This window comes from Mastigoproctus giganteus, chromosome 9 (assembly GCF_048544385.1).
Source record: "Mastigoproctus giganteus isolate SK-2022 chromosome 9, ASM4854438v1, whole genome shotgun sequence".
Classification (NCBI taxonomy): Eukaryota; Metazoa; Arthropoda; class Arachnida; order Uropygi; family Thelyphonidae; genus Mastigoproctus; species Mastigoproctus giganteus.
In genome coordinates, this window is record NC_143583.1 from 205,934,168 (window position 1) to 206,006,256 (window position 72,089).

Here is a 72,089-nt window from a genome sequence, read left to right on the forward strand (position 1 = left end):
GGTCTTAGGTTCGTGTACTTCTGATTTTTCCCCATGGGTTTTCTGCAGGTTGCCAGTGTTAGGTACCGCTATGTCAATCAGATATATAGCCTTTTCCTTCTTGTCCACAAGGATTATGCCCGGTTTGTTGTACGGGACTGTCCTATACGTTATTATGGCGCAGTCCAAGTACAGCTTGTGGGTTGGGGTCTCTAGTATTGCCTGGTGTTCGTACTTGTAATACAGTACACTTTCTTTGATCAACTGGTATTTCCTTGCTAGCTTCTGATGTATTATCCTGGATACCTGGTCGTGTCTATGAGTGTACTCAGTCTGGGTGATCGCCTTGCATCCCGCAGTGATGTTGGATCGTTTCGGAGGCCAGGTGGCATCATCGACTTTTGTCATCGGTCACTCAAGGTTCCTGGCAATGTATTTTCTATAGTTCCTGGTGTTGATTACCTGATCTTGGATGGCGAGCATGAATCCTTCAGTCTCGGGGAAAAGCCTCCCGCTCGAGAGCCATGCATTGGAAGCAATTTTATCTATGTGATCTTGAAGCAGATCATTGTAGTGTCTTCTCTGCCTATCTTTCTACCTTCGTTTGTACCTCCTGGTTGGGGGGAGATTCCTCGCTTAGGTTGAGTGGGGCATACCGCTTGTCTATCTTCCTTATGGCCTGGTGGAGAATGCTGCTGTGTGTTTCTGGAAGTAATCCCTCAGGTTAACTATCGCTGTCTTCTGTTGCTCAAGCCCCTTCCTCCTTCCCGGGGAATTGTCAGTCTCTCCACGGCAGATTTCGCGTGGTGTTGGCAGATCTTGGTCATCATTGTCCTTATCTTTCTCATGATATCCTCCAGTTCGGTGTTAGTCCAATCTGTAACCGCGAAGGAACATGTTAGCACTGGGACTGCATAGGTGTTTATGGCTCTAACTGTGTTCCCTCCGTTCAGCTTTGCTTTCCGCAGGTTTCTGAGACTGATGGTATTTTTCGGTCAGGCAGGCCTTAATTTCCTTGTGCTGTAACTGCTGAGCCTGCATCATCTCCAAATATTTGTAGGCCTCTCCCTCTCCCATGACTTCGATCTCTTTACCACTCTGCATCTGGTAATTTCGGTTGACTAATTTTCCCTGACGGAATCCGTAGGTCTTGCATTTGTCTAGACCAAATTCCATCCTAATATCATTGATGAATTCGTTGTGATCTGGAGTAGTAGCTGAAGGTGCTTCTCTGTTCCCGTGTAGAGCTTGATGTCATCCATGAGGGTGTACAGGTTCTTCCATCCTTCTTTGAAGTTATATCCGTTCTTGCTACTGTTGAGCATGGTAGATAGCGGGTAAAGTCGTAGAAATTATTATTATTATTATTTCTCCCTGATTGGGGTTCCACCTCGTGACGGGTATTGCTGCCAAGCACACAGGATGGTTGTTGTTATGTCTGGTGTTACTGTTGGTCGAGGAACTCTCTGACTATCCTACAAGTGTTCAGGATTGCGACTTTCTGGAGTTCCTTGTAGGTGTTCGTTGGGAGACATATTGCTTCTAGGCTGTTATGTAGGTTCTTTGGCACCATACCTGTGGTTTACACGATTATCGGGATGGTCGTTACTTGTTACATATGCCACATCTAACTGCAGGGGCTCACATCTGGTGAGTATGAGTTTGGCATACCCAGGGGTCCTGAGCAGGATATCATTCCTCCCGCTCCCTCTCGCGGGGTAATTCAGAATTATTTTATTTTATTTTTTTGGCTGGTGTACCATAATCCTCAGGCTTCCTTGTATCATATGGCTAATAATAATAATCTCTTTGATCTCCTTTCTTAGGTTCGTGTACTTCCTGATTTTTCCCCATGGGTTTTCTGCAGGTTACCAATGTTGGGGACCGCTATGTCAATCAGATAAGTAGCCTTTCTTGTCCATAAGAGTTATGTCTGGTCTTTTGTGCGGGATTGTCCTATCCGTTATTATGGCGTGGTCCCAGTACAGCTTGTGAGTTGGTGTCTCTAGTACTGCCTGGGGTTCGTACTTGTAGTACGGTACACTTTCTTCGACCAACTGGTATTTCTTTGTTAACTTCTGATGTATTATCCTTGCTAGCTTCTGATGTATTATCCTGGCTACCTGGTCGTGTCTACGAGTGTACTCAGTCTGGGTGATCACCTTGCACCCCGCAGTAATGGGTTGGACCGTTTCTGAGGCCAGGTGGCCTCGTCGACATGAGCCATCGGACTCTCCTGGTTCCTTGCGATCGCTTCTCGGCCTTTTGGCTAAGATCAAAGTGTAGTTCTTGGTGTTGATTACCTGGTCATGGATGGCGAGCATGAATCCTTCAGTCTCGGGGAAGAGCGTCCCGCTCGTGAGCTATGCATTGGAAGCAATTTTTTTCTATGTGATCTTGATGGAGATCATTGTAGTGTCTGCCATGGAGTATCTTCTCTGCCCATCTTTCTACCTTCGTTTGTACCTCCTGGTTGGGGGGGATTACTCGCTTAGGTTGAGTGGGGTATACCGCTTGTCTATCTTCCTTATGGCCTGGTGGAGAGTGCTGCTGTGTGTTTCTGGAAGTAATCCTTCATGTTAACTATCGCTGTCTGCTGTTGTTCAATGAGGCCTATCAGGCCCCTTCCTCCTTCTTCCTGGGCAATTGTTAGTCTCTCCACGGCAGATTTCGGGTGGTGGTGTTGGTGGCTCTTGGTCATCGTTGTCCTTGTCTTTCTCATGATATCCTCCAGCCCGGTGTTGGTCCAACCTATGACCGCGAAGGAGTATGTCAGCACTGGGACTGCATAGGTGTTTATGTCTTTAACTGTGTTCCCTCCGTTCAGCTTTGCTTTAAGCAGGCTTCTGAGTCTCTGATGTTATTATTATTATTAGCTACATGGTGCAAGGAAGCTTAAGGCTTATACTGCACCAGCCAAACAAAAAGAAAAAAGAAAATTCCCCTAGTTACTCTGAGAGAGAGTCAAAAGTAGAAGGGAATCACCAAGAAAGAGAGGAATGATGATATCCATCTCAGGACCCTGGGTGTGCTAAGCCCATACTCACCAGATGTGTGAGTCCCTGGGGCTATTTCCAGAAACTCGGGTTTTTCGTTCAGCAAACAGAAAAATAGACCACAGAACAAATCCAAGTTACAGAAAGGATATACACAGTAATATGGTCTTATTCGCTAATGCTCTTAAAGCCCTACAACAACAATAATACATGCGTCTTTGATTTTTCTGAAGTACTTAAAAGAACGTGATGAACATTTCGTCAATCGTTTAGTTAGTCATTAGTATTATTACAGTATGTTGAGTCAAAATGAAAAAGTTTTGTATCGTTGATAATATCTCTGTTACTGTCTCAGTTCATTTACCTCTGGTTTTAGAATGATGAAAATCGTAGGAATCAGACTCAGACTTATCGACATTTATAGTTTCTCATACATGTCTCAAGTAATTTGAAACCCATGGTTGAATGTCCCATGATTTTCACTAAATGCGGTGTGTTTTATGCTCAATCGAGAATTTAAATTAAGGACTTTAGGTGGCGTGTGGGTTGTAATCATAGAGTTGTATTCTGAAATGAAAAAATTGTAACAGATGTTTTTAGCAATTTATTTCCTTTTGCTTGTTTTTAATTAAGATGGAAGTTAACAATGATATGTTCTATAAATTGTAGTAGAATACAGTAATGAGTTATGACATTTTTGAACTGAAAGAGATTTGTGGGTTAAGAAAAAGTTAAGCAGTGGACTTAAAAAACATTACATTGTATACCTAAACATAGACAACTGGTTATATTGGAAACAGCAGATGGAATGGTCCAAACGTTCAGCAACCTTCGTGAAACAGGAGAATTCGAAAGATGGGTGTGGAAATAATGAAGCCGAAACGGACGCTATTCCGATGAAATCACAAAATAATGCTATTGATTGTAACGCTGAGCTTATTCTTCCTGAACAGTTGAATGAAGTAAGCAAAAATTGTTACGAAATTAAAAATGGCTCGATATCGAACGAAAGCGATGGTTTAACGAACGCTGGTGTTACAGGTAGGGTTAATGGTTCCTTTCCTTTTCTTGCTTACTTTGTTTATTTGCTGAGCCTGTTGCCATGAAATCCCGATTACTTTCTCCCCATAACCCAATTTTTAATCGACACACGAAAATGTTAGTGACTTAGTATGCACATATTCAGACTTAATTGTGGTTGTATTATCATATTTACCATTATTGTTCATTAGCTCTAATAGCCCTGCTACCCTTCCGTTTGTAAATTACTTTTGAATGGAATAGAAAAAAATAAACAAATTGGCATTGAAAACGATTCAATGTTTATTCACATTTTATATCCACATGAAAATGTAAAGAAGTTGTGATCAGGTCAAAGGAACAGTGAAAAAATGAAAGGGGCCGATATCCATATCGGCATATTACTTTTCAATATATTCACTGATTACAGAAAGTTCGTACCAACTGCAAACATTAAACAGTGACAAAGTTAGAATTTACATCAGTAGCAGCAGCTGATCTGGTTGACCAAGAAGAGCCTTTGGGAAAACCATCTGTGACCAAGTGCAAGATAAGGAAGCCATAAACTTTGGTAAATCAGAATATTACTGACATAACAGCATATCCTAAGTGAGCATGTGCACCTTTAAAAGGAAAGAGTACCTCTACAGTGTAATGTTTGTTAGACTCAGTTATAAAAAATTAACTTTTAGTGTTTTTCGTTGAATTGAAAATAGTTTTATTAATTATTATATACATAATGCAAGTAATTTACAAAAAAAGGAATGTATGTCTTGTTTGTAATTTCTTGTGTTGGATGCATTTTTCATTTATCTTCTATTATGCATCCCACTTCCTTCACTTACTAGTTTTTCATCTAGTTAACCTCTCTTGAAACTGTTTTCAGAAAAATATAGAGTGTATATTAGTTGTAATTTATATCGTCACTTCAGTAGCAAATGCAACTTCTGGGCCTCTTCTGAAAGATTCACAAATGCTCCACCACCATCACTCTTTTGTGCTCAGTAACAACTGTATCAAGATTGTCCAGGCCCCCTTCAGTGCTTAACCACCATGGCAAATCCAGCTGTATGGTTTGATGCTCCTTCGCCCACCATTACAGATTCGGTAACTCTTGCCCATACCTCAAGAGTTCTTATCTGTTACCCCAACTGGACATTTTATCTAGATGTTTTGGGGGCAGAAACATTTCAAGTGAGCAGGTAGCTAATGCCAGGGAAGAGAGCCTAAAAAACTTTAAGGGTTGTGTTAGGGTTGTTAAATATACAAGAACAGTAAGTCTTAATTGTTTATATAGTATTGTTAGCAGTGTTATCAATAAAATGAGCGAATTCGAACTGCTGGTTAAAACAAGTAACGCGGACATAATAGGGCTTACAGAAACGTGGTGCCACCCGGAAATAGGGGATGAGTTTCAGTACGGCTTGTATAATGTATTTAGGAAGGATAGGGTAGATAGAAGGGGTGGTGGGGTAATGCTTCTTATCAGAAGCAGCCTGAGTGCGACGATAGCTTTCCCGGATTCAGACGTTTCACATACTAGTATAGAATCTGTATGGTGTGAGATAGTTGGAAACAAAGGTATAATACGAGTAGGAATAATCTACAGACCAGATGATTGTGAAGATTTTGACGAAAGCCTCTACATGCAAATGGAATGGGCAAGTAAGCGTCAGTGTCTTATTATTGGTGATATCATTTTGCCTCCAATTGATTGGAGTAAATGGGAAGGAAACTTGACATGGGAAACAATTTTCAAATCAACTAGATGACTGTTATTTGTATCAACATGTCAGGGAAAGTGCTAGAGAAAAGAATATCTTAGACCTCATCATCACCACCCATGAATCAGATGACATAACAGGGCTGACAGTAGAGGAACCAGTAGCAGGAAGTGATCACGGAGTTCTACATTGGATGATGAAGAGAGAGGTAGCAGTAGTAAAAGGCAAAGGAATGAGTTATAATTTCAGAAAAGGAAATTACAATGCCTTAAGGTGCTACATGGCCTCTATTAACTGGGTAGATATTGCACAGAGAATGAATACATTTGAACTTTGGTATGCTTTTAAAACATTAATCACAGTCGCCTTGAATGCGTATTTGCCATTAAATGTTGGATGAATAGTGAAGTTGCCACATTACTTGAGCAGAAAAAGGTGGCATGGAAAAGTTACAGAGCAATAAAAAGTACTGAAGCCTATAACAACTACAAGATGATCTGTAATAGAGCCACAGAAAAGGTTCAACAGGCAAAGGCAGTTTATTAGAAATCGCTAGCAAACAGAACAAAGAGGGGGGGGATAAGAAATTCTTCACATGTATAAATGCTAAGAATCTCCCATTGTCTATTAATGGGAGATTTTAATTTCCCAGATATTGACTGGAATTTGGGGGCTGGTTACTCACACACTAGCAGGGCTTTTGTGGATTTATTGGATGATTGTTTTCTACATCAGCATGTTCGGGAGGCAACTAGAGAGAGTAATACTCTTGATTTGATTATCAGCAGTGATTCTTCATGCATTAAGAATCTGCAGATAAATGAACCACTAGGTGGCAGTGATCACAGTGTGCTGAAGTGGGATTTACTCAAAGAGGTAACTACCATTAGGGGTAAAGGGAAGGGTTATTGCTTCCGTAAAGGCGACTACGATGGACTGAGACAGTATTTAAATTCTATACAGTGGGACCAACTGATGATGTTACCAACAGCAAATTCAAAATGGGAAGCATTCAAAGAACTTATCTTGGAAGCTACTAGGCTTTACATACCAACTAAGAAATATTGTTCAAGGTTTAGGCCAAAATGGATGTCAGATGAACTAATGAGGCATATGGCAGAGAAGAAAAATGCATGGGATACATACAAATTAACACATGACACAGAAGCCTATGATAGATACAAGTTGATATGCAACCAAGTTACAAAGGAGGTTAGGCAGGCGAAGGCAGATTACGAGAAATCCTTGGCAAGGGATGCAAAGAAAAACAGCAAAGAGTTCTTTACTTATGTAAACTCTAGAAGGAAGGGGATGAATCAGATTGGTCCACTAGATATTGATGGGTCAATTGTTGATGATCCTGCTCAGGTAGCTAACAAACTAAATGAATATTTTGCATCGACATTCACACATGAGGAGTTATTCAGCGAGGGGAATGCCAGAGATGTATTCAACTCTAGCAGTAAGCTACAGAATCTAGAAATAACTGGGAGTAAAGTGGAGGAGAAACTGTTGAAGATAAACACAAGAAAGGCACCCGGGGTGGATGGGATCTATCGAGTTATATTAAAGGAGGCAGCAAAGGAAGTAAGCAAACCCTTAGCCATAATTATGAGAGCTTCCTTGGATTCAGGGGAGGTACCCATAGACTGGAAATGTGCAAATGTGACCCCAATTCACAAAGGAGGATCAAAGGCTGACACAAGTAATTATAGACCTGTGAGCTTAACTTCTGTTCCAGGAAAATTAATGGAGGCACTGGTTAAAGAAGCACTGCAGGATCATTTAGACAAGACTTCAGTTATAGCTCAGACACAGCATGGTTTTGTTAAGGGGAAGTCTTGCCTGACCAACTTGATTGGATACTATGATGCAGTCACAAAAGAACTGGATGCAGGGAATAACTTTGATATTATATACTTGGATCTTAGAAAGGCTTTTGATACTGTTGCACATGGAAGACTGCTACACAAATTGGAGCAGTGTGACATTGGAGGCAAATTGCTGCTATGGATAAAGGGGTGGTTGAGGGGGAGAAGACAGAGAGTGGTAATCAATGGACACTGCTCATCGTGGACTGATGTTATCAGTGGAGTCCCTCAGGGCTCAGTGTTGGTTCCATTATTGTTTTCTGTATTTATAAATGATATTGATGATGGTATATCGGGCTTAATGTCCAAGTTTGCAGACGAAACAAAGGTTGGCAGGGTTGTCAAGGACACTACTGACACTATGCTGCTGCAACAGAATCTGGAAAGGTTGAGCAGATGGGCTGAGAGGTGGCAAATGAAGTTTAACATTGACAAATGTAAAGTACTACACATGGGAAACAGCAACCCCAGAGCAACGTATCAACTCTGTGGTACTACACTGACAGTGGTAGAGAATGAAAGGGACTTGGGGGTGGTTGTGCAGGCAGATATGAAGTTCTCTGAGCAGTGCAGACGGGCTGCAGGAGTAGCTCATGGAGTATTGTCAATGATATACAGGAATTTTTCCAGCAGGGATAAGGAGGTGATTATTCCATTGTATAAGGCGATGGTCAGGCCACACCTAGAGTACTGTATACAGGTCTGGAGGCCTCATTTCAAGAAGGATGTAGAGCTGCTGGAACGAGTACAGAGAAGGGCAACAAGATTAGTGAATGGAACAAAGGGGTGCTCTTACGAAAAAAGGCTTAAGTTTTGCAAATTACAGTGTCTGGAGACTAGGCACCAGCGAGGTGATCTGATAGAGGTGTATAAAGCCTTGAATGGTTTAAGCATGCTCAGTGGTAATGGGATTCTTCCTCTAGCTCAGAAAAATCACCTGAGAGGGCATAAATTCAAATTGAGGAAAGACAGATGTAGGATAGACGTGCGGAAATTTGCCTTTAGCCAGCGGGTGGTTGGTTGGTAGAACAGACTTCCATCCCTTGTGGTGGAGGTTGATAGCTTAAATAAGTTTAAGGCTCAGCTGGACAGGTATTTTGAACGAACAGAGGGGTGAAGTGGAAGTGGTTTTTTTTTTTTTTTTTTGGCTGATGCTGCATAAGCTTGCTTTCTTGCATCAAATGCCTCTACTAATGCTAATGCTAATAAGAAGAGGAGGATAAACCAGGTCGGATCTTTACTTAAGGGAAAGGGGATAGTATTAAATACACCAGCTGCTGTTGCAGATTAACTGAACAGTTATTTTGCATCGATATTTACAGAAGAAAAACCTTTTGTGGCAGTGGGAAATTGTGGGAGCGAAATTGAAAAATATGTAATTAATGATATTGAAATTTCCCATGATTATTTAATGAAAAAACGTTCGAGCCTACAGGCCAGTAAGGCTCCTGGAGTTGATGAAATATACCCTATAATCTTAAGGGAGGCTGCAATTGAGTGCATTGAACCATTGAGGCTAATTATGCGAGCATCACTAGACTCTGGGGAGATTCCGTTGGATTGGAAAAGTGCCAATGTATCTCCCATACATAAGGGTGGTTCTAAGAGTGAAGTGGGAAATTATCGACCTGTCAGTCTGACTTCAGTGGTAGGGAAAATCATGGAGACAATGATCAAGGGTGGAATTCAGGATCATTTGGATAGAATTGAAATTCTCAAGGATACTCAGCATGGTTTTGTAAAGTGAAAATCATATTTAACAAATCTAGTTCCCTATTTTGAAAGGGTCACTCATGAGCTGGATTTAGGGAATAATTTCGACAGTGTTTATTTAGATTTCAGCAAAGCTTTTGACTCAGTCCAACATGAGCAGTTGCTTTATAAGCTGGAACAGGTTAGAATCACTGGGAAAATCCTTAGATGCATAGCAGGATGGCTTCAGGGCAGGAGGCAGTGGGTTGTGATAAATGGCTATTCCTCAGAATGGGTTGATGTAAGAAGTGGGGTTCCCCAAGGATCAGTATTAGGACCACTGTTGTTTTTAATTTTCATAAACGACATTGATGAAGGGATAGAGGACGTGATGTCTAAATTTGCAGATGATGTTAAAATTGGTAGAGTAGTTAATGATCACTGTCAAGCTGAGCTTCTTCAGAGAGGAGGAGTGGTCAGAAAAATGGCAGGTATGCTTTAATTCAAAAAAGTGTAAGGTATTACACCTGGGAAACAGTAATCCCAAAATAACTTATTCACTTGGTGGAGTGCAACTAAACCCAGTACTGGAGGAAAGGGACTTGGGTGTTATGATACGGTCAGACATGAAATTCTCTGAGCATTGTAAACAGGTTGCAAGGAAGGCCCATGGTGTCCTATCGATGATCTATCGAACTTTCGCAAGTAGAGATAGGGACGTGATAATTCCATTATATAAGGCTTTTGTTAGACCACACTTGGAATACTGTGTTCAAGTATGGAGACCGCACCTAAAGAAAGACATTGAGCTTCTTGAAAGAGTGCAAAGACGGGTAACTCGCCTGGTGAGATCGGCAAAAGGGCGTACTTATGAGGAAAGACTTCGAATATGTGGGTTGCAGAGTTTGGAAACTAGACACCTTAGAGGAGATTTGATTGAGGTGTTTAAGGCTCTGAGAGGCATCAGTAAAATGAATGAGGACGAAATTTTCAAGATTATAAATGATGCTAGAACTAGGGGACATAAATTCAAGTTACGGGGGGAGATGTTTAGATTGGGCCGCAGGAAGTTTTATTTTAGCCAGCGAGTTATAAATTACTGGAATAAGTTGCCTACATAGGTGGTAGAGGCTGACAGTTTGGGGAAATTCAAACGTCATCTGGATAATACCTTCGGGTGAGGGAAACACATAGGATGAGATGATAGGTTTAATTTCCTTTTCTTTTATTAATTATTAGGGTTTTTTTTTTTTTTTTTTGGCTGTGCAGCATAAGCCATAGGCTTTCTTGCACCATGCGGCCATTACTAATACTAATATTAAATTGATGCCTTTTATACTACGATTGTAGTTCACTATTATGAGCAAAGAATGATGTATTTTCACCAAAGTTCTATAGTGAATTTCAAGCTCATAATATATTATAACTTGTGCATTTATCTTTATTTAAGTATTCTTTTAACCCTATAAGTTAAACCTGATTTAATTACAAACAAATTCTCACAAACTGCCCAGCTATTATCTGCAAGGCATCATTAGTTCTGGCACCTCCATAGCCAGGTGGGCAGGAGCAGCAGTGCCTAGCACATCCTTCTTGAATAGACCGGGGTTCGAGCCCATGACCACCAAATACGGAGGATGCGGAAAGGTCAGGGAATGACCACCGCATATCTCTGGAGCAATATGGCCTTAGTTGCTAATTCTCGTAAAAACCAAATAACAAACAAACAAACAAGCATCATTAGTTCTGCAAGCTGTGGTGGTGCTAAAAAGAACTTACCACTGTGCAGATATAATATGTTGCTTTATTATGACATTCACAGCCCTGTTAAATCACACGTCAGGGGCATAAGCCTACATGGAATGAAAATATGTTTCAAGTGATCGGTCTTTAAATCTCCATTCTACTCACACCTTAACTTGGAAGTACAGTAAGTGCCGATTATAGTGATCACATTTGCAAATTGAATTTTGATTCTAATAAGCTGAAATCAATGAATATTAACCACAAGCTATAAAAATAAAGATATATAGCACAAATTTACACTTTATTACCAGTTAAATGATGTGTGAAAATTGGAAGAATATTATTATCTACAGGTTAGCAAAATAAAAATAAATTTATTCTTATACATAACTTAATGAATATACATATTAATTAAACATAACACTTTGTAATATGATTATAATTTTAAATGAGCATTTATTTTAGATTTCTTTAAATTATCACTACAAAGTATTTATAGATTTTTCAATATTGTATAACAGTCTATATTCACAACCAGTTTCTTCCAGCACTCTCCTCAGAATGGCTATAGCTTCACGAGATTGCCATTTTGTAACCAGAATTCTTTCGGGTTCGTCATCATTTTCCTCCTCCTTGGCAAAATTATCAGTAACAGACTGGGCAATTTCTTCTTCTGTTAAAGATGTAGTAACTACCCGTTTGCACAGATTGTACAAACAGAAAAGGTCCAATAAGCCCAAATCTGCAAATTGTTTTTATTGTTTTATGGATGTGACCTCCAGAAATGTGCTTTAGAGAAATATCACAGAGGCATTCAAAATTGATTCTTATAACTGAAGATGTGATTCTAATAAATGATGAAAGTGTAGTGCATTTTATTGATTTGAATTGGTTCTTTGAAATTTGATTCTCTACAGCCATCGATTCTAATAACCAGTGATCATTATAACTGGTGCTTTCTGTATTTCATATTAACATATGATTTCATATGAAATAGTCAATCATCCAGCACCCCCCCCTCCTTCTCCCAGATATTTTATGAATTGATTTATACTTTCACCTTTAATAATATAACTGCCATCTTTGTAGATGAAACCAAATATAGACCAAGCCAGAAATTCAACATTTGCATTACTTGGTTGGCTTAGACTTATAATCCTACAGTTTATATTTCTCAAAACCAGCATATCATGAATTATAAACAATACATAGATAACCTGTCTAGGATTTTGTCCATCAGATAATTCCACATACAGGCTCCTAACTTAGTGTTTTACCCCTTGTTATATCAAACTGCACTTCAGTATATTTAGTACCGATTAGTGCTGCTTTTCCCATAAAGTAATCTTGAAACACCTGATACAAATTATGAGTGGACTTAACCATTTCAGTGCACTGTCCCACTACAGGATATCAAAGGTGAAAAGGGCAAACAACCTCAGAACATACTTTGATTCAGGTGTTTTAACTTTTTTTCTGGAATTTCTTACAAGTTTATAAGATTATTTTAACATACGGTAGAACTTTGATTGTCCGTCATCCTATTTACCATCAGTTTCTGTTAACCATCACTTAACCCCACTATGCTGCAATGCATTGTGATATTGGCACCATATGTCACCCAGTCTTTGTTTACAACTCACTGTATATGGTTGTACTTTAACCTCTTGTTTCCTATTTTAATAATTTTTTATTAGTAAACCCATTGAAATGACAGAGAAATGTAAGCGAGCGGTGTTGGGATTACACAAAAAATTGAAATAATCATATGAGAAAAGTTGAAAGTGCTACAAAAGTATAGCATTGCTCTTTAGAATAGGAAGTACAACAGTAAATGATATTATTATTATTATTAGCATTAGCTATATGGTGCAAGGAAGCCTGAGGCTTATGCTGCACCAGGCAAAAAAAAAAAAATTTCTCAATTTCCCTGAGAGAGAGAGAGAGAGAGAGAGAGAGAGAGAGAACAAGAGTGAAAAGTAGAATAGAAACTAAGAAGAGAAGAATGATGATATCCAGCTCAGGACCCTGGGGTACTTCTGACTCTTGTTCTCTCTCTCTCTCTCTCTCTCTCTCTCTCTCTCTCTCTCTCTCTCTCTCTCTCTCTCTCAGGGTAATTGAGAATTTTTTTTTTTTTTTTTTTTTTGGCTGGTGCAGCATAAGCCTCAAGCTTCCTTGCACCATATAGCTGATGATAATAATAATATCATTTACTGTTGTTCTTCCTATTTTAGATTAGTTATATTTTAGATAAAATAAGTGTGGGTGAGTGATAGGTTAAGATTTGGGACCTAAAGGTGGTTTTATTTTTTTCGGACTGTGAACTTTTTGAAAATGGCTATCATTATTATGTTTGGACATAGGAAAACATTTCAAGGTCATTATATTTTTAAGGAACTATAATCAGTCACTGGGAATTCTTAGTAGAATAGTTGTGCTACCTGATAGCTTTGATGTAGAAGTTGTTAGGATACCAATTTGTATTTAAAAATACTCACTTGTTGCTGAGTTATACTTTATTGGTATTTTCAAGGTCACAGTAATTCTACCGAGTCAGCCATTTGGATGTTTCCAGGAGATAAAAGAACTACAGCACTGCCACCTGCTTGTTCAGTGGTGACTAGAAATTCGGCATAAATTGTGTAAAATTATTAAATTGTGACATCACGAGGAAGCTACATCACTGAATAAGAGCTACTCCATTTATATGGCTGCGGCAGGTTTAGTAGATCGGCAGCTTAAATCCCAAGCCCGGATAAATGGTGAGGGTTGACTTCAGGAAGGGCATCTGGTCGTAAAAACTATGCCAAAACCAATAGATGCGTTCCAGTTAAGAAGTTAATCCAACTAGAGGAGAAGAAGAGGATGTAAAGTGTGAATTGGGAACATTGAATGCCGACCCCATATAACGTGGGAAAAGGTGAAGACAAAGAAGAAGAACTGTTATTCTTCCTATTCCATAAAGCAATGCTATACTTTCAACTTTTCTCAGATGATTGATTATTTCAATTTTTTGTGATAATCCTAACACCACTCGCTTAAGTTTCTCTGTAATTTCAATGGGTTTACTAAATAAAAATTATTAAAATATGAAACAAGAGGTTAAAGTACAACCATATACAGTGAGTTGTAAACAAAGACTGAGTGACATATGGTGCCAATATCACAATGCATTGCGGCATAGTAGGGTTAAGTGATGGTTAACAGAAACTGGTGATAAATAGTATGATGGACAATCAAAGTCCTACTGCATGTTAAAATAATCTTAGAAAGCATGATGCAGACAAAATTGAAAACCACGTGTCGAAAATGGAAACCACTGACAGTAATGTTAAAAGTTGTAAAACAATGAAGCTTGCTAAAAATGAACAATTGGATACTGCAATGTTTCAATGGTTTCTTCAAAAACATAGCCAAGGAATTCCATTGTCGGGACTTATTATAATCGAAAAAGCCTTTGAAATCAATAAAAAAAAACTAGGCAAAGATCCTTCATTCCAAGTTAGCATCTGATTGTTGTACAGATTTAAGTTTCACCATAGTATTCGGCAGTTGTCGATCCAGGGTGAGAAGCTAAGTGCAGATAGTGCAGCAATTTCTGTTTATCGTGAAAAACTACAGAAGGAAATAGCTGATCGAAGTTTGGTTAAAGACCAAATATACAACTGCGATGAGACTGGCCTTAATTGGCAGGCACTATCTAAAAAGACATTGGCCTCAATTACTGAACATATGGCACCGGGATATAAGTTGCAAAAGATTGCATCACTATAATGGTATGTGCTAATGCCTACAGTAGTTATAAATTGCTTTTGGTTGTTATAAGAAAACCAAAAAAGCCTAGATCATTTAAAAATATTAATTTAAATGCTTTGCCAGTTAAATGGTCCCTGAGGTTGTCACAGACATTCTCTCAGATATGCCAGACAAACTGTACTTGCTACCTGGGAGTCTAAAAGGCTGATGGAACTGATATTCGGGTGACACTCAAGTCAAGTGGACCCAATTTCGGCGAAGTCCGGACGGTCTGTCACAGCCATATCCTCTGTTTGCACCTTCACGATGGTGGGACTGTTAGTAATCCTGGGTATAACCTCCATGAACAAGTACATGGTGAGTGACCACCCAGGTGTGAACCAACGTAAGCAGGGGTCGAGGTGTGGCACCCACACATGGAGGAATGCCGCCCCTCTATGTTACCAGGCAGTACTAGATGGCTCTCATCAACTGGTGCAATACTACCACTTTGCTCATTGGAGGCTTGAAGTGATGGAACCCATGTTTAGTCTCTAGAGCTAAGTTCCGTTCAACCCTTCCCTATCTCTTCCATCATGCAGTATGATTGATGACTTTTGAGGTTATGATGAACATCGTAGCGAGATCCAATATTCCTTACATTTCGAGGGTACAGCTCTAAAACGGTGTTCACAGGCCGACCGCTAGTTAGTACACCAGATCTGAGAACCTATTGGTAACTCTCTAGGAGGCTTCCGGATCAGCTAGTGTATAATCTTGCTACCTCTACTCTGCAAGATAGTGACTGGAGGGAGTCCGAGTAGTGTGTATGCGGGGAGCATTGTCGAGGCCACATTATGTCAAGGATCTGGGTATGTTCTTACCATGTGTATGCCATATCCAAAAATTTCATTACTTCATACAGCATGTCCCACCCACTTTTTCTTACTATTGAATACACCACGAATTGTCAAACTAATAGAGCAAGCGTATCGGCAAAAAGATCTAAACCTGCCAAGCACTTCCTAATTCATTTCATGAGGAAAGACAGATGTAGGATAGACGTGTGGAAATTTGCCTTTAGCCAGCGGGTGGTTGGTTGGTGGAACAGACTGCCATCCCTTGTGGTGGAGGTTGATAGCCTAAATAAGTTTAAGGCTCAGCGGGACAGGTATTTTGAACGAACAGAGGGGTGAAGTGGAAGTGGGGTTTTTTTTTTTTTTTTTGGCTGATGCTGCATAAGCTTGCTTTCTTGCATCAAATGCCTATACTAATGCTAATGCTAATTTCACAAATATACGTGGTCTCAATTCTAACCTCAACGATGTCCATTTCCACTTGCAGTCTGCCAAACCCAATGTACTTTTTCTGACAGAATCTCAATTATTGGTTGATTCAACTACTGCTCATCTCAGATGCCTAAATTATTCGCTGTATGATTCCTTTCGCCTCAACGGTGGTACTTGTGTATATGTCCGTTCTGATATTCCCTGTCAGAGACTTGGCAATTTGGAATCTCCTCTCTTTGATCTTCTCTGGCTTAAAATCTCTCTACCTCATTGTGTCAAATTCATTTGTTGTCTCTACCGTTCCCCCAACTCCACTAATCACTTGGAGCTCTTTGACTTCCTCTCTTTGCAACTTGACTTTCTCCAGTCCAACTTTCCTAACAGTGAGGTAATTTTCCTTGGTGAATTTAATGTTCACAACTCCAGCTGGCTTCCATTTTCTAGTCACACCGACCTAGCTGGTCAAGATGCTGAGGCTCTTGCAATTACTAATGACCTTGCACAGATTGTTCATTTACCTACAAGAATACCAGACAGTCCTAATCATACAGCCAATACGCTTGATCTTTTTCTCACAAACAACCCTTCTAAGTACACGGTCGAAGTGAGAGGTCCTTTAGGCACTGCAGATCACAACTTGGTGATTGTCTCTTCTCCAATGGAATCTTTATCTCACAGTTATTCCCAACCTCATGTTGTTTGGCATTACAAGAATGCAAAGTGGGATGACCTGCAAGACTTCTTTTCGTCTTTTCCTTGGTCGGATTATTGTATCAAAACTTCTGATGTCAACGTTTGCACAGATCGTGTCAGTGAAATTATTCTTGCAGGAATGGAATCCTTTATCCCACACTCCACTTTAAAATCTCGTCCTTTATCTAAACCTTGGTTTTCCAATAAATGTGCTAAGGCTGTTCAAGAGAAGAATGTTGCATATCGTAATTGGCTTGTTTCTAATTCTTCAGTTTCATTTTCTGCCTACACCAATTGTAAAGCAATTATTAATCAGTCCAAACTAGAGTTTGAACAGGCTAAGAGTAGAAAACTTGCTTCTTGCCCTAATGGTAGCCGAGCATTCTGGTATCTTGCCAAAGCTATTGGCTGCAACTTTTTCCCATCTCTGCTCCCACCTCTGTCCAAACCAGACGGTTCTGTTGCCACTTCAGCCAAGGATAAAGCTGACCTGCTAGCATGCCATTTTTCTTCCAACTCATGTATTAATGATCTTGATAAAACACCTCCTACCATTCCCAACACACTCCATTTAATGCCCTCTGTGGTCTTCCGTCAAAAGGATATCAGAAGGATTTTGACAAATCTTGATGCTAAGAAAGCTCCAGGTCCCAATGGTATTTCTCCACTTTTTCTCAAAACCTGTGCTCCTGAACTTACACCTATTCTTTGCCGCCTTTTTTTTCACTTTCTTATTCCAACGGTGTTTTTCCTTCTGCTTGGAAATTTGCTCATATCCAGCCAGTTCCTAAAAAGGATGACAAATCCCTCCCATCCAATTATCGTCCCATTGCAATTACTTCTACTCTTTCTAAAGTAATGGAGAAATCAATTAACCGCCAACTCTTAAACTACCTAGAGACCTTCCGTCTGATCAACAATCACCAGTGTGAATTCCGTCAGTGTCGATCCACTGGTGATATTCTGGCTTATGTTACCCATTTATGGACTAATTCAATGGAAAGGTTCGGTGAAACACAAGTAGTTGCTCTTGACATCTCAAAGGCTTTTGATCGTGTTTGGCATAAAGGCCTTCTAAACAAGCTTCCATTTTATGGTTTGCCAACTGTTTTTAGTAATTGGTTATCCAGCTTTCTTTCTGATCGCTCACTGAGGGTGATGGTAGATGGCGCTCTGTCTTCTAACTTCTCCACTAATGTGGGTGTACCCCAAAGTTCAGTTCTTTCCCCCACTCTTTTCCTCTTGTATATTAATGACCTTCTTCCATTGACTGGAAATCCTATCCATAGTTTTGCCGATGATAGCACATTGCATTCCACTTTCCATTTTGAGAAACCTTGTCCTGCTCAATCAGCTTCAACTTCTCGAAAATCTGCTACCAATTCCTTAAATGCCGATCTTCAGGTAATTCTCCAGTGGGGCAAAGACAGCTTAGTTGATTTCAACCCTTCTAAAACTCAGTCTTGTCTTATATCTCGCAAAAAGGATTCTTCTGCTCCTATGCTTATCTTTAGTGACAATCCATTTGTAGGCAAAATGATATATCTCTTTTGGGGATTACCCTGACTTCTAATCTCTCTTGGCACAAGCACATTACAAATATTGCTTCTTCTGCATCTAAAAAACTTGGTTTTCTCTTTCGCTTTCGGCATTACTTTTCTTCCAAACAGCTGCTCACTCTGTATAAATCGCAACTCCGCCCTGCCATGGAATATTGTTCCCACATCTGGGGTGGTGCCCTCAAAACCTCTCTCAGGCTTCTTGATTCCATTCAGAAGAGGGCAGTTTGGTGTTTTTTTTTATGATTCATCTTTAACAAATGTCTCCACTCGCTGTCTCATAGACGTACTGTTTCTGCTGCATGCCTCTTCTACATATACTTCCATGGGCACTGTTCTTCTGAATTGGCTTCTGTAATTCCTGCTCTCTCTTTCAAAACAGTCCGGACACGTGCCACCACCAGCCAACATCCTTTTACTGTCCAACTCCAAACTCACAGAACCAACTTTTCAGCTTCCTCGTTTATTCATTCAACTGCTGTTTTCTGGAACAACCTTCCTTCATACGTATTTCCTGAAAATTACAGTCTACAGAAGTTCAAGTCCAATGTCAACAAATATCTTCTTTCGTCTTCCCAGCCTCCAACCCAAGCACGGTACTAAGTACTATAGGTTCTAATACCTCTTGTGTTTGGGGTTTATATAAAAAAAATATATATATATTTCTCACAAAACAGCAAGAATGAGGCAAGATATATTTCATGATTGGTTTCATAAAATATTTGTACCATGTGTAAGGTCACATTTGGCATTGAGAAGGTTTACCACAATATGCAATGCTGCTGATGGACACTGCGCCTACACATCGCATACACGTATGTGATTTAAAAAGTGATGATGGCAAAATATCATGCCACTTTCTGCCAGCAAACAGGACATCTCTCATTCAAATTAACCACAGGGGCTCACATCTTGTGAGTATGGGCTTGGCAGACCCAGGGTCCTGAGCTGGATATCATCATTTTTCTCTTCTCTTTCTTGTGATTCCCTTCTTCTCTCTCTCTCTCTCTCTCTCTCTCTCTCTCTCTCTCTCTCTCTCTCTCTCTCTCTCTCTCTCTCTCTCTCTCTCTCTCTCTCTCTCTCTCAGAGGGGGTAACTCGGGAATTTTTTTTTTTTTTTTTTTTTGGCTGGTGCACCATAAGCTCCTTGTACCGTATGGCTAGTGTTATACTGGAGTTTACTTATTTCTTCTCGTTCGGGCTTCTGTAGACAATGCATCTGTATGGCGGGACGCTTTTCCTTCCTTGGGCACTTGTTCCCGATCGTAATCCCAGTATAATCATGTGACTGTCTAGTGGTTTTTTTTATATTAGGACAATGGTCTCGGCCCTCAATAACCCTACCCGATGAAAGGGAATAGGAATCGCAGCTTTTGACCAGGTACTGTGTTAATACTACAAAACCTTTCCGGTTGTAGTCAGGAGTTGAGTACCGCAATATAAGTTCTTTTACTCTAATCCCTTATTTACTGATTGTCGTGTGAATGGAGAACAGGTCTGAGGCAGATGTTTAAATAAAACCTGGTTTAATACAACCTATTAAGCAATAATACATATATAGTAACTACAGCTCTACTGGCCGTGACAGGCAAATAATAAATCATTTAGTTACAACAATATCAACTGATTTTATGGAAGTAGTTAAGGGTTCTTAACATTATTGATACTTTGGTAATTAATGGGCTCTTCGTATAGGTGTTCTTCGTGTGGATAACTCATCTCAGGCACGAACTGGCATGTGATATACTGCTTACTTTCATTGTCAGTGAAACATATTGGATGTCAATACTAGATGGTGCGCTATTTATGATAGCAGCATTAGGATATTCTATAACTTAACCATACTAACATAATTAATCATATTACTGAGGAGTAAGATTTATGTATAGCTGCAGGAAGACATTATAACGTACCGAAGTGAAGACGACTCCTTTGGCCAAGTGCGGGGCTCGAGGTTGAAGATTCCATACTAATCAGCTTCTCTTCGTTCTCCTACTCTTTTCACCATTTCAGACCAATTGTGCTGTCTGCTACCACAACTGCTCTCTGCCACCACAACTGCTCTCTCCCACTACAACTGCTCTCTGCCACCACTACTGCCCCCCCTCTCTCTCACACGTCCTGAAGTATATCCCCCTTATCGCGTGAACTTTCGCCTCCTCCCCGGAGCTTGGTCGAGGGTGGGGCACTTTTTCTCACGCGGTGATATCAGACACGCTGAACAGTATTTGCCAGAGAGAGCGAAGCTCGTATTTTTCCTGGACTAGTGAACTTAACTTGTCCGTAGCGACTGCTTATCTCGAGTTAAGGCAATAGTGAATAGGGGAATTTGGTACCATAACAGGATGATATCCAAACATGTGAAATTTCGAACCTACCGACTTTTGGACTCTTATCGTTATACGGACTGGTAGTCAAGTTTGTCCTGTGAGTTACTAGATATGTTTTCACTGGAATAACCGAAAACAACTCTTTTGCAAAAGGAGCACAGCAAAGGGGGGGGGGGGAAATGTATGCAAATTGAAAGGTAAAATGAGTGCATTTTACACTAGTAATAATAATAATAACTGATGGACCAAGGCATGATTGAAAATATGAAATGTCATTATTGCAAAATGTTCATTCAAAAACTTGTTTTGGAAAAGTTACACTGTAAAAGATGCAACTTTCAATGTCGCTGATACCTGGAATGATGTTCCTGTTCAAACAACACAAAGAAGCTGCAATAAGTTGTTGCCAGAAATATATTCAACTGATATAGAAACCATTCCTAAAGAAACTAAAATTTTTCTGTTATGTTTGAATGTTCCTGATTTTAAAAATATTTCGATGGAGGATGTAAATGATTGGCTGGATATGGACAAAATGGACATCAGATACGAAATTTTAGACGACGATGAAATTGTGCAAAGAGTGATGACAATTTCGGATGATTCTGAAACTGAAGAAGAAGAAAAAGCTGCTGCTGGTGGAACAACAAACATAATTAGCCACTGTGAAGCTGAAACTACATTGTCAAAGTGCATTGAGTGGTTCGTGGTACAAGAAGAAGCAGATGCTATGCAAGTGTTACTTTTGTGTAAAATTCGCAACAGTGCCTCCCAAAAAGCTCGATGGGTAATGAAACAAAAGAAATTGACTGAGTTTTTTAGAAAAGAAATTTAATTATGTAATATTGTTTTCTTTTAAATTTTTTATGACATTACTAGACCAATGTAGGTCAAAATATTAAAAATAGGTACCGTATGCATGTAGATATCTGTACTGTGATTTTTTTGATGATCCGGTAAAAATAAATAATAATTAAATTTCATTAGGTTATGTATTATCTAATAAAATAAACAAGTTAGAAGACCTGGTCTGTTGTATGTATAATGATTTTTAATGTACGTATTCTATTATCTTTCTTATTTGATTATCTGTCATGGTCCCGTACAGTGATAGATAAAGTTCTGTAAATTTGATTAAAATGCTTTTCCTCAAATTATATATAAGCTACAAATCTTTTGTTTTTAACTATGAATCTCTTGACAAACTTTGACTATAAATACCTCCAACATAATCCTGGTGTGTGTGTGTGTGATATTCTCAATGACTGCTGTTGGCCAAGGAAATTAATTTATTGCATTTAATAACAATTATGAGTTAACTTGAAAATTAGTAAAGTATAACAGCAAAATCAACCTCGGCATGTATGCTAGATAAGTTTGTATCATTTGGCAAAGTCATTCATTGAAGGTCATTAGTACACTGTCTGATCTTTACCTTTGGCAATTCCCTTCCAGTCCAGAAAAGCCTATGGTCAGCATAAAATAATGCATCAGCTTGAATTATTAATATAGAGAGTATAGATTTTCTTTATCAATAATTTTCTTTTTCTGCTCATAGAAATTACCATAACAAAAAATTGATTTTATTTTTTTAATCTGTTATGCTGTTATAATTTAAATCTTTTTCAGTGTTTTTTTTTTTTTTTTCTCAGTGTTTGAGAACCAATCAGAATTTTTTTTAAATTTTTATTGTGTTTGTATTGCTGTGGGATTATTCATCAGTTACTTCATTAATATTCTTATATGACAAGTTTGTCACTGTTTCAGTCTCATTTGATCTAAAATAATTTACATGTGAAATTTCACCAAGTTTACTTTTAATGATATCTAAGTAACTCTTTTTAAAATCTCTGTATAGTGTAATGGAGAAATTGAACATGTCTAATTTCAAGTCAAAAGTAATGGCTGAGCAAGCAGAAAAAAAAATAATGATTTAATATACAGTGCAGTGATATTTCTGTTGGATTATACCAAATATAAAGGACTGTTTCCATGTGTGTTTGGAATTTTACCACGACACATTTTGTGTAAGCATTATATTATTTAAAAAAATCTGTATTCAGAATTATAATTTTCTTCCCTTTCTTGTGTAATTTCATAATCCACATTAAAATCACATAGAATTATAATATCTACATGACTTTAATAAAAAGAGTAATATTTCAAGATCTAGCAATTTAAGATCTCTTCAAAATGTGTTGGGAGAGATAATAAATTTCTGTGACTGTTACTGGTTAATTTTTGCATACAGTTCCCCATTATTAATTAATTTCATAGTGTCAGTAACACTGATGGTCTGGTGAAAAATAAATGTTTCTCCTCCTTTTTTTGTCCCTCTATCTGCCCTAACGATGCAAAAGTTTTCTGGGACAATCTCTCTGTCTGTGATATCAGCAGTAAACCCATAATATTTATACAATTCTGACAATAACAAGTCAGTTTACATTTCAGGCATGTTAACAAATAGTAATAATTCATTATTTATAAAAAAAAGTAAAAACAGACAAGCAACAAATTTTATCAGTGAATCAAGAGCATTTTTCTTCTGTTCATCTGCCATATTTCCCATTCATTCATCCAACTTTCACACGGCAACAAACATAGTACTTGCAGGATGGATGTGCAAAAGTTTGCCTTCAGCCAGCGGGTGGTTGGTTGTTGGAACAAGTTTCCATCTGTTGTTGTGGAAGTGGATGGTTTGAATAAATTCAAGGAAGAACTAAAACAATTCTTGGAGGGTATGGATGAGTGAAGTGTGTCTTTTTTATGTGAAAACATCTTTGGTGGCACCTACTAAATTTTTTGGTCTGAAGTAAAACTGATTGGTAACAAAAATGTAGGATGGAAATGATGCAATGGCATCACTTCCTTAATGATGCTAACTCAGTCACTAACATTAATTCAGTAGAGTAAGTAGCAGGCGTGAGCATAAAACATTACATCATTCAGACTGAAGTAAAAAAGTAGGGCTCACATCTGGTGAGTATGGGCTTGGCACACCCAGGGTCCTGATCTGGATATCATCATTCATCTCTTCTTGGTGATTCCCTTCTACTTCTCTCTCTCTCTCTGGGTAACTTGGAAATTTTTTTTTTTAGCTGGTGCAGAATAAGCCTCAGGCTTCCTTGCACTATATGGCTAGTAATAATAATAATAGTAAAACCAATTGGTAACAAAAATGCAAGACGGAAATGATGCAAATTATGTCACTTCATAAATGACGCTAACTCAGTCACTAACATTGATTTGGTAGGGTAAGTAGCGGGTGTGAAACGTTACATCATTCATAATTTCGATTCTGTCTGTTCAATTTTAAAAATTTAAACAGTTTTGATTTTTGTCAAAGATGTTTTCATATAAAATACAGCAGGGTACACATGTCTTTGTTGTTGTTGTTTGGTTTTTTTTTTTTTTTTTTGTGCAATGCTATATAAGCTTGCTTTCTTGCATCATTTGCCACTATTACTACTAGTATTACTTCAGCTATAATATACTATTTATGGATATAGTATGTGATATGTATGAAAAAAGAAATAGCTGCTTGATTTTTATTAGCCCATTTTTAATGAAATTTGAGAAGGTTCGACAAATTGTTCTAAAAGAATCAATTATAAAATTCATGAATATTCTACTAAGAGTGAAGTTAGTACATACAGGCAAAGAAATAGTAATTACCAGATTTCTGTTAGTCTGAGTTTAGTAAAATTTGGATGGCCCACTAAATCTTCCTAAAAGAGCCAAATATAAAATTTCCTGAAAATCCATCCATGTCAAGTTATTAAATGCAAAAGAACAGACAGACATGATGAAAACATTGGGCACTTTCTGCATATGTGCTAATGTGTCTAAAAATTGAGATGATGATTTTGTTTATTTTTTTAATTGAACAGTGCATCATTGACTGATTTTCCCCTTCCCTTCCAGAGGAGGAAAATATAAACATTTTATTATTAGGAAACTTTTTGTTAGTATTTACTATCCTTGGCTCTACCTGTTTAGAGTATTTCAGAGGTTTATTTGTCGTAACTCCTTCAGGGAACATATCTGGGTTTGATAAACAGCTCTGATACCTTTCCACGAAGAAGATATTGAATGTAAAATATATTTCTGGCTGCCTGAATTTCAGTTTAATTGCTACGGTTTTAATCTTATATAAGTTGCCAAAGCCTTCTTCCTCCAACCTTGGTAAATAACAATTGTAACATTTTAGGTACAGTAGGCAAATTTCCCAGTCTTTCCCTACTTCTGACTGCTAAATACAGTCGATCTGCCAACCCGCACTGGATCAGCGTAGCAGATTATGGTCCATTTCCCTAAACATGAATCATTGCAGAGGCTTCCATCCTGCAGTGGATTGATAATGGCTGCAGTTTAGAATCTTTTTTGTTGAAAACATCAGTGTTTTTAATCTTGCTTCATTTGGCATCCTTGCAACCCATTAGTTTCTGAATATGTAAATCTGCAAATGAGGAAGATTTAAAGGCTGCTACATAACTAGTTTTAATGGATTTAATAATATTATATTATTACTCTCCAGCCCAATATATTGGTTTACATCACTGTATGTATGTATGTGCCATAGTATAAGATTGGGTCTGTGAGTACTTCATTGATTCATATTTTGATATTGCAGCATTTTCACTGCCCAACATAGATACACCAGCACCTAGTATCATTTCTTCAACTGGCTATGGCTGCTAGTTTTGAAATAATTGACTTAATTCGATTTCGTATTTGGTGACAGCTTCAGTAAGTTTGCTATGCAAAAATCAAGTATTTCATTTATATCCATTTTGTAATCATATGGTTCTGAATTAGCAAGAGTATTAAATTCACCTTCATTATGTAAATCTTTTGAATAGGTAATAATAAAGGCTTAATGGCAATTTTTTTTCAGTAGGATGCAGTGCAACACATGAGAAGTGTGCAAGGGCTGTGAGTTGCCTATCCTTTCCTGAACTGATTGATTCAAATTACTGGTCTGGCATTATTCTCTGTAGATAATAAGTATATAAATGATATTTTAAAATGTATTCTCTCTGCTCACTTATTAACTTAAAATAATGATTTTTTTTTTTATTTTTTTTTTTTTATGTACTGCTGTTTTCTAAATGTCGTGCTATACTAATATCTCTCTACTTGTGTTTCTTGGTTTTGTCAAACTCACTTTATGTTGCTACTTACACTCTCTTTTTGTCTACTGTAAATCTTTCTGGCCATTGCTGTAGCTGGTGAGTCATTGTTAATGTATTGTCTCAGTAATATCTTGTTTTATCCAATAATTTGATATTCATTTGTGTAATTACAGATTATGTAGTTCTGCAATTATGTATAAAATTGTAATAAATCATAATATTTGAATCCAATTAATATTTTTCATTTGCAAATACTGTATTTGCATGTTTCATATTTTGTTTTCTAATATATTTTGTATTATTTTGCATTCCTTTATGATTTATCTAAATATAATTCAGGAATTATATTTATGTAATCGGGTATACTTGAACAAGTAATATTATTGCATGAAAAAAGGAGACAATCATGGGCACCATCTTAATAAACATATACATTATTTGTATAGGAAAAGATGACATCACAAACATGATATTTCAATCATTAAACGAAAACCTAAATTTCAGTGAAAAAATATATTTTAAAAACCAGTAGGGAAAATAAAAAGTGCCACTGTGTGTTTCCTTTATATGTGTATTCATTAATTTAATACTTCATTTACTAGTGTCATAAATTTTTTTAAAAATTTATTGTTGATAGGAGGAGAGTTTGATCCAGGTGACCTTTTGGAATGTGTAATTACTGAACATACAGGAGAAAATGCAACTGCTGTTGAATCACCAGCTGGTTACCATGAAATTAGGAGTAGGACACTCTTGGAATCTTCTTTGGAATTTTTCTGCAAAACAAAACCTGAAAAGCTAACCAATTCAAATAAAGACCACTCCTTGGCTAAAACTCCAGCTGAGCGAAGTCGAGCTTATCGTGCAAGAATAAAAGCTTCAAAGCCACCGAAGAAGCCTCCCATGTCGACAAAAGAACGAGTTCAAAAACATAGAGAACGAAAAAAAATGCAGAGTTTAATAAAATCTGCTTCTCGAGATTTTGATTAGCCTTCTACATTGACTTCTCATCAAGCTGGACTGTCAACATCACAAAATTAAAACCGCATGTGTACCCTATACACACAAAAGATGTTTTATTTTATGGGAAAACATCTTTGACAAAAATCAAAACTGTTTAAATTTTTAAAATTGAAGTTTTGAATGATGTACCATTTAACATTTTATGCTTAAGCCTGCTACTTACTCTACCGAATCAACATAAGTGACTGAGTAAGCTTCATTTAGGAAGTGGAGTTATTTCTGTCTTTTATTTTTGTTACCAATCGGTTTTACTTCAGTCTGAACGATGTACCGTTTTATACTCATGTCCACTACTTACTCTACCTAATCAACATTAGTGACTCAGTTAGCATCATTTAGGAAGTGACATAATTTTGGTCTTGCAGTTTCGTTACTAATCTGTTTTACTAGTGTGAAATATAGAGGAAATACTGTGACTATAAATAATTGGGAGCAATTAGTATGTAATATCAGAACATTAACATGTAAATTTCTGATTTCATTGCTTTGTAAATAATTCATAAGCTAGATGCCATATTTTCATTGCTTGGGCTGAAAAAGTAGCTTCTGATGAAAGCAAAAAACCGCATGAATTTTTATTTCACATTTCAATTGCTTTATAACCAGTGGGATTATCCATATTTTCTTCTTGTACTTATAATGTTGTCCTAAGTGGTAATGCTCTAATTTCTTTCACCATGTAAGTTTATGGTGAAATGGATATCTAGATGAAACTAGACACATGAATACTAATCACATGTTCGATTACAGAAAACAATATGCTAAAATTAACAAAGGATTCGCTGATAAGATAGTATAGTGGGTTGATAATCAACAGATTTTGCGACATACATTATGTTGATAATAACTGTGCTGGTGTGATTGTACTTGAAAAATTTTGAAGTTGTTTTGAAGTTATCAGATAAAACCGGCTGTGGCTATACATGTGTGAACTTGTGTTCTTTGATTTAAAATTTTTGCTTAAAAAATTAGTGATTTTTAAATGAACAGATTAATTTAAGAGCCTGATGGGGTTAACCCTAAGGATCAAAAATGCAATTATATAGTCGAACTGACACAAACAGCAGCTTTGTGAAGTACTTATGGGAAGAATAAGAAAAATGGACTATTATAAATTCATTTACAGAATAATGAATTGAACTTTACTGTATCAGTATTTCTCCTTGCTAGAGGAATATTTCAATTTAAATGTTTTTAACTTTAAATAATTAATCAGAGTAATATGCTATTTTCAAATTTATTGCGATGCAGCCATAAGTATTGAAAATTTAATATAAAGTCATTATTGAATTATGACGTCATTATGTACTTTTTGAGGTTGTCAATTCCTTTCTTCGAAAGCTGACGTCCTGTTGCCTCTGAGTGTTATTACTGGGTGACATCTTTGAGGGGTGGGATGTCGTGTGTCTTTATATGTATCGTGACCTGTCTGCCTTCCGGTAAGGTAGACAAAATGGTCATTTATAATTTTTAAGAGATTTAAATAGTAAATATATTATGCTGTGTGAAATATACTGGAAAAAGCATCCCTTTGTAATTATTGAAGAGTTCACTGAAATGCAAGTTTATATAAGTTTAAGAAATCGCAATAAACAGTTTTATTGCATGTTTCGTATTTTATGTTTTGAATATAATTTTGTATTATTTTGCATTCCTTTTTGATTTATCTAAATATAATTCAAGAATTATATTTGTGATCAGGTATACTTTAACAAGTAATATTATTGCATGAAAAAGGAGACAGTCATGGGCACCATCTTAATAAACTTATACACCATTTGTATTGGAAAAGAAAATGTCACTAACATGATATTTTTTCATTCACCATTAAACAAAAAATCATAAATTTAAGTGAAAAAATATATTTTAAAAAGCAATAGGAAAATGAAAAGTGCCACTGTGTGTTTCCTTTATATGTGTATTCATTAATTTATTACTTCATTTACTAGTATCATAAATTTTTTTAAAAATTTATTGTTGATAGGAGGAGAGTTTGATCCAGGTGACCTTTTGGAATGTGTAATTACTGAACATACAGGAGGAAATGCAACTGCTGTTGAATCACCAGTTGGTTACCATGAAATTAAGAGTAGGACACTCTTGGAATCATCTTTGGATTTTTCCTGCAAAACCAAACCTGAAAAGTTAACCAATTCAAATAAAGACCACTCCTGTTATGATCCATCATCTGAGGTTAGTAAATTACCAGTTAAATTAGACACAAAAGTAGAAACAAAGAAGAAGCTTTTGAGAAATGCCACTGGCTTTATAAAATCAGTGGATAATTATTCACAGCAGTGTCAAATCTGTCAAAAATTTATAAGATTTATAAGAGAGAGTACAAACAAATTGAAAATTCACATGAAGACACACACAGATGAGGGTTCACATACTTGCAGTACCTGTGGGAAGATAGTTATTAAAGAACATCTCCATTGTATGGTCCGCACTGGAATACAATCATATCAGTGCAAAACATGTGGGAAAACTTTTCCAACTAAAGCAATATGTAATTGCCATTGGATAAAGGTACATTCAAAAGAAAAACCAATATCTAACCACTTAAAGAAGGAATCCCATCGCAAAAGCTCACGTTTAGAGAAAGCTGTGCAAAATTATGGTTCGAGTAATAGTGTAAAAGTGCAAGTGGATTCATCTTCTTCTTGTGTAGAAACATCTGGTGTACATTCTGTGACAGATAATGAAAAACAAAACTCTGCCAGTGAACCTTGTTTATGTTCTGTTTGTGGAAAGAATTTTGGAAATAGAACAGATCTCTGGAAACACAATAGGACAACAAGTGGTGATCGGCCATACTTATGTTGTGTGTGTGGGAAGTCTTTTGCTGACAAATCAAATCTTTTAAAACATAATGTGATTCATACTGGGGAGAGACCATACTTTTGTCCTACATGTGGGAAAACCTTTCAGAGAAGTAACAGTCTAAAAACACATATTAGAGTACACACTGGTGAGCGTCCGTTTAGGTGTTTATTGTGTGGAGAGAGTTTTAGGGACAGACAAGTATTTCAGAAGCATACCCTGAGACATGAAGAAAGGCGCCCATTCACATGTACCACCTGTGGAAGGGGATTTGTATTAAAATATGAACTGAAGGAACACATAGCAACCAACCATCCTGATATTAGTAACGTAAAGCGACAGAAGTTTGAATGCTCACAGTGCAGCAAGACTTTTCTGTGCAAAAAGAATCTCATTATTCATACAAGAATACACACTGGAGAACGAAATTATAAATGTTCAGTGTGCAGCAAAACTTTTATATGTAAGGGTTATTTGACAACTCACAGCCGACTGCATACAGGGGAAGATCTTTATGCTTGTTCTGTATGTGGAAAACTTTTCTCCCGTAAGGATCATCTTACCAGACACACTATGATTCACACAGGTCGCCGTCCACACACATGTAATATGTGCGGTAAAGGTTTTATTGAAAAATGCTCACTAACACTTCACATGAAGACTCATAATGAAGACACAAGGAACAATTATGTGCAACATCGGTGTTCAGAATGTGGAATTTACATTAAAAGAAAAGACCATTTGCAGGAACATATGAGAACACATAAAGGGGATTATCCATTCAGGTGTGATATTTGTGGGAAGGGCTATGTAAACAAATCTGGATTATCATCACATAAAAAATCACATGGAGAAAAATCTTCACTCACTGAAGAATGGACACCATTAAAGTCAGGAGTCAAATCTCAAGAGTTATCTGATATTGAAAATATCTCCTTTGATTCTTCATTAGTTAAGAACGAACAGTATATACTGTGATTCTGTATCAGATGTTCTAGATAAATGAACAGCATTAAAAATAACTGTCAGGTGAGTAGTGTTATGTATAAGTTCAAAAGACAACATAATTAAAAGAATAAGATGTTTTATCAGTTCTAAATATATCACAAGTGTAATTTAAAATGAATTATGCATTATTAAAGATACATGGTGTGGATGCTTTAATATTATGGTTTCAAAGTGCTGTTCTCTAGAACTCAGTGTGACAGTTAGAAACATTTGATTGCCTTAGTCATAGTAGTGTTAGTCAACCAACAATATGCAGTAGGGACATATGCTAGATGCAAAAAATAATTTTACTGATGCCATTCTTTTTAATTACTTAGTTTTTATGGAGGTTCTTGACTACTAGGCACTCAAATTCTCATTTCCGCCATGTCCATATTGTTCTTGGTTTGTTACTTGTCATTATTATTTCATCATGTTTGTTGTTTTGTTTTAGTATTTAAATAATTCGTTTTGTTTGTCATTACTGATTTCATTTTTAATTTGGAAAATTATATTGCCGCTTATCTTTGTAAATTAGTATTTTTCTTTCTAACTCTGTTATTCTTCCCCACCCCTCCTCTCAACCTAATGACATTACTCATTTGAGTAATGAAACAATGCCTGGTTGTTACGTACCAGCATTGTGGTGGTTAAATCGTTGTTAATTCTTGTTACATGATAAGCGTACATAACATTCACTAATTAGTTACCAGTGATTTATCCAAGGGCTTCTGCAAATTTCAGGAGCTTTCCTGATGTCTCAGTATGAATAGACTAAAACTAATAACATTTATATCACATTATCACACACACAACGGTGGGAACCCATCACATATATCACTGATAAAACACAAGTGCTGAAAGACTTACTAAGGCACACATCCAGACTAAAATGCAGTTAAAATTTTTATAAAGTACTACCCCAAATTAAAGTAAAAGTGTACATATTACACTATCCTATAAGACCCATTCTCTCGTATCAGAATTCAGAATTAGCACCCTTTGCTTCTTTCATGTGCTGTATTATCAGTCCATACTGTTCTGTGTAGGTGGCAGTGATCACAGTGTACTGATGTGGGATTTAAAGATGTAACTACTATCAGGGGTAAAGAGAAGGGTTTTTGCTTTCGTAAAGGTGACTGGTGTGGTCTCAGACATTTTTTTAAATTCTATACAATGGGACCAACTGATGATGATACCAGTAGCAAATTCTAAATGGAAAGCATTCAAGGAAGTAATCTTAGAAGCTACTAGGCTTTTTGTTCCAACTAAGAAATACTGTTCCAGGTTTAGGCCCAAATGGATGTCAGATGAGACTCATGGCAGAGAAGAAAAATGCATGGGATGCATATATATTATCAGGTGACAGAAGCCTATGGTAGATATCAGGTAGATATGCTAGTCTAATCAAGTCACAAGCGAAGGCAGATTATGAGAAACCTTTGGCAAAGGAGGCAAAGAAAAACAGCAAAGACTTCTTTACTTTTATAAACTCTAAAAGGAAAGGAATAAATAAGATTGGTCCACTTGATATCAATGATTTGATTGTAGATGATCATTCTCAAATAGCTGCCAAACTAAATGTGTATTTTTCATCTACATTCACACATGCGGAGTTATTCAAGAGGAGATGGCCAGGTGTTTATCAAACTCTAACATAAGAAAGGCACTTGGGGTGGATGGGATCTATCCAGTTATATTAAAGGAGGTGGCAAAGAAAGTAAGCAAACCCTTAGCCGTAATTACGAGAGCATCCTTGGACTCGGGGCAAGTCCCCATGGACTGGAGATGTGTTAATGTATCTCAAATTCACAAAGGGGGATCAAAGGGTGACACAAGTAATTACAAACCTGTTAGTTTGACTTCTATTCCAGGGAAAATAATGGAGTCACAGGTTAAAGAACCATTGCAGGATCATCTGGACAAGACTGCAGTAATAATTCAGACACAGAATGGGTTTGTTAAGGGCAAGTCTTCTGTGATCAATTTGATTGAATACTATGATGTGGTCACAAAGGAACTAGATGCAAAAAATAATTTTGCAACCCCAGGGGCTCACATCTGGTGAGTATGGGCTTGGCACACCCAGGGTCCTGAGCTGGATATCATCATTCTTCTCTTTCTTGGTGATTCCCTTGTACTTCTGTCTCTCTCTCTCAACGTAACTCGGAATTTTTTTTTTATCTAGTGCAGCATAAGCCTCAGGTTTCCTTGCACTGTATGACTAGTAATAATAATATCATATACTTGGATTTCGGGAAAGTTTTGATACTGTTGCACATGGAAGACTACTGTACAGATTGGAGCAGTATGGTATTAAGGGCAAGTTGCTACAATGGATAAAAGGAAGGCTGAGTGAGAAAAGACAAAGTAGTAATCAGTGGACACTGCTGTTCATGAACTAAGGTTAATAGTGGTGTTCCCCACGGTTCAGTGTTGGACCCATTGTTGTTTTGTATATTTATCAATGATATTGATGAAGATCTGTCAAGCTTAATGTCAAAGTTTGCAGCTGATACAGGTTGGTGGGGTTGTTAATAATGGTATTGACAGTATGCTGCTGCATCAGGATCTGGAAAGGTTGGGCAAATGGGCTGAGAAGTAGCAACTGAAGTTTAACATTGACAAATGCAAAGTACTGCATATGGGTAGCAGTAATCCCAGAGAAATGTACCAACTGGGTGGTGTTACACTCAGGATAGTGGAAAATGAAAGACATCTGGGCGTAATTGTGCAGTCAGATATGAAGTTTTCTGAGTAGTGCAGACATGATGCCAGAGTTGGTCATGGGGTCTTGTCAAAGATATACAGGAATTTTGGCTAGCAGGGATAAGGAGGTGATTATCCTCTTGTATAAGGCAGTGGTCAGGCCACACCTTCACTACTGTGTACAGGTTTGGAAGCTTCATTTTAGGAGGGATGTAGAGTTGCTAGAATGAGAACAGAGAAGGGCAACAAGACTGGTTAGCAGAACTAAGGGGTGCTCTTATGAAGAAAGGTTTAAGTTCTGCAAATTGCAGCATCTTGAGACTAGGCACCTGCGAGGTGATCTGATTGAAGTGTATAAGGCCTTGAATGGATTGAGCAGGCTCAATGCTGTTGAGATTCTTCATCTTGCTCAGATTACAAAACTGAGGGGGCATAAACTGAAATTGAGGAAAGACAGTTGTTGAATAAATGTGCGTAAATTTGCCTTTAGCCAGCGGATAGTTGATTGCTGGAACAAACTTATATTGCTTTCTTGCATCACATACCTCTACTAATGCTAATTTCCTTTAAGAATAATTTTTTGGAAATAAACAAGGAGTTACCTTTTATTTAGTTCGTAGGATTTCTTCTTTCCCAAATCTCCTTATACGAATAAATTACGAAATGATACTTAAAACAAAATTACATAATTAAAATAATTATGTAATTATTTTAATTACGTATTCATCCAATATATTAAGAATAATGTATTGGATGAATATGTGACCCTCTCCATAGTAACTAATTTGTCAGTTCAGAAGAAATGCACAGTGTCTTCCATTCAAACCTAAATGGTTTAGTATGTCAAACTGCTTGTTTCATAACATTGATAATGTTGTTACATGTCATCCCATGTAGAAGTTAGGGAAATTATTTGTCCTCTGATTAGCATATCCCTGGTTAGCATAATGAGATATTATGCTAACCACACATAATGTAGTTTATCATATTGAGTGCTTTGACTATTTGAATATTGAATATTCAAATAGAATATTAAATGCTCTGACTCTCTATACCAAGTTTATCATGCTGTTATCCTTAGTGATCACGTGTATAATCATGTCAAGTCTGTTGAAACTAGCCATTGGGGGGGGGGGGGGCTGTCAGCATCCCATATCCTTTAGTCGTGGTCTCAAATTTGATGATTCACCAGCCCTTTCTTTATTTCAGATGCATGGGGCTACATTAAATCACAGGAGAAAGATGTCAATAATTCCCAACAATCCCACTATATTTATAATGGTTAAATCCTGGATGGTCATATGTGTGTGTACTCTCAATAATCATTCATACTGTTAGTATCTTAGAAAAATTTTTAATTGTGTTTTAGTTTAGGCATGTGTCTCAGGAAGTGTTTTTGCACTTGTGTTGTTATCGACAACATTGACACTGGGTTATTCTCACTGTGTTATGTGTGATAATCATATCTTCAGTTCACAAAAAGTTTTTCTTGACACGACTCTTGCTAATATTAATATTATTTGTTTTAGTCTAGTTAAAACTCAGACATTAGGAAAGCTCCAAAAATTCACCTTGGAATAAATAACAGGTAACTAATTATTTTAATTAACCGGGGTTTTGAATCTTTTGATTTAAATTGTTAATTTTTTTACGTATGTAACATTGACACATGGTTTTTAGTGTCTTCCTTCAATTATTAATATCGTTTGCTATGGAATACCATGTATTGTTCCTTTTTCAAATAATATCAATTACTTTAATTTGACCATAGCCATTTCTAAAGTGAGCATAAGCCCATTATCTGCCTCTTTAGCATCAGTAGCCTCCAAACGATAAAAACAGAAAAACACAGAGCAGAGCTGCCTTCTTTTCTCACATTACTCCATCTGTACAAAGACATGAAATGAAAGAAATGAAAAATCTGTAAAAAGCTCTGCTAATTTTTGACCAAGTCATCCAGATGTTGATGAATTATAAAGTGGTGATGGCTACACACCTCTGATGCAGCCAGTGGGCCAAAATGTGATTTAGGCAATCAAATTATGGTACAGTACTGGAAACAATTACCTTGTTCAGGTAGTGACATGTACTGAAGATATCACAATGCCATTACGTTAAATTATATTAGAATTACATAAAAAACTTATCTCTAGAACTCTAGATGCTTTTATCTCACTGAATCTGTATTATTCGAACTTACTGAGACTTCTTGGAAACAGTTCTGCCTAAAATAAGATGGTTTTCTAAAAGATTTATAAACTGCGAGCAATCAAGTTGAAGACAATGAAAAACTATTATATCAGCTGTTTACCTGATAAGCTGAATGAGCCAGGGAAATGAAATAAGTTGGGAAAATATTGCAGATTAGATTCATGGCAAAAATGATTTTTAATTTCAGATTGGTAGTAATGTGCTACAGAAAATGACATACTAGTTGACTGAATCCTTCTTTTACATGAGCCCTGTGAATATGCCTTGGAGCATTGTTTTTTTACAAATACAGGCCACTTTTATATTTGAGACAAGAAGCCATTATACATGAAAAACATTAAACTGTGCATGCAGATATATTAATAACTATTTTTTTAAATATGACATATGTACACATACTTAATACAGTATATACATTAGGTCATTATAGGCATACTTATCCCATGCCTGTAACAACTTTAGAGAACAGATTAAGCAAAATAAAATACAGAATCTGTTGATTTCTTCTTTTTTTTTTTATGAAAACCCCAAACACGAAAGCTATCAAAACCTATAGTACTTAGTACCGTGCATGGGTTGAAGGAGAACTATGGGGGACGGGATGCCAGAAACTTTGCTCTAGAGACTAAACATGGGTTTCACCACTTCAAGCCTCCAATAAGCAAAGTGGTGGTATTTCACCGGTTGATGAAACTCATCTACCACCTACTTAGAATTAATGGAAAATAACTTTAACAAAATGATGGATACAAAAATAAAAAAACTCTGTTAAGATCTAATAAAATAAAAATAATAAAAGCAACAAATATACACAAGTTCCAAGATAAAAATAAATAAAATTAGTTAAGGTTAGATAAAATAAAAATAATAAAAATTACAAAAACACAAGCTGTGCCTTTTTATCAATTCTACAGAGAGTGGCACAGATCAGCTTAATTAGCACTGGTACCATGTGTTAAATGGGGGTGGGGAGGAAAGAAAATAGAAAAGGAAAGAGAAGAACCAGACAGTAGGAGATGACATTTATTAGAAACAGTGTATGCTGTCTCCTGCTGCACTGGTGCTTCTTATATCACAGGATTGCAGACTTCATTATGGGATGCATGTAAGTCCTTTATTACTTAATATTAAGACCCAAAACAAAAAAACAGTAGCATCTCAAGCTATGTGCACAGGCAGAAATTGTGCGAATGGTGAATGGCTCGACACTATTATAATTATGAGGGTTAAGTTTATCAGGGGACAAAATGAGTGACACTGGTAGTACTAATATTCCACGCCCCAATGCAATGTGATATGGTCTTCCAGTCTCCTTGCCCACGAGAGCATCCAAGCACACCTTGTACAATAAACAAAACCATCCGGCATTAGTATAGGGGTCTTCATGTTAGCAATAAGCAACTGCTGCTGCCTGCAAGGTTCCATAAAACCCTGGCAAGGCACTCACAAACATCCAGATAGTGAGAGATAGGTAGTGGACAAAAACCTAAGGCTCAAGCATATCCAGAATATGAACAGTATTTTAAACTACAATACAGCACCAGAAATCTGAACATCAATAATCTGAATGAGCCAGTATTTATTTATTTTTTTATGCTGGTGCCCTAAAATAACTGCAGTAAGTGCCAGTTATTGTGATCACATTTGCAAACTGAATTTTTTATTCTATTAAACAGCAATTGTAATAAGCAAAAATCGAAGGAATATTCGCGAGAGGCTATAAAAATGAAGATGTAAAGCACAAATTTTTACTTTTATTTTACCTTACCAATTAACAAAATTAAATGATACATTAAAATCAGAAGAATCCACAGGTTAGCAAAATAAAAATACATTTACGCTTACGTACATAGCTTAATTAATATATATACAGTACTGACTAAACATTAACACTTTGTAATCTGATATTTCTGTTCACTGCCCTTTTTTTTTTTTTTTTTTGGTTGTAAAATCTAAAACATTGTAAAAAAAAAAAAAAAGATAAGCATCAATTAATAAAGAACACTGCATTCAGAAATTTCAACTGACACGATACATGCAAGTGAGATACGGACTAAAATGTTTACGAAGTTTAGATATAGGAATGGTAAGATTCTAAACATTTACAGAGTTTTATTTTACCATACTTAAGTTATGGTCATCTTCTTTCAAAAGGAAGCAAAAGGTTGGAAAGTTAACCACAATAAAAATTAAAAACAAGGAAAAAATTTTAAGTTCCATTGAAACTTTAAAAAAAAAAGAAAAGAAAAACTATGAGAACAGCTAATGACCCATTCCCAAAAGATATGGTTTGCTGTTGATGTAGTGGTTTCTAGGAGCATCAGCAACTAAGGGTATAAATTGCATCTGTAAATTACGTGTGTTCTGATGTGGATTTCCTGTTTCCTGGATGAAAAACCCGAGTTTTAGGAAGCAAATCATGCTACCCTCACCTCAGACCAACTAACTCAGCCACGTTGTGAAAAAAGCCTATATAAATTCCTCCCATCATTGACAGGACTCGAACTCAAGTGGGGAGGATGGTGATTCTACCAACTGTGCTACCCACGAGGGATGGGTACGAGCAAAAAGTTGAATACTGTCCAACTCGGCCCCAGGTGCCAAGCGTTCCATGACCAAGTGATTTTTGTGCGTTCCAAAAAGCGTTATATCCAAAGAGCCTTTGAAAAAATTATATTTCGTTCCAACTACCTTTTTCTTTATTTATAAATTACTGCAGCACTTTCGCACTACAAGAAGTAGGCAAAGGTCCAGAAAGGGAAGCCACCTTTCTGTTTCTATTTCTAACAGTACTAACCAAATAACTCAGCCGCTTGGTCACCTAGTGGCACTGCTCCTGCCTCCCCATGGCGGGGCCGAAAACTTGGGAGGTAAAGCAAACCCCCAGGGCCAAAAGGAGCAAAACATGGAATATGACAACTTCCCCCCGATTAAGACTGCAAATCTGAATAATACGGATTTGCATCAACCTGATATCGACTCTACCAATCCAAAGAGACTGAAAACGGATACTCATCGAATTGAACATCCGAGTTTTCTGATTCTCCATTCACTGACAAACCAGCCCTTAGGCAATCTATCGCCATTTCTAATTCAAAAATGTCTTGAGAATGTAGCTGGTTCCCCGAAAATGGTGAGGCGACTAAAATCTGGCGACTTGCTTGTAGAGACCACAAGCTCTAAACACTCTGAGTCTCTACTTAGACTCAATTCATTTGGTGGAATTCAAGTCAAGGTGTCCCCACATGCCACAGTAAATACATCCAAAGGCATAATTTCAGAATGGGACCTAATGAATGTTTCAGAGGAGGAAATTGTTCAGGAATTGCAGGAACAGAAAGTCACACAGGCCAAAAGAATCATGATGAAAAAAGATGGCGAGCTAACTCCAACTCGGAGCATCATACTAACATTCAGCTCACCAAACCTACCTTCGTCAGTGAAAGCAGGGTATTTGCATTGTTGCATACGGCCATACATTCCAAACCCAATAAGATGTTATAAGTGTCAGAAATTTGGACACTCACAAACAGTCTGTCGAGGTGACCCAGTATGCCCAAACTGTGGATCGAAAGAGCATACCCGAACTGATTGTAATGCCCAGTCTTCTCTTTGTCCCAACTGTAAAGGCAACCATCCAGCCTTCTCCAAAAATTGTGAACAGTGGAAATACGAGAAAAAAATCCAGAAATACAAAATAGAAAACAAAGCCTCGTTCCCAGAAGCACGAAAGCAACTGCAAATACAGATGCCTAGACGTACATATGCCGAAGCCTCTAAAAAATTTCATTCAGTATCCATCCAAACTGACACATCAATTCCACCAAACATCTCTATTGCTGAATGGGCTCGATCCTTGCTCTCTTCTGCACCACAATCATCAAAGCAACATATATCAAGCAGGGCTAACAACACGCCAATCACCATACCACCTGCTGTCCATGCAGCCCCTGTAATATACGTTCAAACAGAGAAACCAGATCCCGTTAGCAAACAGCCAGTTGACTCCGTCCTTACGGATATCAATGAAATCCCCAGTCAGGAAGAAACAGAAACCATTCTGGAGATCCATCCGGAAGATGAAATAGACAAGAGACCAGTTTTCTCAAAAAGAGATAAAATTAAAATTGACCGCGGTAAACAGACTTTTAAAAAACAGACAGACTCAGCTCCCTCATCTAAATCTAAACAATGAATAATATAGTCCAGTGGAATTGCAGAGGCTTGCGTAGCAATATTGATGACATCCAGGAAATAATTAAACGTCATAATCCAGTTGGCATCTGTTTACAGGAGACATATTTAACTCCTAAGGTATCTCTCTCGATCAAAAATTATTCTCTTTTCAGAGAAGATAGACCAGTTACAAATAAAGCTCACGGTGGGGTTGCTATTCTCATAGATTCACGAGTCCCTTGCAGACGTATTCCTTTGCAAACCTCTATTGAAGCAGTTGCTGTGCGAATAGCAATTGGAGTCACTGTAACACTTGTTTCTATCTATCTACCGCCCACTCAGCCTTGCACTATTAATGAACTTGAAGATGTAATACTGCAGTTGCCAACCCCTTTCTGTTTATTGGCCGACTTCAATGGACACCATCCATTGTGGGGCTCTCCCAATGCAGATGGACGGGGACAACTTATTGAAATGCTCATTGACAGGCAGAATTTATCCATCCTAAATACTGGTTCACCAACTTACATCCATCTCCAAACAGGAACTGTGTCCTCAATAGATCTATCTATATGCTCTCCAATCCTTTTTCCTTGTATTGAGTGGACAGCTTTGGATGATCCACTGAACAGTGATCACTATCCACTAATCTGTAAAATTCAAACTTCACACTCTGTGACTTCAGAAAACTGCATGAAATGGAAATTTTCCAAGGCTGATTGGGCAAAATATACTTATCATGTATCCTTTGATAATCAGATAATTGAATCTTGTCCAATTGACATAGTCACCAGCCATATCACTAAACAAATCCTAGCAGCTGCGTCTATTGCCATTCCACAGTCACAGTCAAGCTCCCATAGATCCATAAATTATTGGTGGAATGAGGACTGTAGGAGTGCCAAAAAAGAAAAAAACCGAGCCTGAAATATATTCCGCAAACATCCTACTACCAATAATCTTATAAATTATAAAAAACTCAGAGCCAAGGCTCGCCATATCAGGAAAAAAGCAAAAAGAGACTCCTGGATCCGATTTGCAAATTCAATTAATAAAAATACAGATTCTAGAATAATATGGAGAAAAATAAAACAATTAAATGGCAAATTTCCTCCTCCATCCTCTCCAATTTTCAACTGGAATGGACAGGAGCTGTGTACTCCTGCAGAAATTGCAAATGCTTTAAGGCTCTGTATTCTCACAGCTGTCTGCATCGACCGCATATGACCAGTCATTTCAGAAGATTAAAGCTTCAGCTGAAAAATCTCGATTGAACTTCAAAACCAAATCGTGTCTATCATATAATTGGCCCCTTACTATGATTGAACTTCAAGAAGCTATACATACCTCAAAGAACAGTGCTGCTGGTCCAGATGGAGTGTATTATACAATGCTTAAACACTTAGATAACAAAGCATTATCCTTGCTGTTAACTTTCTACAATCGTATTTTCACTGAACACTTATTCCCCACATGCTGGCATCACTCCTATGTACTGGCAATTCCCAAACCAGGGAAAGATCACTCTGTCCCTCACCACTATAGACCTATATCTCTTACCAGCTGCTTGGGCAAAACCCTGGAAAAAATGATACACCGCCGACTGACCTGGTATCTTGACTCCAAACATTTAATATCTGATAGCCAATTTGGCTTCAGGAAAAATCAATCATCCCTGGATCTCATGGTCAAAGCTGAAACAAACATCAGGAATGCGTTCATCCGAAACGAGCATCTCGTTATGGTATGCCTTGACATAGAGAAGGCCTTTGACACCACTTGGCATTTTGGCATCTTGAAAGATCTACATTCCCTTGACCTCAGAGGCCACTTACCATATTTCATATAAAACTTCCTTCAGAATAGAACTTTTCAAGTCCGCTATCGGCAAGTCCTCTCGCAAATCTATATACAACAGGAAGGAGTCCCACAAGGCTCAGTTCTGAGTTCTACCTTATTTGCAATAAGAATAAATAATATAACCAAATGCATACCCGTCCCTGTAAACACATATCTCTATGCCGATGACCTGACTGTTTCCTGCAGTTCACAGAATATGAACTTCATCGAAAGGCAACTACAAACCTCTCTTAACAGTATTGAATTATGGATGACACAGAATGGATACCGACTATCACATCAGAAATCCAGTGTCATTCATTTTTGTAACAAACGAAAGATGCATCCTGAACCAGAGCTTCACTTAACGAATCATCCTATATTAGTCATGAAAAGTATTTGTCTCCTGGGCCTCATTTTTGATAGTAAGCTTAATTTCTTAGAACATATCAAATATCTGCGGACTACTTGCCAGAAAAAAATGAATATACTCAGAGTTCTTTCTTCGACAACATGGGGTGCAGATCGCTAAACCCTGCTTCAATTGTATAGAACTCTAATTAGGTCTCGTCTTGATTATGGTGCCCCAGTTTATGACTCTGCCAGGGAAAGCGTACTTACACGCCTTGCACCTATTCAACATTCTGCCCTCAGGATTGCTACAGGAGCTTTTAGGACATCGCCAGTACAAAGCCTTTATATTGAAGCCAATGAAGTTCCACTCTGTCTCAGAAGAAAGGTGTTACTTCTGAATTATGCAGCTAAAATTCGAAGCATGCCTACCCATCCAATTTGGCCTATACGTAGTGACCCACAGTTTAAAATTTTTTATAGAAATAAACCCAGTGCAGTTCAGCCTACTGGTATCAGATTACAAGCACTATCAGAAACTTGGAATGTCCATCTCGAAAAAGTCCTCCAAGATCCAACCTGTTCAGTCGCCCCATGGGCCTATACTATACCATCCTGCGACAATTACTTCCTAAACTGGGGGAAGCATTCCCTGGCAAATATCAATATACAACAACTCCATACTGCTCACACAGAGAATTATCCTCTTTTTACAAAAATATATACCGATGGATCAAAGTCTGATAGCGCAGTAGGTGCTGCAGCAGTTTTCCCTTTTAACACCATCTCTCTATCACTTCCCACAGAATGCAGCAGTTATACAGCTGAGTTATTTGCCATCAAGCTTGCCCTACAAAATATTCTCCATCTGTCCATCAAAAAGAGTATAATATATACGGACTCGCAGAGTGCACTTATAACCCTACAAAACACCTCCTCACCAAAGAATCCTTTAATAAAAACTTTAAGAGATATGTTGATACACACTCAGGAACGCCAGCTTGTAGTTATCTTTTGCTGGATCCCAGGCCACACTGGGATACCTGGAAATGAATGTGCAGATTATGCAGCCAAACATCCTTCTAATTCAGAGTCATCATGTGCTCTCGTTCCATATGCTGACTACAAATCTAATATACAAAAAATATGTAAGGAACAATGGACACTTATATGGCAAAATAAACCAGATAATAAGCTCTTTCAAATAAAACCAGATCCACAATTATGGGCCTCTAGCTTCCGGGAAAACAGAAAGGAAGAAGTAATCCTAGCCAGAGCAAGAATTGGTCACAGTCACATTACCCACCTATTCCTCCTCACTCAAAGAGCGTGTGCTACTGCACTCCCGCTCCTGCCCACTCGGCTACTTTTTCCAACTCACAGGCAATGATCCTCCTCTGTGTACACACTGCAATTCTCAACTCACAATGAAGCACATTCTTGTTGAATGCACCTTATACTCGCATGCCCGGCAACTCTCATTTAGTTTTCTTCCTAATCTTAAAGAATCTTTGAACCTCTGTCATATTCAAACGGATAAACTTATATGATCAGTTCTGACTGTTTGCAAAACAGTCATCATGAGTATCGTCCACATCGCTGATCGGCGCAATATGGCCTGAGCAGCCCTTGCGCCAAAAATAACAATAACAACAACAACAACAACTGTCCAACTCAACTACTCTTGCTGAAAAGCATGAGAGATCTGGCAACAAAGAAATGAAGTTCGAAAATGGTGCAGCAAATGCACATATTTATACTCCTTTAATGAAAATAATTATTTTCATTAAAGGACTATAAATATGTGCTATTGTGGCTGAAAGTTCCATTTGTTTTGTTACCTCTGAATAAAAATAAGTAAGTACAGCAATACCTTGCTTAGTATGGCTTCAAACAGCACAGGTTTCACTATAACATGGTTTTCAATTAAGTTTAAGTCGAAAATTTATTGTACATATTAAAACTCATTCGATAGCACTGAAGTGTCATCAATAGCCTAGACAGGTACTATACATATATGCTGCATTGTTGTAGCCAGGTACTATACATATATGCTGCGGTGCCAACTCTAATGTCTACCATGCACATGGTACTTTAAGCTCCCTTCAGGCAGTCAGCTGCAACATGCAACAGTGTTCAGTATTCTTAATTCCATCCTGACAAGACGACATGATGGTTTTTCAAACTTTTCATTTCAAAATTTATTTTTTACCCCTTTAAATACAATCGAAAATATATCTGCATCTTGGCTATAAATCACTGCCAACAACATGCATTCTGTTTGGCAGCATGTTTGCCCCATTTGGTAAATGATTTCACTGGTTTTGAATCGCAAGTTCAGATAATTTTGAAGACGTTATGAAGGTCGGAAAAGACTTGGGATTCGAAACTTTGGACACTGCCAATGTACGTGACTGCATTGAGTCACATGCAAATGAATTAGATGATGAAATTCTCCTTGAAATTGACAAGCAAACTGTATATGCAGAAGAGGAAAACAATTCTGAAGTGTCATCAAAACAATTTTCAACAGAAGAACTGAAGAAAGTTTTTTTTTTTTTTTTTGGGCTGGAGGGGAGTGAACATGGCTTGCGAGGTGATTAAGAATGGAGATCCAAATGTTGAACGTAGCATCGAAATATGACAAATTTTACAAGACAGGATTCGATGCTACAAAGACGTGTATGCCAAGAAAAAGAAGAGACGGCTTCACCAGACTTCATTATTGAAATACCTAAATAAACAATACACCAAAGCTTTTTTTCTCATCTCTCGTGATGTTACCTTTTCATTAATAAAATTTTTGCAATATGTTTTTAAATTTCAAATCCTTTTAATTGGCTATCAAGTGCAAATTGTTTATAGATTTATTATAATTTGTTTGTAGGCTGTTTCTCTGGTATGCATTCAGTTAAAACCCATTATAATTATGCCTCAATCAGCACGGTTTCACATAACACGGAATAGTTTCGGTACCAATTATCAGTGCTATGTGGGGTATTGCTGTACAACTTAAGTGTTTTTATTTCTAAATTTACTAAACCTTTTTTTTTTTGTCTCCAGAACTGTATTTTTGATAAGTTTGAACAAATTGGAAGTCTGAACTATCCCCGGTCTCAATTAGTTCGGATTATCGACGCTTTACTGTATGTTACATCTAACCTTGCCCAAGAAACCCTCCTATTCTCTCTCTCTCTCTCTCTAAGCATTATACTACTTCAGCCACTTTTGTCATGTGATACCAATGCTATTAAATCTGATGTTCTGCTCACTGTAGAACCCATAAAGACGCACAAGGCTTGGAAGCTGCACAGAACCTTGTATCTTTATTGCTTTCATTATTTTTATCTCACCAATCCTTATTTATTTATTTTTAGCTGTGTGCTTTTGTCACTTTTACTTTTATCAGCTCAACTGACTTTATGTATTTTTATTTTTGTATCCATCACATATTAGTTATTTAACATTTATGTCAGTTTTCACAAGAAATCTTCACTGATATGATTACCAACATTCAAGGCCATTTTTATAAAAAATGGTCACTCTGTACATTATATTAAGTGGCTGCTTGAATAGTTCAACTACCTAATAGGAAGTAGGGGAGACCTCCACAACACTTAGAATAGCTTGGATTTGTTGTGGCATGAATTCAACGAAGTTTCAAAAGTCAGGAATGCTAGTCCATGCTAAGTCAACATACACTAACATGTTTACAGATTTGGTGATTTCAGATCTATAATTCTATCACGTCCCACACATGCTCTGAGATCGTGGATTGAGATCTGGTGAATGTAGAAGCCACTACAATAAGTCAAATTCACTCATATTCCAGGAACCAGTTCTGGTCTTGTGATATGGTGTTTTATTCTGTTAGTAGGACTCATTTGCAGATGGAGATAGATTGCAGCCACGAAAGGATGCACCTGGTCAGAAGCAATTTCCAGATAACTGACATAAACAACTCTTCAAGAGGACCCCAATATGCACCACAAAAATTACACCACCACTTACTTGCACTGTTGACAACTAACAGGATGTGTCCATGGACTCATGCTTACAGCAGGAACCAAGATTCACCAGATCAGGCAACATTTTTCCAGTCTTCCACTGTCTAGTGCTCATGTTCCTGAGCCCACTGTAACCGTACCTTCTAGTTTTTTGCTGATGAAAGGAGTGGAACCTGGTTCAACTGTTGTACACAATTGTGAAGTATGTTCTGATTAATAAATATGGTACGTGAGCTGCAATATTGACAATTGGAAAAAATATGATTTTTGAGTTAATACTACCTATGAACTGGTAGTAATTCTGTCTTTCAAGTCTGTAATACTTAATTAGATAATTAAAGATGCCGGTTTACTCAATTTTGAAGCTGGCACTTATCCCATTCAACTGTAAAATAATCCGACAATTTTAGCTTGGACTGATTTTTGACATTACCAAACATGACATTTTTGAGTTGTGCCAGTATTCCAACCCACGTGTGATATGTAAATTGATTATTTATGTATATAAGATGTATTTATATATTAAAATTCTGTTAATCAAACATTTTGGTTTACCCAACAGGGTTACTTAACAAAATTCGAACAAATCTAGTATTAATTAGTTTGAATTACTGCAATTGTACTGTATGTTCACTCATAGTGCATTCACAGCTAAAGACGCAGTTATAACACTATATATTTATATATTTTTTTTCAGTATCGAGTATTATCTTTGAGTTTTGTTATATAACTTCTGTATCAAGTTATGTATTAATTAATTATGTTACATTTGTAAAATCTAAGTTGTTATATGTATTTAGTTAAAAAGTACAATTTAATTGACAATGAAGTTCAACAAGATTAATAAATTTTACTGATTAATTGATAATAAAGTAAATTGCAGCCATTATCAACCCACTGCAGGATGGAAGCCTCCTCAACAATTCAAGCTGAGGGAAAATGGACCATAATCTGCCACGCCAGTCCAGTGCGGGTTGGCAGATCGACCGTATTCAGCAGTCAGGGGCTTGAACCCCGGTCTACTCAAAGAGCGTGTGCCACTGCACTCCCGCTCCTGACCACTCGGCTACGGAGGCCATTACTATACTAAGCTAATGCTATCTAGTCAGATTTTTTTAAAAATAATATGCCCCTAATGGCTGTAAGTTCCCCCCCTCCTTTTTAAAAAAGGTCTTCTTTTGTAAAAATTCACAATTTGAATAAGTTTTGTAACTATGCATTGTAACTTTATCACAGTCATAATCACAATAACTTATTTTTATTTTTAAATTTCTAACCTCATTCCAACTCATCCTCAGGTATTTATAATGTGGCTGAAATTACATATTTTGAACCGATTTTATTTTTTTTATTTATTTATTTTTTTACTCTTCTTCCTGGTGATATATGAATGGATAGAAGATGCTATAATACAGTTATTTTAAAAAATGCATGTATTCATTAAAATAATACCTGCCTAAAGAAAAAATTTCCCTTCCTCAGAGTTGTAAAATGAATGTTTAGTGTTAGTAATGGCAAATGATGAAAGAAATTTTATACAGCAACAGCCAAAAAAAAAAAAAGAAAGAAAAAAAAACCTATCATCGCCTACAATAGTTTCTCTAATCCACTTTCACAGCAGCAGATGGAAGTTTATTCCAGCAGTCGACCACCTGCTGGGTAAAGGCAAACTTCCACACATCTATTCTGCAGTCATCCTTCCTCAGTTTGAATTTATATCCCTTCATGTGTGTAGTCCAAGAAGAGAAAGAATCCCATCAGCATTGAGCTTGCTCAATCGATTCAAAGCATTAAACACCTCAATTTATCACCTTGCAGGTGCCTAGTCTCCATATGCTGCAATTTGCAAATCTGAAGCCTTTTTTTGGTAAGAGCCCCCTTTATTCCCTTCACCAATCTCATTGTGCTTCTCTGTACTTGTTCCAGCAGCTCTGCATCCTTCCTAAAATGAGGCCTCCAGACCTGTATGCAGTACTCAAGATGTGGCCTGACCATTGTCTTATACATCGGGGTAATAACTCCCTTATGCCACTAGCACAATTCCTGTATATCATTGATAAACCATGACTGGCCTAGCAGCCTGTCTACACTACTCAGAGAACTTCACATCTGACTGCACAATTATCCCCAGGTCTCTTTCATTTTCCTCTACACTGAGTGTAGTCACACAGTTTGTGTACTACTCTGGGATTACTGCTAACTGTATGCAATACTTTGAATTTGTCAATGTTAAACTTCAGTTGCCATTTCTCAGCCCACCTGTCCAATTTTTTTAGATCTTGTTGCGGTAGTATACCATCAAGTGTCATTAACCACCCAACAAACCAACTTTTGTATCATCTGCAAACTTAGACATTAAGCCTAATATACAGGTAACCCTCGTATAATATGGTAGTTTCGTTCCTACAAAATCTTGTGTAATGCGAAACCGTGTTATACAGGACTAAGAACCAGTACAAAAAGGGGGGTTACATTCCAAAAGCTAACAAAAATTCACTATTTTTTTTTATGACTATCGGAAACTTAATTTTTATGGTAATAACTTAATATTTTAACTTTATTTTTATAATAGTAGTAACTTAAATAGTAATAACTGAACAAACGTCTTACCTTACAAACTGTGATACTTATATGTCAGATAATGTATGTTCATTTAATTTTCTTCCTCTTCATCACTACTAAGCACAATCACTTCTGCAGCATCTAGATTTTGTGTACGTTCCTCTCTCTTTAAAAGTTATGAACTGCATGCTTTAAAGTCAGTTTTTTATGATCTCAAACAAGCACAAGTTCAATAACACAGAACCTAACCCAGGGATCTCCGAACAAAATATAGTGGATCCCCGCTTTAAATGATACGTGAAAATCAGAAGAATATTTTCCAGTTAGCAAAATAAAAATTAATTTATGCTTATGTACTTAGCTTAATTAATACTAATTGATATTTCTGTTCACTGACTTTTTTTTTTTTTTTTTTGTTGTAAAATTTAAAATAGTAAAAATGGTAATAATGAACGTGGCATGAAAAAGTAGCAACAAACATGATACGCACAAGGGAGATATGGAGTAATGAGTTTCTGAAAATTTATTTGTTTTTTATATGATTGAATATTTCATGGAAGGAGAAACACATTTTCACCATAATAATGTGAAAATCCACAGAATTCCAGCTGTCAGTACTATAGCAAATGCACGAAGATCAAGTTTACTATCCGTTTATAATTGATTACACTAACAGAAAACACCAATAAACGGGAGACTGCAAATTGTTTTTATTGTTTTATGGTAGTGACCTCCAGAAATGTGCTTTAGAAAAATACCACGAAGGCGATAACGACTAGCGAGTCAACAGCAGGGATTCACAAAAAGGAATGGAAACATTGAAAATTACATCTAACATAATAGCAAGATTTTCCAAGCACTAAAGCTGAAAAATACCGCGTTATGCAAGATTTCCCACAATTCTCAAACCGTGTTAGAGCGAAACCGTGTTATATGGGGGTTGCCTGTACTTAAATCATTATCATTAATAAATACAGAAAACAACAATGGGTCCAGCTCTGAACTCTGGGGAACTCCACTAATAACATTAGTCCACGAAGAGCAGCATCCATCGATAATCACTCTCTTGTCTTCTCCCACTCGACCCTCCCTTTATCCACTGCAGTAACTTTCCCTTAATGCCACACTGCCCCAATTTGTACAGCAGTCTTTTATGTTCAATGGTATCAAGTGCTTTCCTGAAATCCAAGTATATGATATCAAAATTATTTTTTGCATCCAGTTCCTTTGTGACTGCATCATAGTAACCAATCAAACTTGGTCACACAAGATTTCACTTTAACAAACCCATTCTGTGACTGCATGGGTTTGTTTCTTATGTTTAACTTAAACTATTTTTCTTCCACTTTCCTCTCAGTTATTACAAAATCATTTAGATCTCTAGTAGAGTTTGATAAACTTCTGTCATCCACTTTCCTAAATAATTACTCTTGTAAGAATGTAGATGCAATATATTCAGGTTACCAGCAACTTGAGCAGTATCATCAACGTTCGAACCTTTGATATCAAGTGGACAAATGTGATTCATTCCCCTCTTGTGTTTACATAAACAAAGAAGTCTTTACTGTTTTTCTTTGCATCCTTTGCCAAAGATTTCTCATAATCTGCATTAGCTTGCCTAACTATGTGACTTGATTACAGACTAATTTATATCTGCAATAGGCTTTTGTATCATCTAATAATTTATAAGCATCCCATACATATTTTTTTTCTCTGCCACAAGTTTCATTAGTTCATCTTACATCCATTTAGGTCTTTCTTAGTTGGTACAAAAAAGCCTTTAACTTCTATTATTATTTCCTTGAATGGTTCCCATTTACAATTTGTTGATGGTAACATCATCATTTGATGCCACTATCGAATTTAAAAACTGATGGTAGTTACAAATTTCAGTAAATCCCATGTCAAATCACTGTGATCACCACCACTTAGTGGTTATTTTATCTGCAGATTTGTAATGCATGAATACTCACTGATAACAAGATCAACAGGATTACTGTCTTGTTGCCTCTCTCACTTGCTGCTGTAGAAAACAGTCATACAGTGAATCCACAAAAGTCTTGCTATTGTATGAGTGACCAACCCACAAGTTCCAGTCAGTATGTGGAAAGTTAAAATCTCCTATTATAAGACATTCTTATTTAATTTCCCACTCTATTTCTCTGTACACTTGTCCATTGTATTCATCAGAGTCATTAGGCCTATGACATACTCCTACCCTTATTTTTTCTTTCCAAGTGCTAATGTCACACCAAACTGACTCAACATTGGCCACCCATATAAATTGGATGCACTGCCTTAGATTTTATGTGCTTCTTATCTAAGAGCATAAACCCTCCCCCCTCCTCCTATCCAGGCTCTCCTTTCTGTACAGGATAGGGGTTAGGGAGCACTTATTGCTGTGTCTGTCCTTTCTGTTCATATGTAAGAACCATGAATTTTTGTTTCTTGTAAAAAAAAATTACAAGCAAGTTTTTTGCAAACAAACAAGGCACCTCCGTAGCCAGGTGGGAAGGAGCAGCAATGCGAAGCACACGCTTCTTGATTAGACTGGGGTTCGAGCCTGTCACCACCAAATACGGAGGATGCGGAAAGGTCAGGGAATGGCTACCGCATATTCCCGGGGCAATATGGCCTTAGTTGCTAATGCACCTAAAAACCAAAATAAACAAACAAACAACAGCAAACAAACAGACATTCATGTCTGTTTGTTTGCAGCTCTCAATTGCATCCGTGTTGTTGGACTAATTGAGAGTGTCCATCAGTACGATTTTTAACATTTTATTTTGTAATGCTTTTCCAGGTATAAATATATGTGCCTATAATTATTTTGTCTAACCAAAAAAAAAAATGTTATGTGTCTACTATCATTATCCTGTGTATACCAATTATAAATATAAATTGACACATGAATGTGAATATATTAGCACAAGTAGGTTTAAATGTAATAATGTGCATATAAACATATGCACATTATTAAATTTGGGCGCATGAGTGTCTGCTGTGTTATACTGTGTGTGTTCACATGCACGCTACTAATGTATGAATAAATGTGTGTGTGTATATGTATTGCATATATATGTGCAATTTGTGTCGTGCTCTGTGGGAAACAGTCCACTTAATCTGCAAAAAAAAAAATGGCCATGCTATCCTATTCAGGTTATTGCATTGAGTGGGATAAGTGTGTGAAAATGGGGAATGAATGAATGCTTATGATTAGTATATATAAAAAAAAGTGATGGTTTGGTAGTTGTTATATTTAGGTGGCACCTGTGTCCTGCATGATGATGAAAGTAAGTTGATAAATGCGTGAGAGAGTGTGTTGTGTAATGTGCTGTTTTTCAGTCTGCTCCTAAATACATACATTTAAAAAAAAAAGGAAGGAAAAACAGTGTAACTGTGTAAATGTAAGTATGACAGGTGTGCAGTTGGGCTGAGTGCATGTAAAGTGTGTTCTGACAGGCTCCTCCAAATTAAACTGCAGTGGGGGCAACCTACCAGGAAATTCTCTCCCTTGCCTTTCTGACATGTCTTCTCTTCTGAGGCACAACGTGGGATTTGCTGACACCACCTTCAGCTAGCCTGTCCAGTGTGGGATTGTTAACAGAGAAGCACTACGTGTCCACAGTGCAATCTTGTCCTCAGTGTAGGGTGTTCTGTTCCTATGACTTTAACCTCCTACAATTCTTCTCTCCCTCCCTCTCCCACCTCCCACACCAGGCTTTTTGCCTGCTGGACTCTACAACCACAAATCTTTTCCTGCTCTTAATAGTCCCCAGCCTGGGGAGGATGGGCTCCTTCCACAGGGGTGTCCCTCTGTCTCTTTAACTTCCTGTTTCAAGGTGGAAAGCCTTCCTATCATCCACCTTCTCTTTCTTCATCTGTTCCTCTCCTCATCTGTCTCTCCCATTCCTTTCTTCATTTTCCAGAGTTTTTTTTTTTTCCTCCTTGGGAGGTCTTTCCTTGCAAGTTCAAATATCATTTAAGTTCTACTCCTGCCAGAGACACCTTTCTGATCCCTATTAGTATTAGTAATGGCCGCATGGTGCAAGAAAGCCTATGGCTTATGCTGCACCAGCCAAAGAAAAAAAAAAAAAAAAAAAAAAATCTTAACAAATGATAAATGATAAAAATGATTAAATGACTAAATGATAAAAACAAAAAATAATAAATAATAATAATTAATAAAAAAAAAAAAAGAAAATTAAACCTATCATCCTATGTGCTTCCCTTACCCGAAAGTACTATCCAGATGACCTTTGAATTTCCCCAAACTGTCGGGCCTCTACCACCCATGAAGGCAACTTATTCCAGTAATTTATAACTCGCTGGCTAAAATAAAACTTCCTGCAGTCCAATCTAAAGATTTCCCCCCCGTAACTTGAATTTATGTCCCCTAGTTCTAGCATCATTTATAATCTTGAAAATTTCGTCCTCATTCATTTTCCTGATGCCTCTCAGAGCCTTAAACACCTCAATCAAATCTCCTCTAAGATGTCTAGTTTCCAAACTCTGCAACCCACATATTCGAAGTCTTTCTTCATAAGGACACCCTTTTGTCGAACTCACCAGGCAAGTTACCCGTCTTTGCACCCTTTCAAGAAGCTCGATGTCTTTCTTTAGGTGTCCATACTTGAACACAGTATTCCAAGTGTGGTCTAACATAAGCCTTGTATAATGGGATTATCACGTCCCTATCTCTACTTGCAAAAGTTCGATAGATCATCGATAGGACACCATGGGCCTTCTTTGCTACACCCAGCCTACCTCCCCGGGGCAGAGGACTGGCAATATGTGGTCCCACTAGGGATCCTGATGTTAAATGGCTGAAGGAACAACAGACCAACACAACCCAACACTACACTACCTTACACTATGCAGACAAAAGCCCAACCTCACATTATCTCTGGCCTTTACAGAGTTTGTGCTGCAACACAGTGTATACAAATGAAGAGATGGGGGGACCTCTGATGTCCCTTGGCGATCAATGCTATGACAGTGCAATCACAATCACTGTCCTACTGTACACATTGTACTCCGCATATTCAAATTTTTCATTCCTTATATCTGATTGACACCACTTTTCTGATACCCCCACAATGTCTGCATTTGATTTCTTGACCAGTGCTTAAAATTTATCCAATTTATTTACTACGCTCCTATCATTGGTGCATTAGCATTACTAGAGGCATGTGATGCAAGAAAGCAAGCTTATGCAGGATCAGCCAAAAAAAAAAAAAAAAACCACTCCCATTTCACCCCTGAGTTCATTCCAAATACCTATCCAGCTTAGCCTTAAATTTATTTAGGCTTTCAACTCCCACAACAAAGATTAGAAGTCTGTTCCACCAACCAACTACCCGCTGGCTAAAGGCAAACTTCCGCACATCTGTCTTGCCTTCAATTTGAATTTATGCCCTCTCAGGTGATTATTCTGAGCTTGAATTGTTTGAACATGCTCAAACAATTCAAGGCTTTATACACCTCAGTCAGATCACCTCGCAGGTGCCTAGTCTCCAGACACTGTAATTTGCAAAATTTAAGCCTTTCTTCATAAGAGCAACCCTTTGTTCCATTCACTAACCTTGTTGCCCTTCTTTGTACTTGTTCCAACAGCTCTACATCCTTTTTAAAATGAGGTCTTCAGACCTGTATACAGTACTCAAGGTGTGGCGTGACCATTGCCTTATACAAGGGGATAATCACCTCTTTATCCCTGCTAGAAAAATTCCTGTATATATCATGGACAAGACACTTTGAGCTACTCTTGTAGACCGTCTGCACTGCTCAGAAAACTTCATATCTGCCTGCACAATTACCCCCGGGTCCTTTTTGTTCTCTACCACTGTCAGTGTAGTATCACAGAGTTGATACATCACTCTGGGGTTACTGCTTCCCATATCAGGTGCCTCCGTAGCCAGGTGGGCAGGAGTGGCAGTGCGTAGCACAAGCTTCTTGATTAGACCGGAGTTCGAGCCTGTGACTACCAAATACGGATGATGCGGAAAGGTCAGGAAATGACCACCGCATATCCCCGGAGCAATATGGCCTTAGTTGCTAATGCTCCTAAAAACCAAATAACAACAACAACAGCTTCCCATATGTAGTACTTTACATTTGTGAATGTTAAACTTCATTTGCCACCTCTCAGCCCATCTGCTCAACTTTTCTAGATCCTGTTGCAGCAGCGTACTGTCATTAGTATCCTTAACAACCCTGCCAACCTTTGTATCGTCTGCAAACTTGGACATTAAGCTTGATATACCATCATCAATATCATTTATAAATACAGAAAACAACAGTAGACCCAACACTGAACCCTGAGGGACTCCACTAATAACATTAGTCCACAAAGAGCAGTGTCCATTGATTACCACTCTCTATCTTCTCCCACTCAACCATACCTTTATCCATAGCAGCAATTTGCCTCCAGTGGCACACTGCTCCAATTTGTTCAGCAGTCTTCTATGTGCAACAGTATCAAAAGCTTTTCTAAGATCCAAATATATGATATCAAAGTTATTCCCTGCATCCAGTTCCTTGGTGACCGCATCATAGTATCCAATCAAATTGGTCAGGCAAGACTTCCCCTTAACAAAACCATGCTGTGTCCGAGCTGTAATTGAAGTCTTGTCTAGTTGATCCTGCAGTGCTTCTTTAACCAGTGCCTCCATTAATTTTCCTGGAAGAGAAGTTAAACTAATAGGTCTATAATTACTTGTTTCCCTTTGATCCTCCTTTGTGAATTGGGGTCACATTTGCACACCTCCAGTCCATGGGTACCTCCGCTGAGTCCAAAGAAGCTCTCATAATTATGGCTAAGGGTTTGCTTACTTCCTTTGCTGCCTCCTTTAATATAACGGGATAGATCCCATCCACCCCTGGTGCCTTTTTTATGTTTATCTTAAACAGTTTCTCCTCCACTTTCCTCTCAGTTGTTGTTGTTTCAAAATCATCTAGTTCACTGCCAGAGTTTAATTCACCTCTGGCATTCCCTTCCCTGAATAACTCCTCATGAGTGTAGATGCAAAATACAGTACTCATTTGGTTTGTTAGCCACCTGAGTTGAACCATCAATATCCAGTGGACCAATCTGATTCATCCCTTTCCTTCTAGAGTTTACATAGGTAAAGAAGTCTGTTGTTTTTCTTTGTATCCTTTTCCAAGGATTTCTCATAATCTGCCTTTTCCTGTCTAATCTCCTTTTTGACTTGGTTACAGACCAGCTTATATCTATCATAGGCTTCCATGTCACCCATTAATTTATATGTATCCCATGCATTTTTCTTCTCTGCCATATGTCTCATTAGTTCATCTGACATCCATTTAGGCCTAAACCTCGAACAATATTTCTTAGTTGGTATGTAAAGCCTAGTAGCTTCCAAGATAAATTCTTTGAATGCTTCCCATTTTGAATTTGCTGTTGGTAACATCATCAGTTGGTCCCACCTTATAGAATTTAAATACTGTCTCAGACCACTGCAGTCGCCTTTACGAAAGCAAAAATCCTTCCCTTTTCTACAGGATTCACAAAAATCCTGTAGTTACCTCTTTGAGTAAATCCCACTTCAGCACACTGTGATCACTGCCACCTAGTGGTTCCTTTATCTGCGGATTCTTCATGCATGAAGAATCACTACTGATAAGCAGATCAAGAGTATTACTCCCTCTAGTTGCTTCCCGAACATGCTGATGTAGAAAGCAATCATCAAATAAATCCACAAAAGCCTTGCTAGTGTGTTGAGTGACCAACCCACAAATTCTAGTCAATATCTAGGAAATTAAAATCCCCCATTATAAGACTCTCTGATTTACTGGCCCACTCTATTTCCCTGTACAGTTTCTTATTATACTCATCAGATATGCACCTGTTCTTGTGCTTAGTTACCCTAACACAGCCCATGTATTTCCTTGTTCCATGATGACCCACAACAGGTCTTGCATTCCATGGTACTTTTGTTTCAAGGGGCACTGCATGTTCCAGTAGAAGCATTGCAAGAATCACTTTTACTTCTGCTTGCGGCTGTTAATCTATTAGTCTGTGTATTCCCTCCAAGCTAGCAGTTTTCTGAACTGCTGAACACTGCCTCAGTAGCATCAGCAAATATACTTGCACCCTTTCTGTTTAAGTGTATCACACCTCTAGAAGCAGTCTCTCCTGTTAACCAGCACAGTCCACACTGGGAAAAATTCTAGTGCCAATGTGTACAGCATTATCACCTTTTGTGCCCTTAAAAGATGTCTGCTCTATAGTGTCATCCAGTTTATGTCCCTGCCAGACATACTCTTGTCCTATTCCACCTATTCTCCTTGCACAATATTTTTCCCATGTTCCTGACAGTGTAATCAGGGACACAGGAAATATATTGTGACCACAATAATTATTTCCTGTGGGACCAGCGCATTGTCTTTGCGATTTCCACTGCGTTGAAAATTGCCAAGGCAGAATGCATTCCTGATACACGTGAGCTTTGGTATTGAGTTAGGCAGCTAAGAACTTGATGAGCCCACATTTTAATTTCTTCAAGGGAAAACACTCTACTCTACTCTTCAAACTCTCATAAATGCCTAGCAGAAAGCCGAATTGGCACCTAATTTCTTCATACTGCTCCAAACACACACAAAATGACATCTATTTGGTTGTATCATGTTCCGCTATAGAAATCTGCAAACATTGCACAAATAGCACATTTCATTAGCTGTGATTTCTAGGAGAAAATTCCTCTTCAGTTCTCCCCCAAGCCACAGCACTCCTGCTGCTTTGAGCATGTTGCTTTAGTCTGTGGCATGATTTCCATTCAAATTCAATATAATTGAGAGTACCGCACTAAACTAATATAATTTAATGCAATAACAATATTGGTGCCTCCGTAGCCAGGTGGGCAGAAGCAGCAGTGCATATCACACGCTTCTTGATTAGACCGGGGTTCGAGCCCTTGACCACCAAATACAGAGGATGCGGAAAGGTCAGGTAATGACCACTACATATCCCCGGAGCAATATGGCCTTAGTTGCTAATGCTCCTAAAAACCAAATAACAACAACAGCAGCAATTCCTCTTCAGTTCTCCCCCAAGCCACAGCACTCCTGCTGCTTTGAGCATGTTGCTTTAGTCTGTGGCATGATTTCCATTCAAATTCAATATAATTGAGAGTACCGCACTAAACTAATATAATTTAATGCAATAACAATATTGGTGCCTCCGTAGCCAGGTGGGCAGAAGCAGCAGTGCATATCACACGCTTCTTGATTAGACCGGGGTTCGAGCCCTTGACCACCAAATACAGAGGATGCGGAAAGGTCAGGTAATGACCACTACATATCCCCGGAGCAATATGGCCTTAGTTGCTAATGCTCCTAAAAACCAAATAACAACAACAGCAGCAATAATAATACTAATCTGTTCAGCAATAATATGTATTATGTATTGCACTATCAAGTTTTGTTTTACACTATACTGTTACATTTGTAAAGTTACAAGTTAATTGTACTAGATAATAAAATTATTTAATTAATGCCAACCTATGTGGTTTGAACTTTCAAGATACCTATTTTCCACAATTAAAACACTAGAATTCACCCCCCAGCATGCAATACAGTGTAAGTTAAGAGATATTTGCATCAAATCACCAACAGGATTGAATCAGGACAGAATTAAATATTAAATCGTAACTTACAAAATCTCTAGCTAATTTTAAAAATAAACTAAAGAACTTTACTAGGACTATAAAGCTATTTATTAAATATGATTTAATATGTTAAATAGGTCAATAAAACAGCAGAAAATATAACAAACTGAGAAACTGCATTTGACTTGTAACTTTTAAAAGAGACACTGCTGATAATCATCAGAGGATTTTAAATTCCCATAGGGAAAAAAAAATGAAGCATTTTCTTCAAGCTATAAAGCAGTTAGTATTAGTAGAAGCATATGATGTAAGAAAGCAAGCTTATTTCAAGATATTTGCATCAAATCACCAACAGGATTGAATCAGGACAGAATTAAATATTAAATCGTAACTTACAAAATCTCTAGCTAATTTTAAAAATAAACTAAAGAACTTTACTAGGACTATAAAGCTATTTATTAAATATGATTTAATATGTTAAATAGGTCAATAAAACAGCAGAAAATATAACAAACTGAGAAATTGCATTTGACTTGTAACTTTTAAAAGAGACACTGCTGATAATCATCAGAGGATTTTAAATTCCCATAGGGAAAAAAAAAATGAAGCATTTTCTTCAAGCTATAAAGCAGTTAGTATTAGTAGAAGCATATGATGTAAGAAAGCAAGCTTATACAGTATCAGCCAAAAAAAACCCTTCCCATTTCACCCATACATTCATTCCAAATATTTTTCTAGTTCTGCCTTGAATTTATTTAAGCTGTCAACTTCTACAATGACAGATGGAAGTTTGTTCTAGCAAGCAACCACCTGCTGGCTAAAGGCAAATTTCTTCACATCTATTCTACAACTGTCTTTCCTCAATTTGAATTGATGCCCCTTCAGGGGATTAATCTGGGCAAGAGGAAGAATCCCATCATCATTGAGCTTGCTCAAACTACTCAAGGCCTTATACACCTCAATCAGATCACCTCACAGGTGCCTAGTCTCCAGACACTGTAATTTGCAAAACTTAAGCCTTTCTTCATAAGAGCAACCCTTTGTTCCATTCATTAATCGTGTTGTCCTTTTCTGCACTCGCTCCAGCAACTCTACATCCTTCCTAAAATGAGGCCTTCAGACCACTTAACAGTACTCAAGGTGTGGCCTGACCATTGCCTTATACAAGGGGATAATCACCTCCTTATCCCTGCTAGAAAAATTGCTGTATATCATTGACAAGACACCGTGAGCTACTCATGCAAACTATATGCATTGCTCAGAAAACATCATATCTGTCTGCACAATTATCCCCAGATCCTTTTCATTCTCTATCATCCTGAGTGTAGTACCACACAGTTTATACATTACTCTGGGGTTACTAATATCCATATACAGTACTTTACAATTGTCAAAGTTAAACTTCATTTGCCACCTCTCAGCCCATCTTGTCAACTTTTCTAGATCCTGTTTCAGTAAGGTACTGTCATTAACAACCCTGCTAACCTTCATATCATCTGCAAACTTAGACATTAAGCCTAATATACCTTCATCAACATCATTAATAAATACAGAAAACAATAATGGACCGAACAATGAATCTTGGGGGACACCACTAATAACATTTATCCATGAAGAACAGTGTCCATTGATTACCACTCTCTATCTTCTCCCACTCAACCATCCCTTTATCCATTGCAGCAATTTGTCCTTAATGCCATACTGCTCCAATTTGTACAGTAGTCTTCCGTGTCCAACGCTATCAGCAGCTTTCCTAAGATCGAAGTATATAATATCGAAATTATTTTTTGCATCCAGTTCCTTTGTGACCACATCATAGTATCCAATCAAGTTGATCAGACAAGACTTACCCTTAACAAACCCATGGTGTGTCCGAACTATAGCTGAAGTCTTGTCTAGATGATGATCTTGCAGTGCTTCTTTAACCAGTGCCTACATTAATTTTCCCAGAACAGAAGTTAAATTAACAGGTCTGTAATTACTTGTGTCACTCTTTGATCCTCCTTTGTGAATTTTGGTCACATTTGCACATCTCCAGTCCATTGGGACCTCCACTGAGTCTAAGAAAGCTCTCGTAATTATGGCTAAGGGTTTGCTTACTTCCTTTGCTGCCTCCTGGATAGATATATGGATATAACTGGATAGATCCCATCCACCCCAGGTGTATTCCTTATGTTTAACTTCAATGATTTCTCCTCCACTTTGCTCTCAGCTATTACAAAATCATTTAGCTCACTTCCAGAATTTAATTCACCTCTGGCATTCCCTTCCCTGAATAACTCCTCATGAGTGAGTGTAGATGCAAAATACTCATTCAGTTTGTCAACCACCTGAGCAGGATTATCATCGGTTGAACCATCGATATCAAGTGGACCAATCTGATTCATTCCATTCCTTCTAGAGTTTACATAAGTAAAGAACTCTTTGCCATGTTTCTTTGCATCCTTTGTCAAAGATTTCTCGTAATTTGCCTTTGCCTGCCTAACCTCCTTTGTGACTTGATTACAGACCAGCTTATATATACCATAGGCTTTTGTGTCACCTGATAATTTATATGTATCACATGCATTTTTCTTCTCTGCCACATATGTCATTAGTTCATCTGACATCTGTGTAGGCCTAAATCTTGAACAATAAAAGTAAGTTCATATCATGCCAACCCCTCTTATGTATAATTGTAACAAACAACAGTTATTGTCAACACAATAACATCGTGTCTGATTACAAAAGTAATGAATCACAATGAATACCCTTCTATTTAAATGCTTGCTTTCTTGTGTGCTTCTCAGTTCCCCAACCTAGGACCACTGTTCATCAGTTCCTTCTTTCATAACAGCAGCTGTTAATTTCTCACATGAAAATGATAGCTAATGCTGCAGAATATCTGTTGCATCTGTTTCTTTATTGATACCATGAACTACAGAAAACATATCGAAAAAAAGTCAGATTTGAAAATAACACACTGCCAGTAGATGAAAATTTTACTACCTCAGCATTTGTAGAAAATTATTTTACCTTATTTGGTAAAACTTTAGAACAGGGTTCCCCTTCCAAAATGGCAGTGAGGAGAAGAGGGGAGGAAGCAGTGATTGATGGGTTGTGACTCCCTCACCCATTGCATTTCCCCTCTTTTCGACTGCACAATGGCCGATGTCTCATGACATTACATGTTGGAGCTGAAAATGAAGAAAAAGGAATGGTAAAACAGCAATTTTTTTAGAATCAAGTACCAGAAATACACGTTATTTGTGGATGACAAAATGTCACATGACATCGCAATGTGTCAGTGCTAAAATGAAGAAAAATGCAACAAAACGAAGAAAAAGCAACAGCAATTTGTTTTAGAATCAAGTAATAAAAATGCACGTGCACTGTGTAGTCACATGCAGCCATAAAGTACTTCCTTACCAAGGAAAACAGAATTGGCAAAAGTTAAGAAAGCCAACACGAGAACCACCACAAACTTACCCAGAAAAACTGGTTTGCTGCTACCACAGTTTGTTCCTGCATTTTCAGTAAATAGATAGTGTTTGTTATCAGTAGTGGCAGTAGAAGTCGTTTTTTTTTTTTTTTTTGTTTGTTTCTTCCTATTTTAAAACACGAACATTCTGGGAAAGGAAGGAATAAACATCCTAAGACTGCAGCAGCCTGGAGGGTGTACCCGTAAGTAAATTTCAGCCACGAAAACACTCATGAACTCCAATAATCCGCTTTTAATAATGAGAAAAAACTACTCAATACATCGTTACCGGCTTCTATTGCCACTACCAATAACACGCTGTATGTTTACAGACTGCAGGGAGAAACTGCAGTAGCGGCAAACCAATTTCCCTGGGTATGTTTCCCAAAGTTTGTGGTAGTTCTTATGTTGACTTTCTTTACTTTAGCCACTGAATCTTCTCCTCTTGTTTCACACTCTCTTGCTATCTTGCTAGTAGAAATGGTTATGACTCAGTCAGAATCCCCATTTGGTTTCTTCTGCTATTGTAATCATTTTCCAAAATGGAAAACTGTTAGTAAAATAAATTTGCACATAACATTCTTCAACATATCTAGTTAAGTTAAAGTTAGTTAACTGCAGCCATTATCAACCCACTGCAGGATGGAAGCCTCCTCAACAATTCAGGGTGAGGGAAATGGACCATAATGTGCCACGCTAATCCAGTGCGTGTTGACAGATCAACTGTATTTAGCAGTCAGGGGCTTGAACCCTGGTCTACTCAAAAAATGTGTGCTACTGCACTGCCACTCCTGACCACTCGGCTACGGAAGCCTTCAACATATCTAGAAGTAATGAACTCAGTACATGGACACGAGGTTGTTGTATTGGAGAGCTGTGTCTGGATTTTCAGACCTTGGCATAACATTTAAAAGAAACAAGCAGATTGCTTTATTGAAGCCAGAGTAAGAAATGACTTTTGGCATGAGTGAGGATATTACACCTAGAATTACTGGCCTGTTTAGGATTGTTTTTACTAGAAATTTGCAATTCAGAAGCTCTTTTTGAAAACTTGCTCTCTTAATTTGCTCTGTTTGAAAACTTTTGGATCATGAAATTCATTAGAACATGAGGCAGAGTCACTCAGTGGTGATTGTTTATTGTACTTTTCAATTTGGTAACCCTGAAAAGTGCTCATAATGCTTTTTTTTCACCACTGTTAAGTTCTTTAAAACAAACTTGTCAGAGGTTGTCAAGTGTTCTATATAGTTACTAAAGTCAGCATACATTGCTTCAATCTTTTTTTACTTCAGCAGCATGCACAAGTTGAAATTGTTTTAAATTACCTTTTCCTCTTGGCGCTTTTTTCTAGATAGTAGCAAATTTCAACCAATTATTCATCTAGTTTTATAAGAAGGCATTTTCCATTTATTAATACACACACAGCTTACATACATTCATATATATACAAAACTTACATAGATTTATATACAATTATATATACATTTCCATCATCCAGTGTGTGTGTGTCATGGTGGCTCCAAGGCCCATCTCCACCTTTGTTCTCTGTGTTGGTGTAGAAACACCAGGCCACTTTGCCACCTGGTGCCCATCCCCAGGCAAAATGAAACCGACCTGGGTCTACTGACCTATATGTGCTTATGTGCACAAATTATAAGAAGGTAGGCAGCTCCCATTCTAGCAATTAAATTATTTCTTATTTATTAATATTAATAATTTATTTAAAAAATTAATAATGTGACAAGAACAGCCTATTACCCCTAAGTGTTCAATCTCCTCTTTTTATAGAATACCTTTGCTAATCCAATTTATAGGCCTATCATAAGAGTCATTATCAGCAATAAGTGCCAGACAGCTTTTAAGGAATCTCGCATACTTTCAAGTTGGTCAGAATATGATTTCCAGTGTTGTACCCTGCAGAGCCATCTTCCATTGCAGGCACTAAGAGCAAGCAGTTTTCAGTTTAAAGATTTCTTTTTTTTTCCTTCAAAATATCACCATAACATTATATTTCTTGGAATCATTTTGATTACTACCATTTGTAACAATCAAAAATGGCCCTTTTTTGAGAGAAATTGCTAGCTCTTTTCCTGTCCATGCAGTTTCACTAATATTGCTTGCTTTTTTGTTCTTCCAAAACTGTTTCAGCTATTTTGTTATCAGGAAACATTTATGAACAATATACCTGCATGATTAGCACAACTCAGACGATGGTTATATTCTATTACAAAAGATACAAATTTGATATAATCTATAATATAGGCAATGTATGTATATATATATAAACAGAAATTTTCTTAATTAAAAATTAACTAAAATTTCCAAATTAAGAAATGCTATGATTCCTGTGTAACTCCATTCCTATCATGATGATTGTGCAATATTTTTTATACCCTGACTCTTATTTCCCCTGGAACAGTGGTTGAGTTTACAGGTATATAATTACTCACTCCACCATTTGAACTACCTTTGTGAATAGGGAAGACATTTGCACATTTCCAATTTATAGGGATCTCCCCTAAATCTAAGGATGCTCTCATAATTATTGCCAGAGACCTGATTTCTACTTTTGCTGCTGCTTTTAATATAATTGGATAAATCAGTCCAAGTACCTTGTTGATTCAACAATTACAGACCTATTAGCTTGATTTCTGTTCCAGTAAAAATAATGGAGTCACTGGTTAAAGAAGTAATGAAGGACCATCTGGAGAGAAATGCATTTATGCTGCAGCCATAGCCTGGATTTGTTAAGAGACAATCTTGTCTGACCAACCTGATTGGATACTATAACACAACAAAGAATCTGGATGGTAAAAAATAATTTTAACATCACATACTTAGATTTCTGAAAAGCTTTTGTAACTGCTGTACAAATTTGTGCAGTGTGGCATTAAGGACAAGTTACTGCTATGGATAAAGGGGTGGTTGTATAGGAGAAGGCAGAGTTATTAATCAAGGGGTGCTGCTTTTCTTGGAAATGTGTCATTAGTGGATTCCTCCAGGGTTGTGCTGGGACTGTTCTTGTTTTCAGTATTAATGATGTCGATGAAGGCATATCAGGTTTAATGTCTAAGTTTGCAGTTGATACAAAGGTTGGCATGGTTAATGACAGTAATAGTATGCTACTGCAACAATATCCAGACAAATTAGGCAGATGGGCTGTGAAGTGGCAAATTAAAGTTTAACATTGACAGATGTAAGATGCTTCATATGGGTAGCAGTAATCCTAGTTTAATGTACCAACTGTGTGGTACCACACTCAGGGTAGTGTAGAATGAAAAGAATGTTTGCGGTTAATTGTGGAATCAGATTTGAAATTCTCTGAGCAGTGCACACACACACACTGCCAGGACAGCCCATTGTTTTTTGTCAGTGATATACAGGAATTTTGCCAGTGGATTTAGGGAAGTGATTATCCCATTGTATAAGGCAATGGTTATACCACTTCTTGAGTTCTGTAAGCCTCATTTTCAGAAAGGTGAAATTCAAGGAAGAACCAGACAGACAGTTTAGAAGGAATGGACAGGTGATATGAGAATCTTTTTTTTTTTTTTTTTTTTTGCTGATTCTCTAATATAGTTTGCTTTTATTTGCTACTACTAATGCAGAGCCATGTAGATGGAATGCAGTTTTAAAGTAAACATAGCAGTTAGTTTGTTAAGCAGATAATCTTGTCGGACACCCATTTGGTTGGCTACTGTGACATAGCAACGAAGGAACTGGATGCAAAAAAATAATAACATCATATACTTAGATTTCACTAAAGCTTTTGATACTGTTCTACATGGAAGACTGCTGTTCAAATTTATGGATAATGGGATAGGGTTGAGTGGTAGAAGCTAAAGAGTGGAAGCTAAAGCTTGAACTGTTCTTCTTGGACTAAAGTTATTACTGGACTTGTTCAGAGCTGTTTATTATTTTCAGTATTTATTAATGGTATTGAAGAAAACATGAAGTTTAATGTTATAGTTTGTGAATGATATGAAGATTGGCAGGGTGGTTAATTGCAGAAATCAGGTTATAATGCTTCAGCAAGACTGAGAAAGTTAGCCAGGTGGACTGAGATGGGCAGCTGAAGTTTAACATTGAAAAAGGCAAGACACTGCATATAGGAAACAATAATCCCAGAATAACATACTAACTGGGAGGTACTACAATCAAGGTAGTAGAGAAAGAAAAAGAACTGGAGGGTAATTGTACAGTCAAACATGAAGTTCACTGAGACTGACAGGCTGCTACAACTCGTGGATTTCTGTCAGTGATATTATTTATGTGTTCCTAGATCTATTAAAAAAAAAAAAAAAAAAAAAAATCAAACTACTAGTTGCCATACACCCCTTACGATGACACCTGGATATGCAACTGAATAGGTGCATGTATACTTGCATTTACACCAATGCTATGCTGATGAATTTGATGATTTTGAGGTGCTTGTCTATGCTGTTAGTTAAGAAACAAAAAATTCTAAGTGCATGCAGATGACATGGGTGCAATGATGAGTCAGTTTGGTGTGAAATAAGCAGTGAGAAAGCAAAATAGAGAGTAGGTGTGTGTTATAGGCCTAATGACTCTGAGGCAGATATTGTTGAGATATCAAAAACCTGGTGTCACATAAATATAAGGACTGCAGAATTGGAATTTGGAGAGTACAGTGTGTACAGAAAGGATAGACAGAATAGGAAGGGAGGAGGGATTATGCTGTTAGTTAAGAAACAAAAAAATCTAAGGAAGTGCATACAGATGACATGGGTGCAATGATGAGTCAGTTTGGTGTGACATAAGCAGTGAGAAAGCAAAATAGAGAGTAGGAGTGTGTTATAGGCCTAATGACTCTGATTAGTACAACGAACAATTGTGCAGAAAAATACAATGCCCGCCACTAAATCATAATGTCTTATAATGGGGGATTTTAACTTCCCAGATATAGACTAGAACTTGTGGATTGGTCGTTCGCACACTAGCAAGACTTTTGTGGATTTATTGGATGAGTTTTCTGCAGAAGCATGTTCGAGAGGTTAAAATATTGCTAAATTAACCAGATTCTGATTTATTGGCCCACTCTATTTCTCTGTACAGTTGTTCATTACACTCGTCAGAGTCATTAGGTTTATAACACACTGCTATTCCTAATTTTGCTTTCCTGCTGCTTATGTCACGCCAAACTAACTCATCATTGCAGTGTCCACCCATGTCAACTGTGTGCACTTCCTTAGATTTTGTGTTTCTCAACTAACAGCATAATCCCTCCTCCCTTCCTGTCCTGTCTATCCTTTCTGTACACATTGTACTCTCCAAATTCCCATTCTGCATTCCTTATATTTGTGTGACACCACCTTTTTGTTATCCCAACAATATCTGCCTTTGATGTCTTGATCTGCACCTCAAATTCATCAAATTTATTTACTATACTCCTAGCATTGGTGTACATGCAACTATACATGTGCTTGTTCTTACTCTTAGTTACCGTAACATAGCCCATTTATTTACTTGTTCCATGATGACTCCCAGCAGTCCTTTAAATCCCTAGCACCTTGCTTACCAGGCTGCTCTTCATTCTAATAGAAGCAGTGCAAGAATCACTTTCATCTCTGCCTGTGGCTATGGTTAATCTATTAGTCTGTTAATCGTCTCCCCCCCCCTCCCAAAGCACTTATTCTAGTGCAGAGAAGAGACATGGAACGAGACTCTTCGGAGCCATATCCAATAGAAGGAAACAAATTATTTCTGATCATCATTACTATGACATATTATGTATATATAAAGTGCTTTAGCATCATAGCATTTAGGCTCTAGCACTAAATGCGCCTTAGTCTATGACATATTAATAAACAAAGTTGAAAAAGAACTTAAAAGGCAGATGCTTCACAATACGTCTGATCCATCCACTGTGAATCCCATGGAACTGCAGTAACAAAAGAAAAAATATATAACTTTCTGGGATGAAGCTTTGCCAAATTTCTTTGATATTGAGGTTACACAGTCTGTTTGGGATCAAGTTCCCATATTGGCCAGCAGGATTACATTAAAATTTAGTCCAAGTTGTTTTTGCGTGGAGTAACAAGTTTAAAGCTTAAAAAAAAAAAAAAAAAGTGAAGAGAAGATTCCGAAAATTTGTTTATGGTCTTTATCGATTGAAGATTTCAGTCAAGGGCAAACACATTTCACCTAATAACGTAAAAACCACACAATTCCAGCTATCGGTATTTTCGCAAATGCAAGAAGATCGAGTTTACTACCCATTTATAATTGCTTGAAGTAACAGAAAAGCATAATAAACTGGAAAGTGCGAATTGTTTTTATTGTTTTAGGGTCGTGACCTTCAGAAATGTGCTTTATAAAAATATCACAAAGGCGTTTAAAATTGATTCTTATAACGGAACATGATAACGATGAAAGTGTAGTGCATTTTAATTTGAATTGGTAACTAATACAATTTACAAACCCGCTCGTGACCTTAAAAATGACATTTTAGAGAGATAAAAAGCTTAGTTACAGCGAAAATTTCAAATTACGAGATCTTGAAACGAATTACCAAAAAACAATGTGTTATTACGATATTTTTGCAATACGATGGTGTCTCTGGAACTGATTAATATCGTAAAGCGGGATAGACTTGTATAGCTACGCACGTAGTTTGAAATACGGTATTTATGAATGTTTTAACATTCATTTTTTCTTGCAATTAATGTTCATATTTTCGATTTCGTTGATTGGGGAAAAAAAAACTCGTAAAGCGAGAGCTGCCTGTATACAAAAGACTTCAGCTGAAAGTCTAAAGCTAAAAATCTATTCTACAGATCTGAGATTTAATTACGAATGTACACCAATGAGCCAAAACATTATGAACAGCAAGTCATGCAAAAATAAGCAACTGCAGGACAACTACGGCGCATGCGTGCATCTGGACACAGTAAAAAAAACACATGACACTGAGCTCCGTTAATCAGTGTTACTCTTGTTCTTCAGATGGGAAAGGCAGGGGAATTAAGTGAGTTTGACAAAGGCCAAATTGTAATGGCCAGACGACTGGTCAGAGCATATCCAAAATGGCAGGATTGGTGGGGTGCTCATTAGCCGTGGTTAGTACCTACCAAAAGTGGTCTGAGGAGGGAAAACCCACGAACCGCCGCTGGCGAGTTGTTGGACGACCACAGCTCATTGATACTAGAGGTGTCGAAGGCTCTCCCGGATAGTATGAGGCAAAAGAAGGGTGACTGGTGCAACTTGCTGGTAAATTGGAATGCTGGTGATGGGTGTAATGTGTCACAACGCAGTACATCGAACCCTGCTGAATGTGGGGCTGCGTAGGCCACTCCAAGTGCCCATGCTAATCATGATTCACCAGTGATAGTGCCTACAATGGGCACGCAAGCATCGTCTGTTTCAAAGAATCACGTTTCCTGTTGCACCATGTAGACAGCTGAGTATGTGTGCGTCGATTGCCTGGGGAAGTGATGCCGCTTGGATGCACCGTGGAAAGAAAACAGCCTGGTGGCAGTGATGTCATGCTTTGGGCGATATTCTGCTTGGATACCCTGTATCCAGTCATCCATGTGCCGGGCACTCTGAATTCTTCCACTTACCTAAACATCATTGCCGACCAGGTACACCCTTTCATGGCAAGTCTTCCCTTCTGGTGGTGCTGTCTTTCAGCAGGATAATACGGCTTGCCACACCGCCCGTATTGTTCGAGATTGGTTCGTGGAACATGAAGACTTCTAGGTATTGCCTTGGCCTCCAAATTCCCCAGACATCAATCCCATTGAGCAACTGTGGTTTGTGTTGGAACAGCAACTTCAATCTGTGGCATCTCAACCATGAACCTTACAGGAGTTAAAGTATCTGCTGGTGATGTATTTTGGTACCAGATACCACAGGACATTTAGAAATCTTGTTGCATCCATGCCTCGCCGGATACCAGCTGTTTTGGCTGCACGTGGAGCACCAACATCATAGGTCATAATGTTTTGGCTAATCAGTGTAGAGCCAGCTATTCATGCCCATTGTCTACACTCAGGGTGTTCTAAAATTTCAAAAAACAAAAACCACATCCTGTGCCTATTTTCAACAGATATATCATCCGATAGGCCCCACAAATTTTCCTGCAGAAAATATATGTATGCCATTCATAAAATTCCTGCTGGAAAAATGACTAAATAATATTGTGCCAAACAATGCAACACCAAACATTATAGTAAAACGTACAGTGATAATGTTTACTGAGAATTATTTGCTGAAATTGAGGATCTCTTGTATATTTTAAACCGAATCACAGCTGTTTTTGATTTGTTCCTACCTTGTGGCAACAAATCTTGTGCAGGCATACCATGAAATTGATACATTGCTGTTTGTGTAATGTCCTCCATATTCTTTCAGATGGAGTTGTGAGCCTTGTCAATCAGTTCGGCAGTGGAGAGAATGAAAAACACTCATGGGATTGAATTTTCACAGTGTGGTCTGTGCTTATTCAGAGGGGATACTCTTTTTACGAGTATGGGATACACTTAATTAGAAGGGGGTGCAAGGATATTTGCTGATGTTATCGAGGTAGTTTAAGTTGGGTCCAAAAACTGCTAGTTTGAGGGGCTACAGAAACTAATAGATTAATTAGAGCTGAAGGTAGAGGTGAAAGTGATTCTTGAACTGAATCACTTTCACCTCTACATGAAGTAAGATGTCCAGGCTTTCAAGCCCTGCCGTGTGTCATCATGGAACAAGTAAATACACGGGCTGTGTTAGGATAACTAAAAGAAAGACCACGTGAATGAATACTTCCATGTACACCAATACTAGCAGCATATAAATAAATTTGAATAAATACCTCATCAAATGCAGACGTAGGAACGTCGGAGACGTGGTGTCAATTAGACATGAGGGACACAGCATTTGATTATGAAGTGTATAATGTGCACAGAAAGAACTGACAAGACAGAATGGGGAAAAGGGTTTGTGCTTTTATTTAAGCAGCATATTAAATCTAAAGCAGTGCATCCAGTCAACACAGTGGCCAGTGCAATTTGAGTCAGTTTGGTGTGTCAAACGCTGGGAAAACAAATGAAAATAGGAGTGTGTTATCGTCCTAATGACTGTGATGAGAATAACCAAAAAAAACTATACTGAGAATTAGAGTGGGCCAGTAAGTCAAATATCCTATAATTCCTTTGACCGTTTGGTCGTCCCGGAGTATAAACAGAAAATTTATTTTTATTTATTTATAATGGGAAATATTGACTATAACTTATTGGTTGGTCACACACACTAGCAAGACTTTTGTGGATTTTTTGGATGACTTTTCTACAGCACCATGTCAAGGAGGGAACACGTGTGGAAGCAATATTCTTTATCTGAATATCAGCAGCAATCCTTCATTCTTCATGCATTAAGGACCTGCATGTAAAACACTTAATAGGTGACTAATCATAGTGTGGTGATGTAGAATTTACTTAAAAATACATTACTATTATCAAGGGTAAAGGGAAGGGCTTTTGCTACAAATGATGAAAACAGTTTTTTAACTTCCATTGAATGGGCTCAACCGATGGTGTTACTCGGCCGTGCCGAGGGTTAGGCGAACGAGGCCCTTACCTCAGGCTAAAAGCCAAAAGAAAGATTAAATAATTGCCAACGTTGCCATCATTAGCAGAAGGGCGCAATTTTTCTTTCTTGCCTCAATTACTAAAATGGCTCGGCACAGCCCTGATGTAACCAAAGCCAGTAGCAAGTTCGAAATGAGAAACATTTAGGGAAGTAATCGCAGAGCTACTAAGCTTTTCTTACCAGCTAAAATACTGTTCAAAGCTTAGACCTAAATGGATTTCATATGACTAATAAGACTTGTGGCAAATAAGAAAAGTGTATGGAACGCATGTAACTTCTCAGATGATACAGAATCCTATACAATAGCAGATATAAACTCGTCTGCAATCAAGCTACACCGGTGGTTGGGCAAGCCAAGGCAGATTATGGGAAGTCTCTGGCAAATGTTACAATTTCGTACAACTTGTGGACTTCTAATTCTTCGGCGTGTCTGGAATCAGCGGTAGGTGAATGTTTATGAACGTCACGGAAAATTAGCATAAAGCTGCGTAATGTTTAACTCGGAAAAAAGTAAACAGATTTGTAGTGCCTCTCATTATATCAGTTTAATAAATCCTGTACCAACGAGGCCGTCATCATAGAACCTGAAAACTCATCAAATAGTAGACCCATTTGTTATTATAGCTGTTCCCTCCCATCCCACGAGGAATGAAAAGGACCTTAGTTCAGATCCCTTCGATAAAGTGGGAAAAGTAAATGATAACGTGGGTGAGTTCGTTGGTCCCAGGCGGTAGTAGCATGTTTTTTTTTTTTTTTCAGCAACTCGTGTTTTTTGTCCGGCAAACAGCCAAATCGACTACAGAACTCAGCCAATATACACGGCCGATGCCACGCTATTTTGCGCCCTATGCAAAGATAGCTACTTGCGCCCACCCACCCACCCAAAAAATTGCCAAATTCGATTTTCAAAAACAGATGTCTTGTAGAAAAAGTGAAAAGCACAAAAC

The 72,089-nt window shown here is 37.6% G+C and overlaps 2 protein-coding genes across 3 annotated transcripts; both read left to right on the plus strand.

Moving 5' to 3' along the window:
• Window positions 1-3,573: 3,573 nt before the first annotated feature.
• LOC150081070 (uncharacterized) lies at window positions 3,574-26,800 on the plus strand. 2 transcript variants are annotated; one of them, XR_016547399.1, is made up of 2 exons: window positions 3,574-4,016; window positions 25,531-25,666. XR_016547399.1 is itself a non-coding variant. In XM_090381513.1 (2 exons), exons 1-2 carry the CDS (start codon window positions 3,779-3,781, stop codon window positions 26,756-26,758), a joined length of 591 nt encoding a protein of 196 aa, XP_090237639.1. In that variant the 5' UTR covers window positions 3,574-3,778; the 3' UTR covers window positions 26,759-26,800. The 2 variants fall into 2 exon arrangements, 1 of the variants encoding a protein (XP_090237639.1); XM_090381513.1 differs by lacking the exon at window positions 25,531-25,666 and adding an exon at window positions 26,406-26,800.
• A 2,226-nt stretch (window positions 26,801-29,026) lies between these two features.
• On the plus strand, window positions 29,027-30,638 carry LOC150081071 (uncharacterized). Its single transcript, XM_090381257.1, has one exon. It carries the CDS (start codon window positions 29,153-29,155, stop codon window positions 30,590-30,592), a length of 1,440 nt encoding a protein of 479 aa, XP_090237383.1. The 5' UTR covers window positions 29,027-29,152; the 3' UTR covers window positions 30,593-30,638.
• The last annotated feature ends 41,451 nt before the right edge of the window (window positions 30,639-72,089 follow it).

Excerpts from the sequence above, each read along its gene's own strand:
- LOC150081070 (XM_090381513.1), top strand. The coding sequence starts at position 3,779 with ATGGAATGGTCCAAACGTTCAGCAACCTTCGTGAAACAGGAGAATTCG. Across the intron at positions 4,017-26,405 it reads AACGAACGCTGGTGTTACAG|GAGGAGAGTTTGATCCAGGT; the intron begins GTAGGGTTAATG and ends TATTGTTGATAG.
- LOC150081071 (XM_090381257.1), top strand. The coding sequence starts at position 29,153 with ATGAAGACACACACAGATGAGGGTTCACATACTTGCAGTACCTGTGGG.